The 72,089-nt window shown below is 39.0% G+C and overlaps 2 protein-coding genes across 5 annotated transcripts in view; one reads left to right on the top strand and one right to left on the bottom strand.

The window, feature by feature from the left end:
- Positions 1–8,885, top strand: part of FANCM (FA complementation group M) — an 83,659-nt gene extending 74,774 nt beyond the window's left edge. The window contains exons 20-23 of one of the 3 annotated variants that reach the window (XM_036458040.2): positions 790–1,353; positions 5,176–5,551; positions 7,266–7,554; positions 7,978–8,883. In XM_036458040.2, the coding sequence (XP_036313933.1) occupies positions 790–1,353; positions 5,176–5,551; positions 7,266–7,554; positions 7,978–8,116 (1,368 nt within the window). In that variant the 3' untranslated portion in view covers positions 8,117–8,883. Of the gene's footprint in view, positions 1–789; positions 1,354–5,175; positions 5,552–7,265; positions 7,555–7,977 lie in introns of all 3 variants that reach the window. The other 2 variants (XM_036458056.2, XM_045587557.1) reach the window with 2 other exon arrangements.
- Positions 8,886–13,718: 4,833 nt separating this feature from the next.
- On the bottom strand, positions 13,719–67,326 carry MIS18BP1 (MIS18 binding protein 1). Of its 2 annotated transcripts, none has more exons than XM_036458021.2 (17): positions 66,793–67,326; positions 60,695–61,311; positions 54,854–55,003; positions 51,255–51,730; positions 49,079–49,152; positions 47,554–47,684; positions 40,777–40,864; positions 39,526–39,680; positions 37,196–37,347; positions 36,595–36,691; positions 33,510–34,338; positions 25,542–25,717; positions 24,564–24,724; positions 22,415–22,560; positions 17,714–17,801; positions 14,838–14,889; positions 13,719–14,666 (listed from the first exon to the last, which is right to left on the bottom strand). In XM_036458021.2, exons 2-17 carry the CDS (start codon positions 61,218–61,220, stop codon positions 14,566–14,568), a joined length of 3,402 nt encoding a protein of 1,133 aa, XP_036313914.1. In that variant the 5' UTR covers positions 61,221–61,311; positions 66,793–67,326; the 3' UTR covers positions 13,719–14,565. The 2 variants fall into 2 exon arrangements, with proteins under 2 accessions (XP_036313914.1, XP_036313923.1); XM_036458030.2 differs by having other exon boundaries at positions 54,854–54,955; positions 66,793–67,324.
- Positions 67,327–72,089: the final 4,763 nt, after the last annotated feature.

Below are 72,089 nucleotides of genomic sequence, written 5' to 3'. Positions count from 1 at the left end.
AATTGAACTGTGACCTCCTTATTCATGGGTTGATGCTCAACTACTGAGCCATACTGGCTCAGTATGGCTCAATTTTTAATTCTTATATGTTGAAAATTTTTTCATAAAAATTTTAATTCTAAAAATTATAGATTATTTTCTATTTATGGTTAACATTTTTATATTAGTCTTATTTGTTTATAAATTGACATGTTCAGCTGGGTAATATAGTCATTAATTTTTCTTCATGTCCATTGTGTTTGTTATATAGCACTTATCACATTGCTTATATATTACTGTTTATTTTTTCTGGCTACCTGCACTAGACTGTTAATTTCTTGAGGGAAGAGGGTTATATTTTTTTATCTCCAAAATCCCCACTTTCTTCCATAAAGACTATACTCAGTATATGTTAGTTGAACAAATGACTGAATTAATAAAGTGAAATAAATATTGATAAAGATCTCAAAATGACTGAATTAATAAAGTGAAATAAATATTGATATAGATCTAGTGTACTTAAAAAGATATGTTAACTATAGGCTGATTTTATTAAAGAAATTTGTAATTTTTCCCCCCATTGATTTCAGAGAGGGAGAGAGAGAGAGATAGAAACATCAATGATGGGAAAGAATCATTGATTGGCTGCCTCCTGCATAGGAGTACTGGGGATAGGGAGATCGAGCCCACAACCTGGGCATGTGCCCTTGGTCCGAATCAAACCTGGGGTCCTTTAGTCGGCAGGCTGACGCTTTATCTACTGAGCCAGACCCGCGGGCATGTAATTTCTTATTTGTATTTTTATTGTAGATTCCTGAGCAAGATGAAACCTATTTAGAAGACAGTTTTTGTGTTAATGAAGAGGAGTCTTGCAAAAGTCAATCAAGTGAAGAAGTGTCTGTTGATTTTAATTTAATAACTGAAGAATGCTTTGCAAATGGGAATAAAAAATATAAAACCCGACGTTCAGTAAAGCTAAAACAAATGAAGATGGGACAGAATTGTGCACGTTCAAAAAAGAAATTATCCAGAATTTTTCTACTGGATGATTCAAGTGAGGAGGAAAACAACGTAAATGATAAAACAGAATCCAATATAGTGATTAACCCAAGCACTTTTAAAAAGAGCAAACAACAGGACCATTGTTTGAATTTAGTGCATTCTGGGACTTCCTTGCAGTCCAAGGACCATTCTAATCCAATTGTTAATCAAATGCCAAAGCAGATACAACAGACACTACTTAATTTAAAAGATATGGCTTCTGATGTCTCGGACTCCAAATCTCAGAGCCGAAATAAAATTGAATCTTTCTCACCATCATTCACTGCTGTTGATTCACAGAAGGACTGTAGAAATTTTCCAATTCAGTTGAAGGTATGGACCAAAATAGAGAAAAAAGTCTGTATATGTTTACCATAAGTTGTTTTTATTTTATTTTTCTTTCTTGTGTGTTTTGTGTTAAATAACTAGGTCAAAGAAAAATTAGCTGATGTTGAAATTCTTCAAATAAGAAAATAGCATGTTAAATTTTATGGATAATTCAGATATGGGTGCTTAGGTTATAATTTTTTAAATATGGTAATAGTTTTCTTAATAACACTGTAATGAAACTTTATAATTTCATTAAAAGGTTGCAGAAAAATGAACTTTCTGCAAGGTAAAGTTAATAGAAATTACATGCTCAGAGCTAGGCCCACCACCCTGAATAACTTTTCTTTCCCCTACTTAAGGTTTCAGGTATGTTACTCATCTCTTACTGGGGGAGAAGAGTTTAGGGGCACCACCTAATTTCCTTCCTTCCAGAATGGCTGAGCAGTCCAGTTTCCAGCTTCCCTTATGTTGCTATTGCTTAAATAATCCCCAACACCATTTTTAGTAGTTAAGTAGTTTTACTAAAATAGGGATTAAAGTCATAGTACTAGGAATTCCCTAAGTGTAAATGTTGATTTATTTCCTTAATTGTCATTTAGGAGTGGGACCTAGACCTAGATTTGATTTCTCTTTTATTCCAGGTATTTCAGTTCGTTCTGCTTACCAATATGTTACAATGACCACACAACGGTTCTCAAATTGGCCAGTTTTAAATTGTTCTCAGGCTTTTATTTCCCCAAGTTATTTCTCAAAGGTATAATTAGGATAAAGGTAACTAGATTACATTTTATAATAGATTGGAGATCAATTTCTCTGAGCCTGTTTCTTCAGCTATAGTGTAAAGATAGTAATCCCAAGGGTCATGGTAGGTAATACATGCACAGTACTTTGAAGCCCTGTAAGCACTATCCACATTTCTACTGTGGCATGCTCTAACTGAAAAACAGACGTAGGCTAGTAATACAGTGAGAACTGTGGAAAAGTTACACAGATTTTAACAGGAATGGGTTATAATTTTCTTCTATATCTAGTACTACAATTCTAGAAAATATGATTCTTTATACTTGAAGTTAGAAGGGGAAAGAATTTGAGGTAAATTTGAGAAGACAGAACATAGACTAAATATCTGTCAAAAACTATTAGATATTTAAAATTTAACCTTTACTTTGTCATGTACAATATATTGCAAACAGCATTCCTTGTCTGTCATTCCTTGTCTTGTCTTTTGTTTGCAGTAGTTTTGCCATAGGAAGAGGTACTTTTTATACAGTTGCCATTATTTTCTTTATAGTTTTTGACTTCATTGTCATGTTTAGAAAGCCATTTTCTACTCCAAGATAAGTACATATTTCTAGTATTTTTATTTGTGTTTTTAGTGGCCAATTCTTCCTTCATTACATTTATTTTTTTGTGTTTTGAAATTGAATGTAGAATGTATTTTAATGATTATTTCTGAGTGATTAGGACTTCCATATTTAGCTTAGGACAGTGGTCAGCAAACTGCGGCTCTTAGGCCCCTTGAGTGTGGCTCTTCCACAAAATACCACGTGCAGATGCACACATACAGTGCGATTGAAACTTCATGGCCCATGCGCAGAAGTCGGTTTTTGGCTCTCAAAAGAAATTTCAATCGTTATACTGTTGATATTTGGCTCTGTTGACTAGTGAGTTTGCTGACCACTGGCTTAGGAGGTAGGATGCTGGAAAGAGCATTGTTCTCTTCTGTGTAACAATAACCTTTAAAAAATCCAGATAATCTACAATATCAGAGGTTTATTTTTATTGGAGTTGGGGTTGCAGGACAACCAATTAGTCTGATATCTAAGGAGAGACAAGTGCTTTCAATGAGAGACTTGATGAGACTTGGGAGGGTCACTGGGCACTATACAATCTGCGAAGAAGAATTTAGCTAAAACTTAAATGCAAAAGGCAGTGAACTAGCGTGAGAGCTTAGAATCCCTGGAAGTTGCAGACAAGGGGAATTTGTAACCACTCATGCACTCTTCTTCAGACTCACCAGGTGTCCACAGGAAAGACTGAGAATTAGAGAAAACCTTTTTCCCGCTGTCGGAAGTGATCAGCAGTTCTAGGGAAAAGGCACCAGAACTCATGTTCCTTCTCCCCTGTGGAATAAAAAGCTTTAAGCTTTGAGCCATTAGGGATAGAGCAGCAAGCCCTATAGCCCTTCGGGCTTAGGCAAAGACCCTTTGTAGACGGAGGAAGGACACAACAACGAAATTCTAATGCTGAGAAAGTGTCAGGAGAACATCTTGCCCTAGAACATTAGGGTCTCCAGTCCCTAGGAGGCAGGGCACGGCCTCTGAGACGGGGATAAAAGTCCTGCTCAAGAAGGCTGGACCAGGACAATATACAATAGATACCTGCCACTCCCCGCTCTCCCCTCGCCCCACTTCCGGCCCCAACAAGATGCTCCTAGTGCTCCCTCCAACCAGGCTAGCAAGCTCTAAGTAACAGACAGCGATCTGCTGACCGGGAAGAGATTTCTGAGGCTCAGGCTCACAGAGAAGACCTAAAGCGGAAAGAACATTTAGAAAAATTATCTGGCAACTCACCCCCACCCTAATTACAAAGGAGCACTACCAAGTTTAAAGCCTCTAGTTGTACCTAGAGTAATCATAGCAATAAGAAAATTCAAACCCAACAAAATGTTTGACTAGATTTACACACTACGGTCTAGCAAAAGAAAGCCATACCTGTTTCTAGGCCCAAGTACCATTTGCTCCATTATTGCTGTTCTATACAAGATGTTTGGATTTCAACCAAAAGTTACAAAGTACACAAGAGGAAGAAAAAAACACATTAAGAACCCCCAGTATGACCTATCAGAATCAGACAGGTAATTTAAAATAGCCAGGATTGCCGAGACCGGTTTGGCTCAGTGGATAGAGCGTCGGCTTGGGGACTGAAGGGTCCCGGGTTTGATTCCGGTCAAGGGCATGTACCTTGGTTGCGGGCACATCCCCAGTAGGGGGTGTGCAAGAGGCAGCTGATCGATGACTCTCTCTCATTGATGTTTCTAACTTGCTTTCTTTCTGTACAAAATCAATAAAATATATTTAAAAAAATAAATAAATAAAATAGCCAGGATTTATATGTTAAAGGCTGTAAAGGAAAAGTTAAGCAAAAATGCATGAATAGATAGGGAATATCTCCTGAGAAATGAAAAATATAAAGAACAATGAAGTGGAAATGCTAGAAATGAAAAACATGGTAAAAGAGATGAGGTGGTCTTCAGTGGGCCCATGAGTAGACTCTATAGCCATAAAAACGACCAACAAATTTATTGCGAGGACAATAGAAATCACCGAGGCTGACACAGAGAGCACAAACAAACGGAGTGTGGAAAAGCTGTGGGACTGTATCAATAGGCTGACAGACAGGCAGTTGGAATTAAGAGAGATATTTGAACAGGCAGTGGCTGAGAATTTTCCAAAATAGATGAGCATTGGTATACAAGTTTATGAATCTGTTTTGACTACTTTTGGAATGTATTTCCACCAAGGAGTGGAACTACTGGGTCATATGGTAATTCTGTGTTTAACTTCTGGAGGCTATACCATTTTATATTCCCACCAAAATGTATGTTCCAATTTTTCACACTCTCATCAAAACACCCCTCCCCCACTTTTTTTTTAATTGTAGTCGTCCTACTAGGTTTCTGTGAAGTAGCAGCTTGGCTCTTCATCTATATAGTTAGTTTGGTCATGTTGAAGAAAAAAGTATATAAGAAAAGAAAATGAACTTCAGGCTTACGGTATTAACATATATTTAACTGTTTATGATCGATGCTTTCTACATTTTCAGGTTGGTAGTTCTCTGGAAGATTCTAGCACTTCAGTAACTTACAGCTCCAATTCAAGACCGTGTTTGGCGGGCACACAGGCCTCTCTTAGACTCCCACAGGAAGGCCAGAGACCTTGTGTTCTCGTGGACAGCCGTGAAATCGCTTCTGGTTCAGAAATAATTTCTTCCCTACGAGCAGTTCATGGCTTTCAAGTAGAGGTTTGTCCTCTTAATGGTTGTGATTACATTGTGAGTAACCGCATGGTGGTGGAAAGGAGGTATCAATCTGAGATGCTGAACAGTATTAATAAAAACAAGTTCATTGACCAGATCCAGTACCTACAGAGCATGTTTGAAAGAATATGTGTGATTGTGGAAAAGGACAGAGAAAAAACAGGTTTGTATTTTTTAAAGTTTGTTTATAAATCTGTTAAGGAACTTGACTTAATTAGTTCAATCTTCTGTTGTCAGGATGTGGAAAGCTCTTATAATACCTGACTTATTTCATATTTACATAATGTTTTTCAGTAGTCATTGCATTTCAAGGGTGATAAATTGAAGGCAAGTGAGCCAAGTCTTTTTCAGTTGCCCCAGAAAAATGAGGGCCTTAAATAAAGCCGTGGTGGGGAAAAGAATTCAGGAGGTTTAGGAAGCAGGATTAACAGGAGTGGGTGGGATGACTCTTAAATTGACTAATTTCTTGGTTATTGGACAGTTAGGTAGTAGTGCTGTTTATTGATATGATAAACACGAGAAGCAGATTTGAGGGAAAAGATTGAGTTCTCAGGCAGAGAAATGGATGCAGAGGATGGATTTGGAAATGCAGGATTGGGGCTTCATTTGGGGAATTACATGGGTCACTGGAATAGTGACATATGGGATATGGATCGAAAGGACTGAGTCTGTGTTGCATTGAAAAAACTGGAGTAATACTGTGAGTAGATACGTGAATCAGTGGTGAAAGGATATCAGCACAGATAGCGGACCAGTGGACTAGAGTTCGGCTTGCGGATTGAAAAATCACTGCCCTGTTGCGGGCGCTGAGAGTTCAAAGCTAAGCTGATGTGATTCTTTATGATTGTTATTCTCTGTGAAAAATCATAATATTTAAAAGCAAACAAGAAAAAAAAGAATACAAGATTATACAGACATTAAAAGGAAAAAATATAGTTTATGTAAACACTAGAGGCTCGATGCATGAAATTCATGCAGGAGTAGGCCTTCCTTCCCCCGGCTGCCGGCTCCTGGGACCCGGGCTTCCCTCCCGCCCTGGCTTCATCTGGAAGGTCGTCCGGAAGGATGTCTGGTCTAATGAGCATACTACACTTTTATTATTATAGATTGGTTTGGTAGTTGAACAATGTATCTTTTTATTCCCATGCTTTTACTGGTGAACCATGTGATCTTGGACTAATAACTATCTTTCAGTAACCTCTTTTTTTTCTCTTTTTCCTTTTTTAGTTTGACAATCTAGTGCTTTAGGTTTGGTGATCTCTTGAGTCCTTTTATTTATAAAATTCAGTGATTTCCTCTTCACCAACATATTTTTTAGTATGTTGAAAAGTAATATGTTAAAAATTATGGAAAAGTACCATTTTTTGGCATATAAAGAATGCCCAGGAGAAAATATAGTAGGTAAAATGTGGAAAGAAAATAAATGAGAAAGTTAGGGGAGTAAATTAATAGGCAAGAGTTCAAGATAACATTAAAATGGGTGTGTGGAGTATTGAGTTACTCTTGGAATAAATACATAATTTTGTATCAGTTAAACTCTGAGTTCATCAGTGCTAGTAGCATTATCAAAAATTTTATTAGAGTCAAGTAATGTGGTCATGGCTTTAGGAATGAATTATCTACGGATATAAACTCTTCCCTGCCTACTCACCTTTCTATGTTGATTCCAACTCAAAACTTATAAAGATAGGTTTCCATATTTTATCTCAGAACCTTTAAATCTTTAGCTGTAGGGTTTTTCAGTATCATAAATAATGTGGCATTGTTTTTTTTGTTTTTTTTAATGGTGTAGATCTTGGGATTTTAATATATAGTATTCTGATTCTAGTTCATGTAAGTTACTAATGTTTGCATTTTTCTAAACATGAAATATTTAGGAGACACATCCAGGATTTTTAAGAGAACAAAGAGCTATGACAACCTGCTGACTACTTTGATAGGTGCTGGAATTCGAATTCTTTTCAGTTCCTGCCAAGAAGAAACTGCAGATTTGCTAAAGGAACTGTCTTTAGTGGAGCAAAGAAAGAATGTTGGTATTCAGGTTCCAACAGTGAACAGTAATAAATGTGAAGCACTTCAATTTTATCTAAGTATTCCCAATGTAAGTTATATCACTGCATTAAATATGTGTCACCAGTTTTCTTCGGTTAAAAAGATGACCAACAGGTATGTCTGTTTTAATATTTTTAAATGGTTACATTTAAATGATTCTTAGAAGCGTTTCATGGAAATTTTAATATATTTTTTTAAAAGGTATAGGCTAGTCTGTTAGAGTATTTCATTCAGTAGAAGCTGAGACCATTATTGGGGGGTGGAGGTGGGGGTGAGGACAGATTTTGAAGAGTTTAGAGCTCTATAGGAAACTAGACAGAGAGCATTTACATGGGATGTTGCAATCTGGCACTTCTAGGAAGAGATGATTTTCTTAAAAGCTTTTATGTTTGGTGTTCTTTAAGCAAGACAATAAGTTAAAAGTTCTACTGTAATTTTTTTTGAGTTTAAAGTGAAAATTTGTTAGTGAAGCAGTGAGAGAGGGGTACTCCACAAACAGAGCAGCCATGTAATGTTTTTCTTGGTCTAATTTTTCAGCTCACCTCAAGAAATCTCCATGTATGCACAAGTAACTCATCAAAAGGCAGAGGAGATCTATCGGTATATTCACTATGTATTTGATGTGGAAATGATACCAACCGGCCTTAACCAAAGTAGATTGAAATGTGACGTATGACCAGACCGCTCAAAGGTGCAGTTATCAAAGAACTCTCACAACACTAAGTGCACTCCAATAATCATTGCTGTGGTTTGGGATTATCAGTTTAAAATATGTAAATTAGAGAACGTATCCATATCTATTATTTTATATTGTGTATATTTTTATTTATATATATTTTTAAAAATATGTATAATAATTTGATTAACTGGACTATGAAACTATGATTATTGAATAATAAAAGATTATTGAAGGTACAATTAAGAAAGTAAAAGCTAGAGTACAAGATATATTTTGAAAATTTACCAAAGATTTTTATACTATCATCACTTGTTAGCATAATAGGTTGATGTATTTGCCTGCTGCCATATGATCATAATAATGATCATAAACAATTTTTCCTATAATACCTAGAATATTTTAAATGTCCCGAGTCTACATACATATTGAATCAGATGTGAGTATATTATGAGACAAGTGCCCCAGTAACTAGGAAATTAGAAAGGGTAATGAGTATGTTTACCTCACCAAAGGTGATCCAATTAAGAAGTCAAATCCTATTGCATAAACTCTGACCTACTCTACTTGTTTGGTTGTTGAAATATCATATTCAAAGAAGTGATATATTGGCTTGGAATTGGAAAATTTTTCATAGATGAGCTACTGAATATGTACTTTAGTTGTGACCCATTCTTGTTTTTATGATGCTATTCATGTTTTAAGATGATTCCATATTTTTATCTGCAACAGCTGAGGCCCTTCTGTCTAGTCCAGTGGTCCCCAATGTGGGGGCACATGCCCCACTGGGGGCAATTTGATTTTTAAGGGGGACAATTTGAAAATTAGTTTTTTGGTTTTCCCCCCTCTAACATTCTTGTTTTTAAAATTTTATTAATAAGAGAGATATTACAGATGTCCCTCTTTTTTCCCTCCATAGCTCCCCTCCCTTGGTTCCCACCCTGCCCCAGGCCCTCGCCACCCTATTGTCTATGTCCATATGTAATGCATACATGCATGTAAGATCTTTGTCTAATCTCTTTCTGCACCCTCTACAGCTCATTTCCTCTGAGGATCATCAGTCTATTCCATTTTCATGCTCCTGATTCTATTCCATTTCTCAGTTTATTCTGTTAACTAGATTTTTTTATTCTTTTCATTTTTAGATTCACTTGATAATGTATTTGTTGTCACTTTGTTCATAATTTTTATCTTTACCTTTTTCTTCTTCTTCCTCTTCTTAAAGAATACCCTTCAACATTTCATATAATCCTGGTTTGGTGTGATGAACTCCTTCCCTTAGCTTTTTCTTATCAGTGAAGCTCTTTATCTGACTTTTCAATTCTAAATGATAGTTTTGCTGGGTAATCTTGGTTGTGGATTCTTGCTATTCTTCACTTTGAATATTTCTTGCCACTCCTGTCTGGCCAGCAGTTTCTGTTGAAAAATCAGCTGACAGTTGTATGGGCACTCCCTTATTGGTAACTATCTGCTTTTCTCTTGCTTTTAAGATTCTTTGTCTTTAGCCCTTGGTGTTTTAATTTTGATGTGTCTTGGTGTGGTCCTCTTTGGATTCCTCTTATTTGGGACTCTCTCTGCTTCCTGGACTTAGAAGTCTATTTCTTTCACCAGGTAGGGGAAGTTTTCTGTCATTATTTCTTCAAATAGGTTTTCAGTATCTTATTCTCTCTTCTTCTGGCACCCCCATAAGTTGGATGTTGGTATGCTTGAAGTTGTCCCAGAGGTTCCTTATACAATTTTCATATTTTTGGATTCTTTTTTCTTTTTGTTCTTCTGGTTGGGTGTTTTTTGCTTCCTCATATTTCAAATCATTGATTTGATCCATGGATACTCTAGGCTACTGTTGAATCCCTGTATATCTCATATTTTTTATTTCAGTCAGCGTACTGGTATGCTTAATTTATGACTGGTCCTTTTCCATTTTTTTGGCATTCTCACTAAGATCCTTGAAAGTCTCAATAAGTCCCTTAGAAGTTTCTAGAAGATTCTTGAGTACCTTATAACTGATTTTGAACTCTTATGTCCAGTAGTTTGCTTTCTCCCATTTCTTTCATTTGTGACATGTTTCTTAGTCTCCACATTTTGGCTGTTTCCCTGTGTTTGTTTCTATGTATCTGGTAGAGCTGCTAAGTTTCCTTGAATTGATCAAGTGGCCTTGTGTAGTAGGTGTCCTATAGGACCCAAGCCTCCTCAATCACCAGAGGTGGACACTCTTGGTGCACCCCTTTGTGGGCTGTGTGCAGTTTTCTTGTAGTTGAGCCTTGATTGCTGTGAATGTCACTGGGAGGAATTGACCTCCAGGCCAACACTGACGTGGAGACCAGCTGTGACTACAGTGGGAGAGCTGCTGTGTAGGAGACACCATTATGGTGCAGGACTTGCTTCAGTGAGGTTTTGGTGCTCACTGAGTCTGCCCCTTGAGTGTGTCACTTATGATTGTGAAGAGTTGTAATGGTCTGACACTGAACAGTTGGTACAGTGGCTCTTGGGTATCCAGGGAGGTACAAACTCAGACACTGCCTGGGGCCACCCAGCAGAAGCTAGAGATCTGAAGATTCATCTTCTTTGTAACAGGTTTGGAAGTGCCCAGAGGAGGCCCAGCTGTGAAGCAAGGCAGGCTGGTGCTGGTTCCAGGTCTTAAGCCTTTTATTTATAGGTTTGGGGTTCCGTGACCCAGCTGCATCTTGTTTGACATGTTTTTAGCCTGAGAAAGGACAGACCATTTATATGGAAAAGCCACTTCACACAGCTTGGGAGGGGTTGTAAATTGGGTGGGGTGGGGCCTCAGGGACTCACCAGGAAGGAGCAAACAGAAATGGCTATCAATCAGCTTACACCGGGGAGGTCCCAGCACGGGAATAATGACCCCTGGGAGGACCTCTGTGTGGAAGAAAGCTGCCTCCAAGTTCCTGCCCCGATGCTAGACAGTCCAGTTTTCCTCTTAGGAGTCTGTGTTCCCCAGAGCTGGTGCTGGAGGTCAGAGGAGGCAGGAGCTTGTAAATTCAGTTTGTGGTGCCGGCCTTTTACGAGGAGCAGCTGGGTCTCCAGCGGCCTGTGTGTCGCTGAGCCCCTATCTGCACTGCTTTTTACTCCGTAGTTCTTACTGCCCATAGGGACTTCTTTCCCCAGCTCTGGGACCCCGGGCTGGGGGTCTGGTGTGGGGCTGCGACTCCTTGTTCCTCCAGGAAGCCTCAGCAGAAGCAATCTCCCTCCCGATTAAACATCAGCACTCATGGGTATTGGACCAGCCCGTTCCACAGCTCCTACTAGGCTCAGTGTGTTTTACTTCTCTAGTTGTAGGTTAAATAACAGCCAGTTTCCGGTGGTTCTGGATGGTGGTTTTCTCTATTTTAGTTGTAATTTTGATGTGGTTGTGGGAGGCAGTGAGTACAGGCATCTTGGTTCTCCTCCAAGAATGAGTTATTAACTCAATGTTTTGCAGTCCTTATAGTTCTAGGGGCCTCTTATTGTGGCATATTTATGCATTTTAGTTGTCTATTATGTTTTGAAACTTTATTTTTCCATATCACTTTTTTTTTTTAAATCAATTTCTTAGTGATTTCTTCCTCAGTACTTCAACTGTCCTTTCATTCTTTTATTTTTCTCTTTCATGGATGCCATGTTCTTTGGAAGCTCGTTTAGATCAAGTTAATGACCTTTTAGGCTTCATGTGAATAGTTCACTTCTTGAATAATTATATGTCACGAGGGAAGGCGGGGGTGGCAGGAATCAGTATTTTAGAGATGCTTAGGAGGGGCATGGCCAAAAAAAGTTTGGGAACCAATAGTTTAGTCAGTCTAGAGCTAAATCAGCCTTTGATTGTGGACATTTACCCCTATTTACAGCCTTCTATTCTATGTTTGTCTCTTGTTATATTGTTGGGTTTTTGGTCCCTCATAGAAGAGTGTTTTTCTTACCTTAGACTTGGCAGAAACTTCAGAGCTTATCTAATTCAAATTGCTTTATCAGATGATAAAAGTGAGGCCCACAAATAAGTGACTTATGGAAATCTAGAACCAGATCACAGAAACTGTATACTCTAAGTTCTCTTCTGCTAAAAACCTACTAAAATTGTGAATTTAGCTCCTTTGGGATACTGTAAGTTCTCCGTTCTTCTAAAAGTAACTGATCTCATATTTCTGTTGTTCATAATTGTTAAAGCCAAGTTCTAAGTTACTGGCTGATAGCAGTTATCAATCTGTTATCTCTTGGGTTCAATTTACCCTTCAGTATCTTTGACTGGATTTTTTGAGCATTTCTCCCTATAATGAGTACAATTCAGTTTTGTAAGTAGGAGGAGGAAAGCGGGTCTCTTTCTGGTTTCAGTTTGTTTTGCCCTTCTGCTCCTAATGCAGTGTCAGCAGTGCAGGTGGCTGGGACACCTTGTGGTTCGGGAAGCATGCAGTCCTTCAACCAAACACTGACCTAGGGTGACCACACCTGGCAGCACCTCCCACACAGACACTAATGTACCCAGATTCTATGTCCACCCGGCAGGCAAAATATTTCATAAATTAACATGGTGTGAGGGACAGAACTAGATTTTATTTACTAGAGCACAAAATTCATGTACTTGTGGGGGGGAGGGTTCACTCACCTCTAGCCCACACCCTCTAGCAGTCCAGGAGCCCTTGTCTGACTGATGCTTAGGCCCTCTCCTTAGTGCTCCCACAGAGACAGAAGAGGCTCCCACCTCCACTACTGCACCAGCGGTGAGCCTAGCTGGCTGAGCAGCATTCCCCGTGGGAGCGCACTGACCACTAGGGGGCAGCTCCTGTGTTGTCTGCTCCTGGTGGTCAGTGCACATCATGGCGAGCGGTTGAAGAGCCTTAGCATATCACACTTTGATTGGTTGAACAGATGACCAGACACTTAGCATATTAGGCATTTATTATATAGATGCTTGCTGTATAGAGAGCTCTATTCAGAGTTAAGCTGCAATAGCTCTCATTGATAGCACTTAACTATCTATTGATTATCTGTCTACCTTATTAGTTTTCTTTGAGTCCTTAAAGTCTTTCTTTTCCTTTTTTAAGTTTTCTTTGGAGGTTACCTTAAACCCAACTAGCTTATTTTATGGCCTGATGGGAAGAAATGGGACTAACTTGGAATTTGGCAGATGGGCTACAACAGAATAGACTGGGAAGGACACAGCTGTTCTGATAGGACAGTGAATATGGTGGTGGTGGTGGTGGGGGGTTATACTTTGGTTTATGTCAGTCTATGATATTTCAAAATTATCTTTTTGTTTCAGATTAAGCAATTTAAGGAGCTTCTAACTCATAAAACACCTTCTGTTAATATCAAGCAGCATGGCATTATATTAAATATTGGCAACTTAAATTCTACAACACTTATTTTTTAGAGCCACTCTGAAATAACTTTCATTTGTTTCATCCTACATTTATCTGTCAAGTCTTTGAGGTAGAAACAAGCAAGGAAGTTTAAAGGAGAATGATATAACTGCACTGTTCTTTTTAAACCTTGTGTTTCAATATATCCTATATTATATAACTGCTGATTGACATTGACAAAATTTGTAAGACACAAGAAAATGTATCTTTTATTAAGAGTTCTGGGTTAAAAAAAACCAAAACACAAATTTTATAAAAGCAAACTAATTTTATTTGAACAATTATGGAGAGAAGGGTAGGTGAGCATGTACTGTAAATCAGAGGGGAATATTCTATGTCAAATTTTAAAACATAATGGTAGAATAAGCTAGAGTTTTTTTTGAAAACAATGTTTACTACAACATAATAACTCTTTATAATGGTAGACCACCCATTATTACTTGAATGTTTGTCTATTCCAGTCTTTTTAATATTTACAAGTGCTGTGCCTGAATATGTAAATAAGGTTTAAGGGTGCAACAAAATCTGTTCTTTGACTCTTCCTAATGAAATAATGAAAAAGCAATAAATAAAAATTTACATAGGCTCATAAATATGCCAATCATAAGTTTTAAGAAAAACAATTGGACAAAAAGAAAACATAAACAGTTCCAACAACAAGTAATTTAAACATCATATCAATTTTGGCTTACATACCAAGTGTTGAAAAAAACTAACTTCAAGTGTTGATGAATTCAGTAACTACCAGTACAATCTATCCTTTATTGCCCCAACCTCCTCCTTTAAGGGTAGCAACATTTTCTTGAAAGATTTTAAAAATTCAGTTTGGATCATGATTTTCTTAAACAGACTTAGATGCTTATGAGAGACTATTTATATAGTAAGCAAAACAATTTCCCTTATATTTTTAATAAGCTGAGCAATGAGGAATATGCTATAGAAGGATCTTTAACTTTGAAAACAAAAAACAGAACCTTTGACAAAGAGCCCACAGTTTCAAAAGAAGCTACTTACAAAGAAAATATATGTGTTGCAAATGAAGGTATGCATAACTGTCTGCTTCTTGATAAAAATACTGTAAATATTTTCTCACTTTTACTCCGCAGAATCAGAACTTGAAAAATAATAATCTTTCTCTTCTTCATCCAAGGACTCCATAGCATTAGTGAAAAGTTTTCCAATAGTAGAGCTTTCTCCTAAGAAGAGTTTAATAAAAATGATGAATACATTTCTAAAAGTAATTTCATTAAAAATAATTGTAAGATATCAAATGGTAGGTCTGCCCATTTGATAACAGTTAATTTTAGTACCATGTTAATAGACTGCTCTACAATAAAACAGCTACTACAGAAAGATATGTGTATTACCTTTGTTAAGTGGAGTTTTTCTTCTTGATGGAGTTGAAAAGTCACTTTCAACCTACAAAAAGAGTTTACATTAATAGCAAAATGGTTCCTTCTGTGAAGCCTGCCTTATCCCCAGAGTACTTATAACATCTAATCAATAATAATAATAAAACTGTAATATGCAAATCAACCTAACAAACTGTGGAATGACTGTCTGGACAACCATGCCAGCCAAGGCTAGGGTAATGCAATTGGTGTGTGTGTGTGTGTGTGTGGGGGGCTATCACCCCATGATCACCCTGCAGAGGGAGGTGATCAATCAGGAGGCTCCACGATCACCCAAAGAGGAAGGCCCAGGCTACGGACCAGCGGGCTGTGATGGGTAGGCAGGGCATCCCTTGGTGGAAGTAACCCATCACAGAGCCCTGGCTGGGTGGGTGGGGCCTACCTCTTTGGGGAGATAGATCATGGGGTTCCGGACAGTTGAGAGGACACAGGCCGGACTGAGGTGACCTCTTCCCCCAAGTGCACGAATTTCATGCACCAGGCCTCTAGTCATAATTATCCATGAAATGTCTAATTCTCTTTTAAGATGAATTTATTTGGGGCAAGAACCATGATTTATTCAATGTTATTTCCCACATTACAAACTTATGCAACAGCAATTAAAGAATAGTCTATGGGCCTCTGAAAATTGTCAAAATCTCGTAAGTACTTATGCCATGACATTATACTAGCAACATTTTAAAATTCTTTAAAATCTTTCATACAATAGTAATTTATATGATAAGCTTTAACTGCATAATGCATGCTTACTTACATGAGTGCTTTTTAAAAAAAAAAAATATATATATTTTATTGATTTTTTTACAGAGAGGAAGGGAGAGAGATAGAGAGTTAGAAACGTCGGTGAGAGAGAAGCAGTGACCAGCTGCCTCTTGCACACCCCCTACTGGGGATGTGCCTGCAACCCAGGTACATGCCCTTGACCGGAATAGAACCTGGGACCTTTCAGTCCGCATACTAACGCTCTACCACTGAGCCAAACTGCTTTCGGCATACATAGTGCCTTTTAAACTATTGGCCTAGCTGGTTATCTTTAAAAACCGAAAAGAAACATAATAGAAAAGGAAATATGACAGTATGCCCACTATGAGAAGGGAAATATTTTTAAAACTTTTGAGATACAAACTCATGTTCATAGATTGTGATGTAAATAATTTATTTTCCCTGTGAAATGAGACAAAATGTTATTACATATTTTAGCTCTCAAAATCATTTGGTGAAAGAAACCAGTATCATTATGACCTCCAGGTCATACCAAATATGAATAAAATGAAATTAGAAAGCTCAAGTAGCTTGCTTCACCACAAAGCTGGTATCAGGAGTCAAACCTTGACATTTGAATTTTTACCACTACATAAATCCTTTGCTCTTTCTATCCTCACACGTTGGCTACAAAATATTAATCTATGAAAAAATGGGGCTAAATCACAAATATAAGCTGAAATTATAGTCCATTAAAAACAAAGGTATTTAAAATTATGTCAAATACAGAGAAATAAGTTTTTAATAGTTTTTAAACTATGAAACAGTTCATATGGATATATGTGTGTGAACTGTTTCTCATTTTGCAGAGAGCAATGGACTAGGGTCTTACTACTACTTAGTATGGTCCATGGATCAGCAGCAGGGAGGTTGCTAGAAATGCAGAATCTCAAATCTACTAGGTCAGATTTAACAAGATCCCTAGGTGACTGCCATGCACATTAAAGTGTGAGAAACACTTGTCAAGGCAACCCAACTTCTTACTGGCAAAACGGACACTAGAAGACGCGTCTTCTCACTATGTTAAGATGATTCCTGGTCCTTTACAACAAACCAAAATTTCATTTTCATAAGGAATGTGGGACTGGAAAAGGGAATCTGTGAAACACCAAGAGGGAGGCTGCCTACATCTTTAATTATGGAGTAGAGGTTTCTATTGAAGAATATAATCTCCAGGCTGATTTTCAACCAAGCTCCCCAGAGGTGTCATTTCCGTGGACAAGTGAAGCCCACAAAGATTGGATGTGATTAAACCCAACCTTTAGTTGAAGCTCGGAGAGGAATTTTACTCTAGGCAAGTGTACAATGTAAATATTTCAAAATGGGTGAAGGAGGAAGAGGTGTTCATAACTTGGTCAAAGGAATATACATTCGGGGGATAAGGCAGTCATTTCCCATTCTACTACCTCCATAAACTATATTTCTCTAAGATTTAGCTATTCAGTTTGAGGAAATCTGAGGTGAATTTGCTTTTCTAAAATATAAGTTATCCAAAGTAAAATCAAACAAAACTTTAAAGTCAAGAGGATAAAGGATTCTCCCTTTTTTTTTAATTCAAAGGGATATATATCACTATTAAAGCAAGGCTGAGTTAAAATTTTTCTATAATTGATTTTAAATATTGATCTACGTATATGTAAACTAGCTGAATCTGAAAAACATTTAGAATCTGCATAGAATTTGAGGAAGTTTCTTACTTTATAATAATCATAACTCAGTCTGAACAATTTCCCAATCGCTAAACAGCTTTTGTATCTGGCCTGAAATGTCCTTCCCTGACCTGTGCTTTTCCCACCCTGCCTGACTCTTTGAATGAATATTTTTACCATTTTCATTTTCCTCAAATACTAGTCTATCACCTGCCACCTGTAATTTAAAGCACTTGGGTACTTACTTCACAACCTCATGTTACCATTTACTTATATTAATTAGGCTGTGTAATGCATGCTGTAAGTAACTTGAGGTAAAGGCCTGTGACATAACTTATAACTCGCGCAGTTTGCCATGTATTATGGTTGTCCCATAAATATGCGTTGAATAAGTCTAGTGTGAAGAATAAAAAGACTTACTGTTTTTTTCTTGATATTGCCCCAGACAACACCACCTTTCTTTTTATGTTTTTTTTGCATATGAAAAACATATTTATCACAATCATTCCTGTTTGAATACAAAATAATTGTAAGTCAACATTACCATAATTTTATCCATAGATTGAACAATTGACAAATTTAATTTGTTTCAATTTCTAAAAAGTGCGTTTTCACTAACATTTTTAAAGACAATGGTGTACCTAGGAAGACAGACAAAAAGTTTAGAAGATTTAAAGAAAATGGAAATACCAGATAAGAATATTCTAGGAAATTATGGTTTTGTTTGTTCATTGTCCAAATTGTGCTCTTTCCAGTCTCTATTTTGCTGTTGCTTCTTTTTCAAAACTAACTGTGACTTCTTATTCATGAATTCCCTTTTGTTACACCTTTTGTTTTCTTTTTTCTTTTTTTTAATATATTTTATTGATTTTTCACAGAGAGGAAGAGAGAGGGATAGAGAGTTAGAAACATCAATGAGAGAGAATCATCGATCAGCTGCCTCTTGCACACCCCCTACTGGGGATGCGCCCGCAACCAAGGTACATGCCCTTGACTGGAATCGAACCCGGGACCTTTCAGTCCTCAGACAGATGCTCTATCCACTGAGCCAAACCGATCCCCGCCCTTTTGCTGCTTTCTTCTGGCCACTTCCTTCCCTAATCCAGACTGAATCTTGAAGTTGATAACTTTAAGGTTGATGAAAACCCTTAATTTATAGCATCCAACTGTGTTGAGTCTTCAATTCGGTGTACATCTATGAAGTTTTCCCCCCCATTTCTTTTTACCTTATCTATTTTTTTGTTAATTCTCATGGGAAAATATTTTTCCTATTCAAGAGGGAGAATGAAAGGAGGAAAGGGAGAGGGAGAAATAATGTGAGACACACACAATGATTGGTTGTCTCCTGTCTGCCTCAACCGGACTGGGGATCCAACCTGTAACCCAGGTATATGCCCTTGACCAGGGAATTGAATCTGTGACACACCAGGGTTTTATTATCTATTTATTTTGTTTTGTTATGATTTTTATTTATTTAAATGCTACCTTATTGTTGACAATATTACAAATGTCCCTGCATCCCCCCTCTACATACCCCGTCTCCCAGCGCCTGCCCCACCCAGGTCTTTACCACACTATTGTCTGTATTCATTAGTTACACATATATGAATATGAATTCTTTGGTTAATCTGTTCCTGTCTCTCTCCCTCCTCTGAGATATACCTTCTTTCTTAATCCTCTTCTTCCTAGCAAATAAACCTGACTCATAATTTACAGATGAAAATTAAACAGAATGGTTGTTCTCATTTCCCCCTACAATTCCTAGTCTTTTTTTTTGTCTGTTTTTTTTTTTTAATGCAATAAATACCAACTGAGCACCAATTCTAATTCTTTCTCTTGGCCTCCAAGATATCCTATATGATTGATTATCTGTTCCTTTGTGACTATTTGGAAGCAGCCTTAAAGGTGTGACAGGTAGAAATTTGTAAATGTGTGACTGTATTAAGATATGATGTGTACCACAAACACTCTTGCATATTATTAGATCAGCATGTGGGATAGCCTATTTTTAGACCTCCTTATCACTTTCCATCTTTTCTGTGTAACATTTTACTGTTGGCCACCCCTATTTTTCTTAGTATCATTTATATTTCAAACTAGAGGCCCGGTGCACATCTGTGCACTGGGTGGTGGGGTCTCTCAGCCTGGCCTGTGCCCTATCACTCCCCTAAGTGGGCCTAAGCCAGCAGTCGCTGTCATGGAGACAGGAGATGCTCCCATCACTGCCACTGTGTTCACCAGCCATAAGCCCTGTGGGAGTGCACTGACCACCAGGGGGCAGCTCCTGTGTTGAGCATCTGTCCCTTGGTGGTCAGTGCACATCATAGTGACTGGTCATTCTGGTGTTTGGTCAATTTGCATAGTAGGGTTTTATTATATAGGATAGTTTCTGTATTCATATAGCTCAAAATTCAAAGTCTCCCAAGATATCTTAGTTTCTTTTCCAAGGGATCATCAGTGTTTTCAGTCTATGTATCTTTTCAGATATTTAAAGCAATTTTGTACAGGTATGCACATATACACACTCACGTTTATCATACCTCTATACAAAAGTGGCAATACATAATTCAATGTACTGTATTTTCCGGCCTATAAGACGACCCCCTAATTTTATAGTTAAAACATAGGTTTAGGCCTATATTCGCTGTATAAGTCTATACTTCAAATAAAAGACTTACTTTGCCATCAAGATCTGCAGGTAATTTTTGTGCAATTTTGGTCTTTTGCCCCCAATTTTCGGTTGACTTTTTTTCGTTTCAAAAGTTGTCTTATACGCCGGAAAATACGGTATGTAACTTTTTCACCTATATTGTGGACATTTTACCATAGCAGTATATAAAGAACTTTCTCATTAATTTCTATAGCTATATAATGTACCATTAGTTACTTGATTAGTTCCTATTTATGGACATTTGAGTTGTTTTCAGTATTTTGCCATTATAAATAATACTAGAGGCCTGGTGCACAAAATTCATGCACGGTGGGGGGGGGGGGCAGTATTTCAGCCCAGCCTGCACCCTCTCCAATCCAGGACTGCTGGCTCCCAACCACTTGCCTGCCTGCCTGCCTGATTGCCCCTAACCACTACTGCCTGCCAGCCTGATCAACGCCGACCTGTTCCCCTACCCACCCAATTGCCCCTGACTGCTCTCCGCTGCCAGCCTAGTCACCCCAACTGCCCTCCCCTGCTGGCCCAGTTGCCCCTAACTGTCCTCCCCTGCAGGCCTGGGTCCTCCCCAACTGCCCTCTCCTGCAGGCCTGATTGATCACAACTGCCCTCCCTTACTGGCCATCTTGTGTTCACATGGGGGCAGCCATCTTGTGTGTTGAAGTGACAGTCAATTTGCATATTATTCTTTTATTAGACAGGATTAAAAGGAATAAGCTGAACATTCACAATTCTAAAAGTAGGATTGCTAGGTTAGAGAGCACGTGCAAAGCATATAACTTTGATATATATTGACAAACTGCTACCTAGAGATTGAACTAATTTACCTTTTTGCTAATAATTCATGAGAATGACTTTCTTAATTTGTAGGAGTGCTGTATCAGGGAAATTAGCCTTTTTCTTGTTATGAGTTCCACATATTTCTTTCTCAAATTGTCATTTGTGGTTTTTAAAATTAAATTTATTGGGATGATATTGGTTAATAAGATTACATAGGTTTCAAATGGCCATTATAATACACCATCTGTATATTGCATTGAGTGTGGCACCACCCAAAATTTAGTCTCCTCCTGCAATCATGTATTTGACCCCTCTATCCACTCTAAACTACCATATTGTATTTATGACTTTTGTGGTTTTTTGTTTTTGTTTTTTTTAAAAAAAAATATATTTTATTAATTTTTTACAGAGAGGGATAGAAAGTTAGAAACATCAATGAGAGAGAATCATCGATCAGCTGCCTCTTGCACACCCCCCTACTGGGGATGTGCCCGCAACCAAGGTACATGCCCTTGACCGGAATCGAACCTGGGACCTTTCAGTCTGCAGGCAGAAGCTCTATCCACTGAGCCAAGCCGGTTTTGGCATGAGCTTTTGTTTTGCTCATTCATTTGTTGCTTTCCATTTTACATCCTACAAATGAGTGAAATCATGACTCTTGGCTTTTTTCGTCCAACTTATTTCAATGAGCACGAAACTCCAGATCCTTAGCCAGTGTGGCTCAGTTTGTTGGGTGTTGTCCCATACAACATTAGGTTGCTGGTTCCATTCCCAGTCAGGGCACATGCCTAGGTTGCAGACTGGATCCCTGGTGTGTGGGAGGGGAGGAAGGGTGCACAGGAGGCAGCTAGTACATGTTCTGGTCTCACATCAATGTTTTTCTCTTCTTCCTTCCTCTCTAAAAATCAACACACACACACACACACACACACACACACACACGATCCATTCATGTTGGCACAAATGGCAATATTTCATCTTTTATGACTGAGTAGTTTATTGTATATATGTAACACATCTCCTTTATCCAATCATCCATCAAAGGACACTTGGGTTGTTTCCATGTCTTGGCCATTGTGAATAATACAATGAATATAGGGATACCTGTGTATTTACAAATAAGTATTTTCATTTTCTGGGTAGACACCATGAAGAGGGATTGCTGGGTGGAACCTCCATCCTGTTTCTCATAATGGTTGTACTAATTTACATTCCCACCAGCAGTGTATGAGGGTTCCTTTTTCTCTTCATCCTTTCCAACAACTGTTATTTTTGTTAGTTCTTTGTTTATGTTTGATTGGTACCAAATGAATTTTTTTTTAATATAGTGAACTACATTCTTTTTGTTAGTGGGTCTTCCATCATAGTAAAAAAGACCTTCACTAATCTAAGACTATAAAATAATTCTCCAAGGTTATTTTAGATATATTTTATAGTATAATTTTTCACATGTAAAACTTTGATCCAGTGGGAATTTATCCTGATGTAAAGTTTGAGCTGTGTTCCAACGTAATAACACTCCTGCTTGCAGAAACTCTCAATCCTTGACTTCTAGGAACTGTTCTTGATTTTTAAAAATATGACTTTTCTCATTACTGACATTTATTCTCTTCAACTCATGAAATGTTAAATTTGATGAACAGAATTACAGTATATTATGCATAAGTATTTACCTGTTTATAGAGGCTAGCATTCCAGGACTGACATGCTGACACTGAGGAGTTTTTGCCAATGGAAAGATAACTGAGGATGGAGTTGTTGGATTTCTGTCCATATTTGGCAGAATATCTTCTTCTTGACTGACCTGGAAATCTGGCAACTAGAATACAAATGTTCATTATCAGCAGGCACCCCAATAATAAAACTCATCACAAAACGTTTTGGGAGGGCTTTGTTTTTTTCTGACATAATTTCCTGAGATAATGAAAAATATTGGTAGGCAGAGAAGAAAGCCTTGTCCTCTAAAAAACTTGGTTGTGTAAAATGAAGACAATGACACCTGTTGCTACAATTTGTATAAACCAGGGGTCAGCAAATATTTTCTGTACAGAGTCAGATAAGTATTTTGACTTTGTGGTCCATACATTCTCTGTCCCAACTACACAATTCAGCTGCTTGTAGTTTGAGGCAGTCACGGCCAATATGTAAACACTGTTCCTGACTGTGCTCCAATAAAATTTTGCTAACAAAAAAGGTGGTATGTTAGGTTTGTCCCACGCACCAGTTTGCTGACTTCTGTGTAGACAGAACAAAACTGTGATTCATTTACTATTATGCTTGGTACTGAATAGGAATTCAAGCAGTATAAACCTTTTGTGTATATATGTCCAATAAATAATTCAATCCTTAAGATTTTAATTACCTTTATATTAAAACCACAAGAAGGTGGATATATGCCACAGAAAATGAACTACTTTACCACTTCCTATTCCTATTTTATTACCTTTAGTTTTAAATTGTTGACACTATTACATTTTGGCCAAAACATATACAGAACCTGAAATGATGGTGGAATAATATGATGGTACAGCCCTGAAGGACCACATTGTTGTACAGAGAACACAGTAAGAACCTCAGATGGTTCCCTTAAAATACCTCCCCTTATAACCTGTGTAGATAAAAGGGGGCCCAGATAATAATGTTAATAAATTATTAAAGCATTGTGTAGCCTTTAAAGATTGAAGATGATTTAACAATATTAAAAAATGAGTAGATGAGCCTCATTAGTAGGTGTGGCTTAGTGGTTGACTGACAACCTATAAATTAGGTCACGGTTCGATTCCAAGTTGATTGTGGGTTCCATACCGTGTGGTGTGTGCAGAAGGCAGCCAATCAATGATTCTTTCATCATTAATGTTTTTCTCTCTCTCTCTCTCTCTCTCTCTCTCTCTCTCTCTCTCTCTCTCTCTCTCTCAAAATCAATAAAAACATTTTTTAAAATGAGATGAAAAAAGTACCCTCCCATCTAGGTCACTAAAACTCACTTTTTACACTTAATAGTTTAGCTGTCTAGATCTATCTACCTTCATATTACTTTAATCTTAGTATCCCTAAGTTTCAAATTTGTACTTAATGTTTGGACTATATTTCACTATATTTATGAAGAATATTCTTAGTCGATATATGGATTGATCCTAGGGTGTTTTTCTGAATAAAAATAAACCTGCAATGATTATCTTTGTCAAGATTTTTGGCATCTTTACAGTTTTGTAGAATAAACTCCCATGAGTAGAATTAATCTTCATGGCTCTCATATGTTGCCAAATGCTTTCCAAAAGGTATGATTCAACTCTACATCCATTGATGCATGACTGTATCAACATTTCCACTGCTTTTTGTTACTGGACATTTTAACTTATTTTAAAATGATTCTGTAATTTAGAAGGTATACTTACATAGTAACATTTAAATGAATTCTTTATATCATATTATTGGCCTGTGTTATTTGTTGCAAATATTTTATCCTAATCGAAGTTTTTAGTTACGTGATTTTTGATATAGACAATTTATTGTACAGTGAGTAATAATCTTTTATCACTCTCAAAAAAAAGTTTGCCTCATTGTATATGAAATTTTAAATATACACACTTGGCATATTTCTGGGTTTTCTATTTGGTTCTACAAACATTACCCAGGAACCTCATTGAAGGGTAGACTCTATACACTGATGAGAATGGCCTGTAGTGGGGTCATGTCTGTGGAGACTATCAATCCTTTGCCTAAATATTAGGGATGAACACTAACGATATATAAAAATAAGATAAAAATCAATATAAAGGAAACAATTAAAAAACAACATCATCATGCATTCAAGACTCTTACCAGCACTCTTTGTTTCTTCAAAGGTGTTGTGCTAAAAAAATCATCATGGTCATCTTTTGGCAACTGATCCAGAAAATCCCTCATCTGCTGCTTCCTCTTAAGAGTTCCCACTTTGGCAGTTATCTTAATAGCTTGCTTCTCATCTGAATCACCTCTCTTGCCTTAAGAGTCAGCAAAACATTTTGGTAAGAATTTGATCATAAGAATACAGGTTCTATCCCTTAACCAGGTCAGGGCACATGTTAGAGGCAGCCAGTTGATGCTTATCTCCCTCTCTCCCCTTCCTCACTCCCTTCCACTCTCTAAAATTCAAAACAAAACAAAACAAAATTTATAAGACACTTGAATATCCTATATAATAAAGAGCTGATATGCAAACGGTTGTCACACCATCACACCATAATGGCTCAGACAGAACACTAGGGAGAGAGGAATGGGGACCAGCCAGGGAGAAAGTCCTGGGAGAGGGACAAGCTGCCCGCCCCATGATCCCAGGTACCCGCGGCGGTACCTGTGGATCGGGAGATGAAAAGGCCGCCCGCCCCGTGATCCCAGGTACCCGCGGCGGTGGTACCTATGGATCGGGAGAGGAAAAGGCCGCCTGTCCTGTGATCCTGGTGCCAGAGCATGCGGCCCAGGAGAGACAAGCTGCCTGTCCTGTGGTCTCTGGCACCTGCAGCTGTGGCCTGGGAGAAACTGCCTGCCCACAGTCTTCTGTGGCTGCGACCAGCCTGGGCTAAGCTGGCCCAGGAACTGGATGCCTGTCGGTGGCGGGAGGGAAGCCCTTGGAAGCCCTGTTCTTGCAGGAATCTTCCTGCAATGGGTCTCTAGTATATATATATATATATATATATATATATATATATATATATATATATATATATATATATATATATATATATATATAAAATACATCTAGTGAGTGATTTATAAGTTGATATAGAAAACTTGGAAAAAACTATTTACTACAAAGTTTACCATTTTTTTGACTTTTGGAATTGACTGGCTTTTTCTTAGTGACATGTTTCTGGAATCCATTTCCTTGGGGATCTTCCATGTATTTTCTCTGGCATTCTTCAGCAGATCGAGAACCTACAGCCATAGCAACATCTGACCAGAAACCAGGTTTGTGCTTGGGAAGAGATGCAAAAGCACTATGGAAGACCAAATCCAGTTAAAGAATAATAAATTAAAAAACTAAAAACAAAAAACAAAACCTGAATGCATACCACTAAATCAATCAGATTTATTGAGCTAAAGGAATTTTACTAAAATCATTCTATACTTAACTATCTGGAAAGAAGATACACCCTATACTCAATAACTTACTCTACTGCTTAAAAATATGATGACATAATTTGACATCTAGCAGATGCATTCTATTTTGTTTAATCTGAAAATCATCTCCAATCTCAAGATATTTCTTCCCAAGTCCAACAAATCAGTGATTTGATTTGGGAGGGCTGGAGGGGGGCTCTAGCATGACTATATTTTCTACATTGTTGCTCAAATATTTCTGGTGCTAAATATATTGAAAGATGAGCTCTGAGTTCATATACATTCTAGGTTATATGTTGTGCTTGGCTTGCTTTCATTATAGTACTAGTTTATAGAACAGAATATTTTAGATATAATACTTATATCTACCATACAGTTATAATAGCTGTAAAGAACCTTAGGGTATCCGAATAATATAAAAACCCTGGATTGTAACGACCAGTAACAACTGGAGGCTGACCACCGGGAAGTCAGTGCTGGCACTGTCCCCAAGCAAGTGGTAAGGGGCAATCAGGCAGGCAAGCAGAGAGGTTAGGGGTGATCAGGTAGGCAGACCAGCGGTTAGGGGAGATCAGGTAGGCAGATGGCCCCTCGCCAGGCTGGCCCCGTACCCAACTAAGTATTAGGGGCAATCAGGCAGAGTGGTTAGGGGTGATCAGGTAGGTAGACCAGCAGTTAGGGGTGATTGGTAGGCAGGCAAGTGGTTAGGGGAGAATAGGTAGGCAAACGACCCCTGGCAGGGCTGGCCCTGCCCCCCAGCAAAGAAACGGAGGCCCAGGCCAGCCAAGCCATTGCACCCCAGCCTGTTGATTGCAGAGGGAGGCCACTAGTGGAAAAGGAGGGGGAGCAGCACTGCACAGATGGCAAGCAGTGGCAATGATGGGAGTGGGGCCAGCTTCCTGCAGCCCTGGGAAGGAAAGTCCTGATCTCAGGTCAGGCCTAGGGACTCTATCCAAGAGGTCCTGAATTGTGAGAGGGTGCAAGCCAAGCTGAGAGACGCCTCACACACCCCCACCCGAGTGCATAAAGTTTCATGCACTGGGCCTCTAGTATATAATAAGAAACTGTACTGAAATAATTAGGCAGTGATGAGTTTTAAAGTATTACTGTTTTTAATAAATTTCTTTAATATTGTGGTGTTTGTTAATCCTCGCTGGAAGATATTTTTCCTAATGATTTTTAAAGTGAGTGGAAGGGATGGAGGGAAGTGAGGGAGACAAGAGAGAGAAATATTGATGTGAGACATATTGATTGGTTGCCTCCTGTATGCATTCTGACAGGGGCTGAGGATCCAACCTACAATCCACATAACATCCCCTTGACCGGGAATTGAACCTGAGTGCTTTGATGGGTGGGCCAACATTGTAACCACTGGAAAACATCAGCTAATGCTAAATTTCTTTATTTTTTAAATGACTGTTAAATGATTTGTAGAAATCAGCTCTTGTGAACAGGTACCAAATGACCACAGAAGACTCTTCACTCCATGCATAAAAGGAGAATATTTATAGTTATTAAACACTGTTAATGAATTATCTACTATTTTGCATAATTAACCACTAAAAAAGTTTAGAAGTTCTAGCTTCCCTATTTGTGTACATAGGTAGTTTTCAAGTATGAAGTTGCCTAAAAGGGCTCCTTTATCATAATAAAAAAACACACTGAATGCATTTAACAAGAAACTAATGTGCTTTCCCACACAATTTTAAAAGGCAAATTTAATCATATCACTCCAGTCCTACTTACAACTCACTTCATTATTCTTAACATAAAAACCAAAATATCCTATATAATAAAAGGCTAATATGCAAATTGACTGGAGGAATGACCAGTTCCTATGACATGCACTGACCACAAGGGGGCAGTCACTAAGAGCAGGAGTCCCCTCACCCCCCTACCAGGGCCCAGTGTGCTCCCACAGGGAGCACTGCTCAGCCAGAAGCCAGGCAGTGGCAGGAGTGTCTCCCGCCTCCTCATCAGTCGGACACCCCCAGAGGGCTCCCAGACTGTGAGAGGGACCCCACCCCCCAAGCACACGAATTGTGTGCACGGGGCCACTAGTTTAATATAACTTCCACTGTTCCTTGCCTATCTAGTCTCATCCTGTACTATTCTTCCCTCACTTTTTATACTCTAGTCATTTTGGCTTTTTAGTATTTCTCATTATGCTCTTCATTTCTATTTTTACACACTGTTCTATTTAAAATGTATTTATCATAAATGTTGGGCTTAAATAATTCTTGTTTATCCTTTAGTGCTTAGTTCAGGTATCTGCCTGAGCCAAGTCAGATTTCTCTGGTACACGTTCTTATAAATTTCTTACAGTGATTACGGTTGTTATTTGCTAACTATCTGTCGATCCTACTAGTTTATAAGCATGATGTAGCATACAAACCAGTTGGCTGCAAGTAATAATCACTTGAGGAGTGGCCTGGCCATTGTGGCTCAATTGACTGGAGTGTCATCCTGTACATCAAAACCTGGTGGTTCGATGCCAGGCTGGAGTTTTTTTGTGTGTGTGTGTGTGGTTTTTTTTTAAAATATATCTTATTGATTTTGTACAGAGAGGAAGGGAGAGAGATAGAGAGTTAGAAACATTGATGAGAGAGAGTCATTGATCAGCTGCCTCTTGCACACCCCCTACTGAGGATATGCCCCCAACCAAGGTACATGCCCTTGACCGGATCGAACCTGGGACCTTTCAGTCCCCAAGCCGACGCTCTATCCATTGAGCCAAACCGGTTTCGGCCAGGCTGGAGTTTTGATCTGGGTACAGGAGGCAGCTGATTGATCAACATTTCTCTCTCTAAAACACACACACACACACACACACACACACACACACACTCTCTCAAAAAAAAAAAAAAAAAAAGACAAAGATATTTGAGCTTATAGCAAAAAATGTAAGCAAGCAAATAAGCAGACAAGTATTATAAACAGATTGATAGACTCTATCCCTGAAGATTTCAATTTAATACGTCTGTAGTGGCAATACTTCGCATTTTTTAGAAAGAGGCATCATTACTGAGTGAGTGGTAGAAATGGATGATGACAAGGGAAGGTTACAATGAAGAGATGCTATAAAATCTGACGGATAAAAAACAGATGAAGCCGAAACCTGTTTGGCTCAGTGGATAGAAGGACCCAGGTTCAATTCTGGTCAAGGGCATGTACACTGGTTGTGGGCACATCCCCAGTAGGAGGTGTGCAGGAGGCAGCTGGTCAATGTTTCTCTCTCATCGATGTTTCTAGCTCTCTATCTCTCTGTCTTCCTCTCTGTAAAAAAATCAATAAAATACATTTAAAAAATAATGAAATAAAAGGTAAAATTAGCTGAAACCGATTTGGCTCAATGGATAGAGTGTTGGCCTGCGGACTGAAAGGTCCCGGTTTCGATTCCGGTCAAGGGCATGTACGTTGGTTGCGGGCGCATCCCCTGTAGGGGTGTGCAAGAGGCAGCTGATGGGTGATTCTCACTCATCTATGTTTCTAACTTTCTATCCCCCTCTCTTCTTCTCTGTAAAAAATCAATAAAATATATATATTTTTAAAAAAGGTAAAATTAAGGCAACTACACTAGCAAAGAAATGAAGATGAGGAAACAAGATATAGAGTTAAGGAATGAAAAATAGTTCATATTTATAATATGGCAAATTTCAAAAGGAATGCCTGCAGGTCAGAGCTCTGAAAAAAATCCCCATGCTACCTATCCTTTTGTTGTCATCCTCCTATAACACTGCCAATCCCTGATCTACTTTATTTCTTTTAAAATATTTTATTGATTTCAGAGAGGAAGAGAGGGAGATAAAAACATCAATGATGAGAGAGGATCATTGACTGGTTGCCTCCTACCCTGGGGATCAAGCCCACAACCTGGGCACAAGCCCTGACTGGGAATCAAAACATTACCTCCTGGTTCATAGGTTGACACTTAACCACTGAGCAACACTGGCCCAGCTAATCTATTTTCTTTTTAGTTGTCTCTTCCAAGATTTCATATGAAGTGAATGGAAGCATATAGCATATAGCCATTTGAGCTGGCTCTTTTCATTCAGCATAATGCCTCTGAAATTCATTAAAGTTTTTACAAGTATCAATAGTTCTTCCAACTTATTACTTAATAGTCCATTTATCAAGAATGTGCCACAACTGCCCAGCTGGCATGGCTCAGTGGGTTCAGCGTCAACCTATGAACCAGGAGGTCATGGTTAGATTTCCGATCAGGGCATATGCTCAGGTTGCAGGCTCACCAGTGTGGGGTGTGCAGGAGGCAGCTGATCAATGATATTATCTAATTATTGATGTTTCTACCTCTCTCCCGCTCTTCCTTCTTCTCTGAAAAGAAGAGAAAAAAAAGAATGTGCCACAATTAATTTATGCAGCAAGTACCACAGAAATCAGGAAGAGATTAGCTCAGTAAAACCACCCCGTAAAGTTATGAATTTCTGGGTTTACACTACAAATTCTGAATATTTTAATTTTTGTTCAGTTCCCTTGTTCCCTTGAAACCTTTACTTTGTTCTGTGGACTTTTACAGTGTGTTAAATTTTCAACCACTTGGAAAAATTCTTATTGTCTTTCACTGATTTGTTATTTAATTCAATTATGGTCACAAAACACCATTTGAGTGACTTATTTTAAGTTTAAGATTTGTTTTATTTAAACATGATGTTCTGTCTTGAATGCTCTAGACAGAAACCTTTGGAATAAACACATTCCTGCATTACTGGATGGATTGTTCCATAAATGCCCATTAAATAGTTGGTTGATGGTCATTCAGTTCTTTTATATCTGTGATAATTTCCTATTTACTAGTTCTAAAGAGCACCGAAGTCTAAATCCACTAAAATTGTGGATTTGCTTATCTTTTCAGTTCTGTCCTTTCCTCTTAGGTGACAGATTTTGATTCATATATTTTGAGGTTTGTTGTTAGGTGCATGCACAATTAGGATTTGTTAAGTCTTCCTGGTGAACTGACACTTTTATCATTTTGAAAAGTACTTTTTTCTCTTTCATAATTTTCTTCTACAAATCTTTCATAGGTATTAGTATAGCCACTCTTGATTAATCAGGGGTGAACCCCAAAGTTCATAAACAGCTTTATCAGGTTCTTAGTTAGCTTCTTCCTCTCTGTAATTTTGGGTTCCTCTTTTTGTTTCTCTGGCAGAAATTGAGGCTATAGTTACCTGGCTTTGCTGCAAAGTTGAACTGCATCTTTCTCCAGAAACAACAAAGGACAGAATGAGAAAAACACAACAGCCCACCCTCCTGAGAGTGCTACTTCTCTTAAGGGAGAGGAAGGCTCCCCACTTTCAGAGTGTAGGTGTATATGGGCCCCACTTGCTGCACTGATTTTCATCCCTGCAGGACAGCATGGAACTGGATATGAGAAGGGAGAAAAAGAGAACTGGAGCATTTTCTCTAATGGTCTGAGCATTAGTAATCCCTTTTCCTGCTCAAGTCAGAACTGCATAGCTTCTCTAACTCTGTCATGCTCTAGTGCTTATTTCCTGTTTAGTTAGCCTTGAGTTTAACTTGGATGATACCAGAGGGAAAACTAAAAATTCACAGCCAGTTTGGTAGTACTTAAATTTTAATCTTCCTCAATTGACCTGTTACCAATTACCTTTCTGAATCAACAAAAAGCTGCTGTATACATTGTCTTGTTTTTATAACTGTGCAGTAGAAGCTAGAGTGAAGTGTGCTTATTCCACCTCACTGGGAACTGCAGATCAAGCATTAGAAAGTCTCGTTAGATGATATATACAGCAAAAGTTGGAAACCTTTATTATATGTAAATGATTGGAGAATACACCTGGAAATAATAACTGATGTTTATTATTATATGCTGACAACGAAAGGCAGAAGAATCTATATAATTTGAAAATTAGTAAGAATGCAATGAAAGTTTCTCAGCTGTTAGAACCACAATTATACAATAAGACTAATGTGGAGATGTATAAAAACAGATTACATTTATAAAAGAATGAAGTCTAAATATAAGGCTACTCCATAGTTCAGGTAAAGGGCATTAAAAATCTGAAGAAGAGTACATTCAAGAAAAAGGGTGCAGGTGGAAAATGACCTTATGAAAAGATCTATAGCTCTTTGGGAACTAATTAAAATTTTTAAAAATCAGTAGCAATAAAAAGTTTAAACTTAGTTGTCTGAAAGAATTACATTTTCAGAAATAGGAATGTCAGGCAGTATTCAGGCAGGGGAAATAAGTCTGATTTTTGATATATTTAGAGATGTAGGTTAGACTTATGTAGGGATTTTAAGTAGGCAAAGGAAAATACAAATCTAAATATGAGAATTCAGGACCAAACAAACAGATTTGGAAGTACCTGTGCATAGAAAGAAGTTAGAACTCTGGAAGAAAAAGATCACTGAGAAGCAAGAAAGCACCCAACCCAAAAACTATGGAGAATAAGAATGAAGATTATTCTCTGTGTCTGAAGTGAGGGAACATTTAGGCAATTGAAAATGGAAGACTACATCGGCTCAGAGATGCCTTCAGAAGAATATTTCAAAAAAGATTTGAAAATAAATTCCAAATGTTATAAGGTTTGAGGGTGCAAAAAGGAGTGGAACACTGAATATGCCATGTTTCTAAGTTATCTTTCTCTTTTTCATCTTCCTTTCTTTCTATTAGATAACTTCCATCAGCAAACCACCATACTCTGGCAATGAGTCACATTACAAATTAAGCAAGCAACCAAGCACACGTATTCCCTTCTCTTCACACTCTTATTACCTATGCTTTTCTATTCCCACCATTGCCAAACTTCTTGTGCTGTCCCTCTAAGTTGTCTTTATTATACCATTCACTCTTTATTGCTCAACTATGATCTGGCTTCTAATACTACTAGGTTACTGATATTGCTTATTAAATCCATGTAGTCAAATCCAGTTATCAGCAGCATTAATTATGCAACCTAGGAAAAATCACCTAATTTCTGGGGCTATTTTCTTTTCTGTGAATGGGGGGGGGGGGGGCGGGGGGACGGGACCAGCCAATAGGTCTCCATGTTGAGTGCCAACCTATGAATCAGGAGGTCACAGTTGGATTCCCAATCAGGGCATGGGCCTGGGTTGCAATCTTGTTCCACAGTGTGGGGCATGCAAGAGGCAGCCAATCAATGATTCTCTCTCACTCTCCCTTCCTCTCAGAAATCAATTAAAACAAACATGTAGATGGCAGTTATTTATATTTTCTCTCCATTCTCTGTATAAATTCTAATTTTTCTTTATGTGCTTTTGGATGACATATTCCATTTTAAAGATCAGAAATTATTAAATCACCCCTTCATTGGAGTTATTTAAAAAAGAAAAAAAAAATATATATATATATATATATATATATATATATATATATATTTATATATATATATTTTTTAATTGATCTTTTACAGAGAGGAAGGGAGAGGGATAGAGAGAAACATCAATGAGAGAGAAGCATCAATGAGAGAGAAGCATCCTCCTGCACACTCCCTACTGGGAATGTGCCTGCAACAAGGTATATGCCCTTGACCGGAATCAAATCTGGGACCCTTCAGTCCCCAGACTGACGCTCTTTTTATCCAGTGAGCCAAACCAGCTAGGGCTGGAGTTCTTGTACTATTTTGTGCTACTCAAGATATTTCAGAGTCAAATTTAACTACTTACCAATGAAGCTTCTCCAATTCCTTCTCATTCCATTCTTCATCCTGAATTAAACCAGGTAAACATTCTAAGGAATGTCTCTTTGTCTGATCAGATCCCTTTTTGTTAATAATACCAGATTTCTGACAATTTATTTCAGCAGAACATCTAGCTTTCTGTTTTAGAGTATGAAATTCAGTTTCACTTTCTTCAGTTTCAGATTCAGAGGTCACTGAGATTTTTCCAGTGATGTTCCTTCTGCTTTTTCTCTGGTGGACTACTGTTTCCTTGGTATTTCTTGCTGTGGTTTTTTTAATATCCCCAGCTTTTGTTCTAATTTTCTTTCCCGTTTCACTCTTGTCAGCAGACAAATCTTGATTTGTTATTTGATTTTTTTCAATTTTTTTTGATGTTGATAACTTTGTATTGTTCTTAAAGTCAGAGGTGACCATTTGTTTTTTGTTTGAACTAGGTATTTTTATTTTCTGGTTGACAGTGAGTATATCACGTTCAATGCAATCTTCCTTGTTTATGCCTGTATGATCCACATCACACTCAAATGTATCTTTGAAAGTCTTTCTGGGCTTACTAATTGGACATGTAGTTTCATTTAAGTCTGATTCACTTTCTTTTTGATGCGTTGGCACCAGAAAATCTGATACTGCTTTAATGGCAGCAGGGGACACATTATACTTCATGCATTTTTGCTCTATCACATTTTTAGATGTAAGTGGTGTTAATACAACACAGACTTCCTTTTGATTAGTAGCCACATATTTTCTTTCTTCGTCTAACAAAGGTGATTTCCCTGAGATGATAATATCAATGGATAACTTCGATTCTTCGGATTGCTCTTTAATTTCATAAGATAAAACCAAAGATCAAAATCTCAAATTAGCTACAAAATTTAAAAAACTGTTTTCACAAATAAAATATTTTTCCCCACCATAAACTCCACTATCATATTAATCTTGCTGAAACACCAGTCTGTTTAGATCACTGTCCTTTCAATTGTAAACATATTATTTCTTAGTACCAATTTGTCCAGGACTTTTCATGGTATATTTAGTGTGCACATAAGCTCCTCTATCTGGCCTTTAATACAGTTCACTCGTGCATTCAAGTCTAAACCATATTCTATGTCTATGAGACCACTGTTTCTCAAATTTTCTCTACTTGGAAAATTTCTTTCATTCATTTACAAACCAAATCACTACCTGCTTCAATCTTATACTCCAGCCTACCTAGTCTACAAACTTTGTCTTGATTTCCTCAACTGAATGAAAGCTCTTTCAAATTTCCAGAATATTTTAAAATAATGCCATGTTTGGCAATGTGCCCTGCATATAATTACACTTGTCTTATCTTTCAACTAGTCTGAAAGTATACCTAGTAATTTTGTCTTCATTTGTGAATTATCTTCATTTTACTGTAGTTCAGTCACATATGTAGTAGAAGCTAGATAAATATTTGTTGGGTTGCTAAAACCTTAATAGTTATGTAACATATGAAATAGAAGGTATGTTACTGAAGAAGGGAATTAAAAGAACATGAAACTCCATTTGCACGGCCTCATTCTCATTCATCCCTAATTGTAGCCATCAAGGCAATCTTTTGCTGAATCCCCAAAAACTCTATGAATCATCATACGAAAACAACCAAAACAGAATTGAGTTTTATTATACCATGTCACTACTTAAAGAAAACAAATTATATGAAATTCTCAACTCTAAAACTTAAGAAACCAGAAGCTAAACTAATTTAGTTTCTAACTTTAAATTAATTATCCAGCTATAATTATAAATAGATATAAACTGTAAATTATAACACCAATCATTACAGTGTCACACTGCCAACAACCTACACACATTATGTGACATTTAAAAGATGAATGACAAAAAGAAAAGAAACTTCTAAATTATAATTCATGAAATAGTACTATTTAAAATCAAGAAAGTTTCCACAACACTTCTCAATGGAATTATATATTTTTACATTATGAGCTAAGTGTTTTCTTCTAATTCCTTATTACAAATGTGATTCAAATGTTCAATTGGCAATTTAAAAATTTTAAACTTTCTAATTTTCAGCAAATTTTTTTTTATTGATTTCATTAAATAACCTGAATAAAGATCCAAGCTATTCTGGATATTTTTAAGTCATACAAATTTGGTCTATATTAGTCTATTTTTTTTTTTACACACTTATAAATGTTCTCCACTTTCATTTTCACTTATAAGCAATAAAATAGAAAAAAAACGCTATTAAGCTTATAGATTCAATTAAACATTAAGTTTTAAATTCCCTAATGCATAGAGAAAAGGTCCTATATATTCAGGTATGCAGAATTTCAATGAAATCATTTTGAAAAATCCACACTTACATAAAACTAAATTATGGCTTATTAACAATTTAATAAAAATATTGTCTTTAAACATTACTAGAAACATTGTAATAACATATTTCATGATTTAAAAAATTATTTAAAGCTACCTTGATTAAAGAAAGCAAACCTATAAGTGAATGTATATTATGTATAAAATGAATTATTTCATTTTGTAAATCATTCTTCTGTAAAAAAATAACTAATATTTAATAAGCATTAAAACAGTCTATCATTTTAGATTTGGAAATTTATGAAATCACTTTTTAAAAAATATATATATTTTACTGATTTTTTACAGAGAGGAAGAGAGAGATATATAGAGTTAGAAACATCGATGAGAGAGAATCATCATCAGCTGCCTCTTGCACAACCCCTAGATACATGCCCTTGACTGGAATTGAACCTGGGACCGTTCAGTCCGCAGGCTGACGCTCTATCCACTGAGCCAAACCGGTTTTGGCTGAAATCACTTATAATATGTCAAAAAATGTCAAATATTAACTTTCTACTTATCCTATATAATAAAAGGCTAATATGCAAATTGTCCCGTTGATCGGGAGTTTGACCAAGGGCGGCCCAGCTGGCCAACCTCCCATGTCCCTTCTCCCTGCCAGCCCAGCCCGATGGGCCCCAATTCGAGTGGGGCGATCAGACCCCATCTGTGCACAAATTTGTGCACCGGACCTCTAGTTACAAAATAAAACAATAATAAGGATATATTACCTTGCTTCTGACTTTTAATTTTCTCTTTATTTATTCTTTCACAATTTTTGGGTTTTTTTGAAGATAACTTCTTATATTCCCTTTTTCCAATAAATTCCTTCAAAATCAAAAGATAACTTTTACTATAACAAGTACTACCTATAAACATGACTGCAAGCATTTTCACAGTATGACTCAAGCACACAAATTTCTAGGTAGCTTATAGAAATCTTATTAGCAGAGGTATTCAAAGCTTAAGCTTTGGAAGCACCACGTGGGTAACCACATTCTCACATCTTCTTTACTAATTTAGTACTATCATTTAAAATGTGCATGTGCATGCGCACATGTGTGCACCCCCCCCCCCACACACACCCAATCTCTCTCTCCCTCCCTCCTTTCCTCTCTCTATTTAAACCTTACTCTATAGCTAAAAACTTTGTTATTCTTGCCTGCACTTTTCCAGTGAGACACTAGGAAAATAAATATCAAGACATTTACCTACAATCCCTAAACTAATAAAAAGCAATATTTAACAAAGAGAACTCATGATTTCTCATTTGGTCTTGAACCTTTTCAGTAGTATCATATCACGACTGTACAGTGTTCAGTAAAAGCTTACCTGATTAGGTAAGTCATATTCTTGCCCATTTTGAACAGTATTCTTTATTTGGTCATCTGGGAAGCTTAATGGTGGTTTATTTTGAAGATTACTCTGGCAAATGTTTAATTCTATAGCTCCTGGCAATGTACTGTGCTTACTTTTCTTCAGTTCTATGAGTACAAAGATGGAGATTTAGATAAAATGATTATATAAAAGTTAAGCTGCTATTCCCCATTAAGAACTCACTTTGAAAAAGTCTAATCCAATGTCACAAATATTTGTTAAATTTGATTGTGACATAAAGCAATTTTAGTTGGACAGAATCATTCTGCATAGGGCTATATTTTGTTCAAGTCACTTTTATTCTCTTAAAAAACAAAAGAAAGAAAAAATGGACAGCCATATTATTCCTTATTATGTTTTGAATCTCCTTTGCCACATCTAAAGCAAAATAGAAACATTAAACCATTTTGTAAATACAAATTCCCTTTCATCCAAACTGTACTAACTAAACGGAAAGTGAATTAACTCTATTTCCCTTATATTTCTTCATGTATATTGAATTCTTATGTTTCAATTAATTTATGTATACCAATGTATAACTAAATCCATGCTAATTAAAATTTTAAGCAAAACCAAATTATATAGTATACAATATAGGCTTAATTATTGAGCTAAAATTCTAGGTAAATTAAAAAGAATTCGTAAAACTATAAACATTTTTATTATTCTAGAAGCTATATTTGAAGATACATAATGGATGGTGTCCTTCCTCTGAGATTATTACAGTATGGTGAAGAAGGCTATTATAATAGATCACCTATAATATATTCTGGTTAAGTATAACAGACATTAAGTATTTTAATACAATAGTATGACATATGGATTATAGCACTAAATATGCAAGACCACATTTTAAGTAAATCACACACACAATCACATCATTTTAAATTATCACTGATTAGCGCCTTTGCATATCTTTAGTTGTTTAATGTTAGACATGGTTTTGTTTTATTTCAGTGGTTTTCTCATTAAAAAAAAAAAAAAAAAAAAGACAGCACAAACCACCACCACTCAAAATAACTTATGTAATATGAGGACACACAATGTCTTAACATTTTCACAAAACAAAGATTTAATAAATCACACTAGAAAAATGATATACCTAAAAAAAAATCCATTAATATTTGCCCCTAACCTGAGCTTCCCAAAGGGGAGGCATCATCTCATTTTATTCATTTCTAAATTGCTAGCAGCTAACAAAGATCAAGGTTCATGGAAAGTGCTTTAAAAATATTTATTGAATTATTTTATTATGGACACAGGTAGCATGTAAAATAGTTTACCAAATTTTAGCATTTTACATTTGTATCTTCAAACACTTTACCAGTAACATTCACAATTTCAACATTTATGAAAAACACTGCTTAAGATCTAAGACTAAAGAAGATTAATAAATGATAAAAGTGAACTATACGTTTAGGAATTTTAAATTTAGGAATAAAAAAGTATATAGCAGTTGCTATAGCCCCAGGACTCCAGATACTGAAGATGGTGTAGCAAATGACAATGAGCAACATTTCAAATTTACAAGCAAATAGGATAACTTTTCAAAAAAAGAGGAAAGGTTGAGAAGAAACTAGAAGAGTGACTTTTAGCTAGCCCTGAGCAAGCAGTCATCCACATATTTAATCCATTCCTTTGTACTAGAAAGGATAAGCAAAATTACAAAGGCGAGCCTATGAACATAGGGAAGTGGGGTGCAGTGGGGGACTTATAGGGTGCCATGACTTTGGTAGAAGCAATCCTGTAAAGCTCTTTGTTACAAGGTCAAGGTAGAATCAACATAAATGTATACAACAGATTCTAATTAACTTTTATTCATCTATATTTTCTAGAAAAGGCTATGAAGTAAATTATAGTTTTGGCAAAGAGGTGACACAGAACAGTTTTGCCAGCTACCTTTATAGCAGTGGTCATTCAAAAAAACATGCCATTACCTCCATAAAAGCAAACTGGTATTGTCTATTAATGAAAATAAAATTAGGTACAAATTAGGCATATTTAACATATAGGTTTGAGTTAGGTTAGCAGCCTAAATACCTTGCATCTAGGAAACTAAAAGAACCATTATCTTTCATTGACATATTTATCAGATTAATTAGGTAACATTTAATGAAGTAAGTTGAATGCTAACTGCTTTGTAGTTTTTCTTCAAGTAGTGAAAACTCAAAAGTTTTAGGGCCAGATTAGAACACAATTGTTTATGAACTGTAAACAATTAAACAATGTGGGGTTCATGTAAGAATATATTACCATACCAATAGAGAAGAAAAGAGCAAACATACCCAAATGGTTACAATCAAGATCATAAATGGTGCTGGTTTTTTGGGGGCCATCTGTTTGGTTTACTCCTGCATCATTCATTGATTTTCCTATGTCAGGCACAAATCTTCTACTTTTCTGTTTTTGTCTGGCCTTTTTCTTTTTCTTTTCACAAGCCCTAAAAACATACATTATATTCTCTCTATTGTTGGTTCCCAGAAAAGTGAAAACAAAAAACTAAAACCCACAAAAAAATGAAACTCTCCTATGACCTAAACTCAACCCTAAATATAATAGCACTAACCCTAACTATAACATACCAACCCTAATCATAACGCTAATCCTAACATTGTTCCTATTAATAATTTTAAACTTAATCCTAACCCTTACACTAAAGCTACCCATAAACCTTACTCTAATTATAAAACAAACCCTAACAATAAGCCTATAATAATTCTAATACTTAACCCTAAACCAAGCTATCACCCTAACCCTAATCCCAAATATTACACCTAACCTTAAAACTAACCTTAGCCCTACCTAATTTTTAAACTAACCCTAACCCAAAGACTAATCCTAAATGTAACTAACTTTTAGCCCTAACTAATCATAAAGGTAACTCTAACAATAATTTTGAACTCAGCCCAAACCCTAACCTAATCTTTAAAACTAACACTATACTAAAAAATAGAGAAAATTCTCTTAGCTAAAGTTCTTCAGCATAGTAAAGATTCTCTTTAATCTTACATAATTTAAGCTTTCATGGCTTCCACTCCCTTTCCCACAAAAAACTCAGTACAATATAAAGTTTACTGAAACATAGCCATGTTCATTAAGACATTATGTTGCTTTTCCTCTACAAAGAGTTGAAGCAGTTGCGATAGAGCATGCCCATAAAAGTACTTACTAGCTGACCCTTTACAGAAAAAAACTGTCAACTCCTGTTTTGTGACTAGTTAACTGACATCACTCCATCCCCTCTGAGTTCCTTAAGGGCAAGATTTAACCAAATTCTCCCTGGTTTTCCCAGAGCCAACAGAGGGAATGAATGAAAGAAAAAAGTACCATGAACAGCTATGTGATTCATAAATGTAGAATAAGGATGACTCCTTGAAATGCCCAAGGTTTTATTTTCCATAAAAAAGAAATTAGGTAACCCACTGCATATTGGTTATATAAGTATACATTTTTAAAAGCTCACCTAAAATGGATGCATTTTATCAAATGAAAATTATGCCTCAATAAAATTGTTTTTTATATAACGAATACTTTACCTTAATTGTTCTAGAAAAGTATCAATGTGCTCTTTCCAATTTTCTGGAAAGCCAAACATAAACTTCCTTATGAGATAATATGGATAACCTATGTAATAATAAACAAAAAAAATTATCTAAAAACCTAGAATTTTGAAGACATGTCATTAACTCATTAAAAAAAAAATATATAGATAGATATACACACACACACATACACACACACTTATTGTTTACTATGTGCCAGGCAGGCACTGTTAAAGATACAAGGATTCAGCAATTAACAAAACAACCCAAATCCATACTTTCATGGAACTTGCCTTCTAATGTGAAACAGAAGGCAAACCAACAAGTAAAATATCTTGTTAGATGGACATTGATACTATGAAGAAAAATTATGCAGTTGAGAGGGAAAAGAAATATCAGTGTGTTCATGCAGACAGCATCTTTAAAAAGGATAGTCAAGCCCAGTTGGTATGGCTCAGAGGCTGAGCGTCAAACTATGAACCAGGAGGTCATGGCCTATGAACCAGGAGGTCATGGCCTATGAACCAGGAGGTCATGGCCTATGAACCAGGAGGTCATGGCCTATGAACCAGGAGGTCATGGCCTATGAACCAGGAGGTGACGGTTGATACTCAGTCAGGGCACATGCCTGGGTTCTGGATATATTATGAAGATAATGCCAATAGGACGTACTGACATATTAATGTGTGCGGGAAAGAATCTAGAATTTAAGGATGTCTCCAAGGATTTTAGCTAGCCACTGAAAGAGTGGAAAGAGGGGGAAGTCTGTAGATTAAGCAGGTTTAAGGGAGATGATAAGGTTTTATAATAGATACACAGTCCTGCACTGCATAAGGAGGTTTCAGGTAATGGTGGGCTGCGTGCGTATATGAAGGCAGCCCCATTAGATCATAATGAAGTTGAAAAATTTGTATTGACCCTAATTGGTTTGGCTCAGAAGACAGAGCATCAGCCCTGAAGGGTCCTGGGTTTGATTCTGGTCAAGGGCATGTACCTTGGTTTCGGGCACATCCCCAGTGGGGGGTGTGCAAGAGGCAGCTGATCAATGTTTCTCTCATGGATGTTTCTGTCTCTGGATCTGTTTTTGTTCATCAGTTTATGTTGTTCATTATATTCCACAAATGAGTGAGATCATGGTGGTATTTATCTTTCTTTGACTGGCTTATTTCGCTTAGAATAATGCTCTCCAGTTCCATCCATGCTATTGCAAAAGGTAAGAATTCCTTCTTTGTTACCGCAGCATCTGTAGATGTACCAGTTTTTTTAATCTACTCATCTGCTGATGGGCACTTAGGCTGTTTCCAAGTCTTAGCTATGGTGAATTGTGCTGCTATGAACAAATGGGTGCATACATCCTTTTTGATTGGTGTTTCTAGTTTCTTGGGATATATTCCTAGAATTGGAATCACGGGGTCAGATGGGAGTTCTATTTTTAGTTTTTTTGAGTAAACTCCATACTGTGCTAAAAAAAAAGATTTTTAAACAGCTGTATAATGTGCTTGTGTTTTAAGTTATTGAAAGAGCTGAAAGTTAAAAAAATTAAAAAGTTTAGAGTTGAAGTTACAGTAAGCTATGGCTAATTTATTGAAGAAAAATATTTTCTTATAAATTTAATGTAGCCTAAGTATACAGTGTTTATAAAGTTTATAGTAGTGTACAGTAATGCCCTAGCTTCACGATCACTCAACACTCACTCATTGACTCACCTAGAACAATTCATCCTGTAAGCTCTATTCATGGTAAATGACCTACACAGGTTACCATTTTTTATCTTTTATACCATATCTAACTTTTCTACAAATATAAATATACAAATATTTATCATTGTATTACAATTGCCTATAGTATTCAGTAGAGTAATGTGCTGTATAGATTTGTAGCCTAGGATCAATAAGCTATGCTATACAGCCTTGGTGTGTAATAGGCTACACTATGTCTGTGTAAGTGCAATGTATAATGTTCACATTACGAAACCACCTAAAAATATTTTTTCATAATGAATCCCTGTCATTGATACATGACTATGTTAAGTTTGAGATGCCTGTAGACATCCTAATGGAGATGTTAAATGGGCAGATGAAAAGTGAGTTGAGTGGCTAGAAGAGTATAAATTTGGCATTTGTCACCACATAGATTAATATTTAAAGCCTCGCCAAAGCCGGTTTGGCTCAGTGGTAGAGCGTTGGTCTGCGGACTGAAAGGTCCCAGGTTCGATTCCGGTCAAGGGCATATACCTTAGTTGCGGGCACATCCCCGGTAGGGGGTGTGCAAGAGGCGGCTGGTCGAAGTTTCTCTCTCATTGACGTTTCTGGCTCTCTATCTCTCTCCCTTTCTCTCTGTTAAAAATCAATAAAATATATTAAAAAAATATTTAAAGCCTCAAAAAAAAATCAGCATAGTACTGAATATAGAAAAAGCCCTAGTCTATCCATTAAGAGGCAATGAAAAAGGAAAAAAGAGTAAAGAAACGAAGAAGGAACAGGGAGGAAGATAGCATGAAAATCAGAATACGGTATTTTAGAAGCCAAGTGAAGTATTTCATTAACAAATGACAAGTGCTGGAGAGGATGTGAGAAAAGGGAACCTTCATTAGTACACTGCTGATGGGAATGCAGACTGGTGTAGCCATTATGGAAAACGATATGGAGTTTCCTGAAAAAAAATAAAAATGGAACTGCCATTTGACCCAGTGATCCCACTTTTAGGAATATGTCCTAAAAGAAACCTGAAATACCAATCAGAAAGAATGTATGCACCCTATGTCTATAGCAGCACAATTTACAATAGCTAAGATCTGGAAACAGTATAAGTGCCGATCAGTAGATAAGTGGATAAAAAAGTTGTGGTACATTTATGCCATGGAATACTATGTAACAGTAAAAAAGAATTGCTTATCATTTGAAACAGCATGGAGGGACCAGGAGAGTATCATACTATTTTCCGGCGTATAAGACGACTTTTGAAATGAAAAAAAAAAATCAACTGAAAATCGGGGGTAAAAGACCAAAATTGCACAAAATTACCTGCAGATCTTGACGGCAAAGTAAGTCTTTTCTTTGAAGTGGGGGGTAGTCTCATACAGCGAATATAGGCCTAAACCTATGTTTTAACTGTAAAGTTAGGGGGTCGTCTTATACGCCGGAAAATATGATAAGTGAAATAAATCAGTCAGAGAAAGACAACGACCATGTTTCCCCGAAAATAAAACATCCTCCGAAAATAAGACCTACTTTCAGGTTTCCTTCTGAGTGAAATATAAGCCCCCCCTAGGCTCTGTATCAGAATGAAAATTAATTTACCGTAAAATGGTCACTAGGGCCGCACTGACTGGCATCTAGCAACCAGTGACTTTACTCAGAGTCCTCACTGCTGTGTGGAGGCAGAGCGGAGGTCAGAGTGAGCGGTGAATGCAGGGCGGGAGAGAGGAGGAGACTTTCACAGATGCATGTAGAAGAACAGGAGGAGTAGAGTGGAAGGGACACGGCCAAGGTGGTGATTGCTGGTCTGTCTCTGGTGACACTGCCTGATGCTTGCGGCCGCCCTCATGATGACTGAAGCTTCTCAGTCAGTGGCAGACCCTGCTCCAGCCCAGGTTCAGGCCCCAGCAAGCCCAGTGACAGTCCCCAGGCAGGCCCCAGGGGGGAAATGTCTGATAAAGGATTAGGGGGGACGTCTGGTGAAGGTGTTCAGTGGCACAGGGGTGGGGGAGGAGGATCACTTTAAATGACACAGAAGGATCAGAGGGGGCAATCAAAATTACACAGAAGGATCAAAAGGGGTTACTAAAATGGTAATCCCCCTTTTGATTCTCCTGTGCCATTTTGATTCCCCCCTCTGATCCCTCCTGTGTCATTTTAAGTGATCCCCCTCCCCCCACCTTGATACCCCAATTCCTTTTTTTTACCCCTAGAAATGAGCGCAAAAAGAAAAAGCTACTCCGTGGAGTACAAGAAAGGAATCGTGGAAGACTCTTGGGGCCAAAATCTTACTGCTTTCTGCAAAGAGAAAATGTTGAGTATCCAATTGGTCCAAAAATGGCGAGCAGAGTATGGTAACCTCATTGAACAAGTGGACAAGGGAAATGCTAAAAAGTGCAAGTGTGGATCAGATCGGCAACCATTATTTTCCGAGCTGTAAGACCTGATCTGTGAATGGGTTGTTGACAGGAGAGCAAAGGCTTTGGTTGTGAATAGGGCTCAGATTCAAGAATTTGCCCTTGCAATGGCACCACAGTTTGACATAGCCCCCGAAGACTTCAAAGCATCACAACACTGGCTGGATAATTTCCTTCAGCGAAGTGAACTGTCTTTAAGAAGATCTACAACATTGTTTAGGTTGGAAGATACTCAAGTTATTAAGCGAGCACTTGCATTCAAGTCCTTTATTGATGATGCTGACTTCTCTAAATGCAAGCTTTCCAACATGATTGCTATGGATGAAATTGCAGTGTTTATGGGCCAATCATCTCAAACAACAATTGAACAGCGGGGTGCCTCCTTAGTGTCCATTCCCTCCACTGCTTATGAAAGTGCACATGATTTCTGTATTTTGGCAATTCGTCTGGATGGCACTAACCTTTAGTCATTTCTAAGGGCAAGAAGGAAAAGATTGAATGTGTTTTGGGCATTTTTATTCTTGAAACTGAAAAAGCCTGGGCCACACAAGCAATTATAAGGTGGTGGTCGATTTAATGCTGCCGCTTGTTATGCAAGGAAGCCAAAGAGGTCTTCTAGTCTGGGATGCAGCCAGCACTCACTGCGCTAAAGACATGAAGACATTTCCTCACAAAAGAAAAATAGATCAGATAATGATTCCGGCAGGAATGACGGCCTATCTTCACACTCTTGATATTGCAATAAACAAGCCATTCAAAGACAATTTGCGCATGGAAATTAATGACCACATTGAAAATAGAATGGAGAAAAATCAGCGTGGAAACTTTGTGAAACCTGAACTGCAAGAAGTTGTGACTTGGGTGAAGAATTCATGGGAGAAAATCTCTGACAGTTGCATTGCAAATGCACTGCGAGTAGGCTACCTGGACAAGAAGTACTCATTTAAAGACAGTGCTATTGCTAACCATGAGAGATTTGGTCCACTGATTCTGAAAGAAATGGAGTGACAAGAAATTCACCAGGAAATTCAGGAATTGGATTGTTATGATGATGTTCCAGAAGATGACGACATGATTGTCATTGAATAAATGAGTAAATTCTTGATACTGTAGGATTCACAGTTTGTATGGACAACTACCATACTACCGTACCGCATACAGGTAATAAATTTCCTTTATTTTCATTTAACAATAAATGTGTACTGTATTCCTCTTCATGGAAAAATAAGACATCCCCTGAAAATAAGACCTAGCGCATCTTCGGGAGCAAAAATTAATATAAGATACTGTCTTATTTTCGGGAAACAGGGTATCACATGATCCCACTCATATGTGGAATCTAAGTATCAAAATAAACTAATGAAGAGCGAATCCAGAGACATGGAAGCATGGGACAGAGTGAGGAATCTCAGGAAGGCAGGGGAGGAAGGGGAGGAGATAATCAATCAAAGATCTGGTATGCATATACTGTAGACATGGCCCATGGACACAGACAATGGGATGGAGGCCTGGGTCGGGGGACAGGGGCAGATGGTGGGGGTTAATGGGGGGGAAAAGGAGACATATGTAACATTTTCAATAATAAAGAAATTTTTTTTTTTTTTAAGTGTTTCAAGGCAGTTCGGTAGGTAAGATTGACTATGTCAAATTTGTACTGGATTTAGCAATGTGAGAGTCACTGGAAACTTTGATAAGAGCTGCTTCAGTGAAGAATTAGGGATTAAAGTACAATTAAAGAGAATTCAAGGAAAAAATGGGGGAACACTCAAGAGGAATTAGATATAACAAAATCTCAGAGTTGCTTTGCTATAATTGAGAGTAGATAAAAGAAGTGTGGTAAAAAGGACTGTTTTCAAAAAAAGAAAAGAGGGATTGTTTTTGACAGGAGAAGGGAGAATTACTACAGTGACATTTTTGAATAAAAGGGAAAATGGGAGTTAGAATACAAATGCAGAGGCTGACACAGACAGAAATACGGACTACTCATCCATATAAAAGCAGCTCTAGTTACAAACAAATGAAAACATATAAAAAAAAGTTATTTTCTGATTATTTTTATTGCTCAGGTCATACGCTCCTTCCCCTACCCCTACCCTCACCTAAGAGGAGGGAGCAGATGCTTGTAAAAATATGAAGTAGCCTTAGCCAGTTTGGCTCAGGGAAGAGCATCGGACTTTGGACTGAAGGTTCCTAGGTTTGATTCCAGTCAAGGGCACATGCCCTGATTGTGGGCTCAATCCCCAGCAGGTAGCCGATTAATGATTTTCATCATCAATGTCCCCCCCCGTCCCACCCCCTCTCTCTCCCTCTCAGGCAGAAAATTAAGATTATACCAAGACTGGGGTTGTACAGGGCAGGTTCAACAAAGAGAGGACCTAGGGAGTCCTCTCTTTGTTCTTATAAAGCAATTCTTATATTCTTATAAAGGAATTCTCCCCAAATAAGGAACTTAATTAAAACAATGAATAAATAAATATCACTGGACTTATTTAAACTGTCAAATAATTTTACATAATGTGGTCAATTTTGTTTTTAATTTTTAGTTTTGACTGATTCAATTTTAAAACCCCTAAAAGTAAAAAATTATATTAGTATTAAAAATATGGTTAATTAATTCACTTATTAAAATGACTTGTCAATTAATAATGACTCATTACCTGCTTCTTTCATGGAAATCCGGTCTATCATCCCTTTTAATATATAAATGTTGCCTGATAATGTCTTAAGTTTGTTGTGTTCAATCCGTTCTACAATTGCATTACTGTGCCAATAGATATTAGTGACATCCCTAGGAGAAAAAACATAGCTTAGTTAAGGCCAAAATATTCACAGGAGTCACAATGGATATAGGTAAGTATATCAAATTATAATAGAAAGTAATAAATTTGGCCGGGACCGGTTTGGCTCAGTGGATAGAGCGTCAGCCTGCGGACTGAAAGGTCCCGGGTTCGATTCCAGTCAAGGGCATGTACCTTGGTTGCGGGCACATCCCCAGTAGGGGGTGTGCAAGAAGCAGCTGGTTGATGTTTCTCTTTCATCGACCTTTCTAACTCTCTGTCCCTCTCAATTCCTCTCTGTGTAAAATCAATAAAATATATTAAAAAAAAAAAAAAGAAGAAAGTAATAAATTTGCATTCCAGCTACATTAACAATATTATAATCTAATCAGAGGCCTGGTGCACAAAATTTGTGCACTGGAGGTGGGTCCCTCAACTCAGCCTGTGCCCTCTCACAGCCTGGGACCCCTCGCTCCTTACTGCCCGACTGCTCACTGCTCCGTAGTGCTATTGCGGCAGCAGGAGAGGCTCCCGCTATGGCCGCTGTGCTTGCCAGCCGTGAGCTCAGCTTCTGGGAGTGCACTGACCACCACAGGGCAGCTCTTGCATTGAGCGTCTGTCCCCTGGTGTCAATGCACATCATAGCAACCTGTCATTCTGCCATAAGGGTCGCTTAGGCTTTTATTATATAGAGGCCCGTTGCATGAAATTCATACATGGAGGAGAGGGTGTCACTCAACCCAGCCTGCACCCTCTCCAATCTGGGACTCCTTGGGGGGTGTCTAACTGCCAGTTTAGGCCAGATCCCTCTCACAATCTGGGATCGCTGGCTCCTAACCACTTGCCTGTCGGCCTGCCCCTAACTGTTTCTGCCTGTCAGCCTGATCACCCCCTAACTGCTCCCCTGCCAGACTGATCACCCCCAACTTACCTCCCCTGCTGGCCTGATCACCCACACAACTGACCTCCCCTGCTGGCCTGATCACCCCCAACTGACATCCCCTGCAGGCCTGATTGCTCACAAGTGCCCTTGCCTGCCTCGACCCACCTCCTCTGCGCAAGGCAGTGGAGATGGTGGGACTGGCTTACTCCGCAATGCGTGTAGCCGGACCCCTAGGCATCACGGTGTGGAGCAGCTGCTGGGCCCCACCTCCACCGTGCAAGCGGCAATCTTGTGATGACAGTGGTTGAGCACTGACCTATGAACTAGGAGGTCGTTGTGGTTCAATTCCCAGTTGGGCTATGGGTTCCATTCCCAGTGGGGTATGTGCAGGAGGCAGCTGATTGATGATTATCTATCATTGATGTTTCTGTCTCTCTCCCTTTCCCTTCCTCTCTGAGATCAATGGTTATATATATTATATATATCTATATATATATATGAACATTCAAATGTTATACTTACATCAATTTTCCTTCTACGCATATAGCAGTATTATTGTTGATTATTTTAATCATCCATTCCTGTAGCTGGACTACCTAATTAAATATAAAATAAAGTATATATTTTCTGCATTATTTGAAGTATAAAGCATTACAAAATCAATTTACTATTAAATTAAAAGAAAAACTCATAAGTTATCCAAATGATTCCTTAGTGCTGATCTATATAAAAATCATACTCTATTTTAAATAGCAAACAAAATAGAAAAGATGAATGGTGAGAAACACTGAGATAAAATCTTATTGCATAGTTTCTTTTCAATCCAGAACCAATTATACTTTAAATATTCTTATTATCTAGTATCTCAACCCCTCCAGGGGTGGCGGGAGAGGGGAGGAGGAATGACCTAAAAACCTACAGTAGTCATTAAAACATTAAGTCCCACCAAAATCCCAATAACTCGGACTAAAGGAGTTAGTTGTGTCATATACATATATCTCACATCACTCTTATTCCTAAAAACTCACAGCACATATTTTTTCTTTACAAAGTTGATTTGAAGTTGCATTCAGTTTCTTATAAACTATAAAAGTAATTGGTAGGAATCTATATTTAACAGCATTCTATTTCAAAGTAAATATCTGAATAGCAGAGAATTCCTTATTTTAGGTCAAGTAAAATTCTATCATAAGGAAAATTTCTGTGAACGCCAGTGGTAGGAAATCGTTTCTATTATATAACAATTTAACACTGAACTAATTCTGATGAGATATGTAGCCCAAGGTCATAAAAATGACGAATTTAACAAATCATTTACTTTATATATAAAATTATAAGTTTATACATAAAGACATTCTCCAGTGGTACTTTATGTTGAGTCAGAGAAAGATGTTAAAAATGGAACAGTGCCGTTAGTTACTATACATCACATTTATGTTCATTTAAAAAATTATAGGTAAGATTTGGGGAAGAGGCAATAAAATTTTTTCTAATTCCACATTGGGAACTACTTGAAACACGTACATCAAATAAGTCAGATGCTAGGGAAAAATAAAAGTTAGCACTAGATATTGTCCCAAGCATTTTAAATGCATTGATTCAGATTATCCTCCTAGCACTGGGAGCTATTATTAACTTCATTTTATAGATAAAGAAACTCTGTAAGGTCTAGTTTAGGAATATAAATAGCTTGCCATGTCACACATAGCTAGCTAGTTAGTGGCACAGATAGGTTACAAAATTGAAATTCTGGCTTTAGAACCCCATACTATATTGCTTATATAGAATATCAAAATATTTATTCAGCAAATATTTGTTGAGCTCTATATGATAAAGCTGATTATCTCCAGGAATTGAATTATGTACAGTTCTGTAAATCACATGAAGGTTTAGTGTTTTCTCTTGAAATAAGAAATTACTAGAGAATTTTGAGCAGAAAATGGCAGAATTTAATATTTTAAGGTTAGGTAGAAATTGAAAACTTCATAAAGACCCTGGCTTCTGTTTGGAAAATGCCCACCATCATCCTTTTAAAAATTAGTGGACAAACCTTTAATAACTATAAACGTAACCTTTTAGTTTTCTCTTTGAACTTATTGTTCCATTCCAGTTTCTCCAGCAAATGTCCTAATGTAACATAGTATGATGTCTGAAGTCTTTTATTGATCACTGTTACTTTACAAAAGAAAAAATTCTCAAATCTTTAGGTGCTATACATAATTCCTTTCTCTTGTTATTAATAGTACCCCAAGAATCGGGGGTGGGTGGGTGTAAAAACAGGAATAAAATTAGTGTTCATCCCCACAGGGAGTAAGTAAATTGTTGAAGGCTATGCAACTAATAAACAAGCACGGTAAGACTTAACACCTGGGCCTTGCTTTCAACCCACTGCCTCTGCATTAAATAGTAGTAAAGAGCCAATACCGGTTTGGCTTAGTGAATAGAGCGTCGGCCTGTGGACTCAAAGGTCCCAGGTTCGATTCCGGTCAGGGGCATATGCCTTGGTTGAGGGCACATCCCCGGTGGGGGTATGCAGGAGGCAGCTGATTGGTGTTTCTGACTCTCTGTCCCTCTCTCTTCCTCTCTGTAAAAAATCAATTAAAAAAAAATAGTAGTAAAGAGAGAACATAAGAGTATAAGTTCTTAAAGAATGGGGATAAAAACAAAAATACATATCTGTCTTAAAAGTTTTTCCTACCTTATTATTTTTAACTCCATTTGTAGTAGTTTGGCACATACTTGGAAGAAGCTTTGAAGTGTATCTTTTTGATTCCTGAGGTATTGTTACATTAAACCCTGGAGTTGCAAGCACAATTTTACATGTGTCATTTATAGAACCTGGAAGAACAGTTTCTCTGGACACTGTTTTCTCATTTCTTCCCTTAATTTCTTGTTGTGAAGTCCCTTTTATTCTGACCTCATTATCAGAAATTAATTGACTATCATTTTTAAGAGAAACACGGTTAGTATTGAGAGTTTCAGCAGTAGTATTTTGGAATTTTTCATAGGTAGCATTAATGTTTTCTAAAACAAATGTGTTCTCTTTGAACTTAGTGGTTGAAACTGTATTCTCCTTTGAAAAAATTTGTTTTGCCAACTGAGCTCTAGTTAATGCCTTGTTGGAGACTCCTGCAGCTGAAACATTTTCATGTTCTTGGTTCAGAATTGGAAGCTCTGCAAAACAACAACAACAACAAAAAAAGTCAAACAAAATTTTCAGAAGATTCATATGAAATAAAAAGAAAAACTGGAAAATTTAAACCTTAATATTAAAAAGATGTCTTCAGGAGAAACTAAGATTGCAGCACAGGTAAACATCTGAACTTGCTGCCTCACAAAACCACTTCAAAACTACAATACAACTAAAAGAAAAAACGGACATCATCCAGAACCACAGAAAGGCTGGCTGAGTGGAAACTACAACTAGAAGGAAAGAGAAAAGCACACTGAGACTCAGAGGAGCTGCGGAAGTTAAGTGCAGAGGTAGGGAGGCACGTGCTTGGAAAGGGCTCGCAACTGAGTGTGTGGCTGTCTTTTTCAATCGGGAGGAAAACAAGCTCCCAACTGCTCTGAACTCCAGTTCTGGGCGAGACTCTGGGGACCCAGACTCATATGGGGGAAAACTGGACTGTCTGGCAGTGGGCGGAACTTGAGGGCAGCTTCCTCTCAATGGTGCTTGCAGAGATTACAGAGGGAAACTGAGACTCAGAGGCCTCTTAAGGCAGAGCTGAGGATCAACCATAGCTGTTTGCTCCATATTGTTGATTCTGAGACCATGCCCCATCTAAGCTGTGTACAGAGGCTTTGCATATGAATGGCCTGGCCCTTTGCAATCTAAACTTACCTAACCAACTGCAACTTGGTCAGAGAGCCCCAAGCCACCAAAAGAAGGCCTAAGGCCCTATAGCAGCTTGCATTGCTTCACAGCTGGGCCTCATCTGGGCACCTCCAAACCCCAAACAAAGAAGAGGAATCTGCAGATCTCTCTGTCTCTGTAGCTCCTGATGGGTGAACTCAGGCAGAGGCTAAATTAGCAGTTCCCTAGAGATCCAAGAGCCAGTGTACCCAGGGATCAGAGTGGGATCATCCAGATTACAACTCCACAGATCCATAAGGGAGATACTCAGGGGGCAGACTCAGTGAACACCAAAGCCCCACTGAAGCAAGTCTTGCCCCATAAGGATCTCTCCAGCACAAAAGTTCTCCAATTGTAGACACAGCTGATCCTCACAGCCAGTTGGCCTGGAGGTCAATTCCTCCCCGTGATACCAACAACAATCAAGGCTTACCTACAAGACTATGCACACAGCCCACAAAGGGGAGCACCAAGAGTGTCCATCTCAGGTAACTGGGGAGGCTGAGCCACTGGGCCATATAGCACACCTAGCACACAAATCTAATCTATCAACTCAGGGAAGCAGCAAAAATGCAGAGACAAAGAAACAGGTCACGCCAGGACCGGTTTGGCTCAATGGATAGAGCGTTGGCTTGGGGACTGAAGGGTCCCGGGTTCGATTCCGGTCAAGGGCATGTACCTTGGTTGCGGGCATATCCCCGGTAGGGGGTGTGCAAGAGGCAGCTGATCAATGTCTCTCTCATCGATGTTTCTGACTCTCTATCTCTCTCCCTTCCTCTCTGTATAAAATCAATAAAATATATTAAAAAAAAAAAAAGAAAAAAAGAAACAAACAGGTCACAAATGAAAGTAATGGAGGAAAGCAAACTACTGGATATATAGAGTTCAAAACCATGGTTATAAGGTTAATCAAGAGTCTTCTAGAAACCACTGATAAATTTAGTGAGACCCTCGAGGATAGGAAAAAGGACCAACTAGAAATTAAGCATACACTGACTGAAATAAAAAATAATATACAGAGATCCAACAGCAGAAGAGAGGATCGCAAGAGTAAGTCAAAGATTTGAAATACAAAGAAGCAAAAAGCACCCAACTTGAAAAAGCAAAAAGAAAAAAAATCCAAAAATATAAAGACAGTGTAAGGAGCCTCTGGGACAACTTCAAGCGTACCAACATCAGAATTATGGAGGTGCCAGAAGAGAGATACCAAGATATTGAAAATCTATTTGAAGAAATAGTGACAGAAAACTTCCCCCACCTGGTGAAAGAAATAGACTTACAAGTCCAGGAAGCGCAGAAAGTCCCAATCAAAAGGAACCCATAGAGGACCACAATAAGACACATCATAATTAAAATGCCAAGAGCAAAAGACAAAGAGAGAATATTGAAAGCAGCAAGAGAAAACAGTTACCTACAAGGGAGCACCCATGATTGTCTGCTGATTTCTCAACAGAAACTATGCAGGCCAGACAGGAGTGGCAAGAAATATTCAAAGTGAAGAATAGCAAGAACCTACAACCAAGATTACTCTACCCAGCAAAGGTATCATTCAGAATTGAAGGTCAGATAAAGATCTTCATAGACAAGAAAAAGCTAAACCAGTATTATATGAAATACTAAAAGGTATTCTTTAAGAAGAAGAAAAATGTAGAAAGGGAGTGGACTGACCATTCTCAGGGGGAAAGGGGTGTGAAGAGGAGGGAAAAAACTGTACACCTATGGATGAGGTCAGTGGGGGAATAAGGGTAGAAGGTTGGGGGGAAACCAGGTGGGGAAGAACTATGGGGGTAAAAAAGAAGAACAACTATAATAATGTGAACAATAAAGATTAAAGATTAAAAAAAAAAAAAGGTTGTCTTCAGGTTAAGAATACTCCACCCTCCAGCCCAGTGTTTCTGATTACTTCTGCCTTTTATGATTTAACCAGAGGCTTGGTGAATGAAATTCATGCACTCAGGGGAGTGGGAAAGGCTGTCCCCATCCTGACCTATGCCCGCTCACAATGCGAAAACCCATGATCGATCTCCCCAAAGAGGTTGGCACTGCCCATCCAACTAGGGCTTCTCAATGGATTGCCCCAAAGAATAGGCGTGAGCCAGGGGACCCCAGGTCAGGGGTCTAGCCTCCACGGCTCCATTGCACGGAGGTGGAGTGCTGGGATCCTCAGCCTTGTCATGTGGAGCTGCCAGGACCGCAAAACTCACCTCTGTGGCTCTATACACATGCACGCATGCCCACTGTGCACACAGCCTCCTGGTTGTTATGGTGTGACGGCAAGAGGGCATCACAGTGTGACGGCATGATGGACACATAGGCTTTTATTAGTATAGCTCTTTCATCCACAGTTAAAGCTTATTGCCTACACCGGGAAAATAATTATCTAGAACATTTAACAATGCACTCAAATAACAAACCAAAAAATAAAACCAATAGCACTTTACCGTAAGTTAAATTGTGCAGAGGCGCTTTCTTTGCTTGTTGACATTGAATCTTTGGCTTGACTGGGAGTAAAATATTTGATAGTTCTAGAGGAACTTCTTGGGCTGAGGTTGAGATTTTTTTTGAAGAAAGAAGTTGAGATGTGTTAGTCACTGAGAAGAAAAAATGCCTTTTAAAAATATTTAAATAAAGACTTAGGTTTTATAATGACCAAATATAGGCACATAGACTTTTTATAACATATTAGTTACATAAGTTTCTTCCTTCATTATTTTCTCATGCCTTTCAAACCCATTTTCTATACATACATTATGCTGACAATTTTTTTAAAACCTCCTTTCAGGGAGCAGAGCCGTGCAGCAGAAGCGTGCTGGGCCCATAAAACCTCCTTTCAATCCTTAAAAAAACATATGCTTTTTAGCCCTAACAGGTTGGTTCAGTGGTTATAGTGTCAGCCTGTAGACTGAAAGGTCCCAGGTTCGATTCCAGTCAAGGGCATGTACTTTGGTTGTGGGCACATCCTCAGTGGGAGCTGTCCAGGAGGCAGTTGATCAATGTTTCTTCTGACTCTCTATCCCTCTCCCTTCCTCTCAGTAAAAAAACAAACAAACCAATAAAATATATATTTTTTAAAATACATGCTTTTTAAGTTGATTTTTAGGGAGAAAGGGAGATAGAAACATACTGTAGATGATGACAGAGAAACATTGATTGGCTGCCTCCTGCACTCCACCTACGGGATAGAGCCCATAACTCTGACCGGGCCACATGGGTCTACACTCAACCAATGAATCACACTGGCAGGCTGAGAAAGCATTTTTTAAAATTTCATGTTACATCTTGCCAGTTTTAGACAAAAATATACTACTGAACTTAGAAGCCTAGAAATCTGGAATAAAATCAGGTATATATATGAAGTACCATCCAGTTTTGAAAAGTCTGCTTCTGGCTGCTGTAAATTTCTAAATTATGAAAGAATAGTTGATGAGTTGTAACTTATGTTTTAAAAATCAAAATGTTGAGACTCAATAGCAAGCTCAATAATAACCAGGCGTCTTCAAACTGCGGCCCGCAGAGGAGTCTGATTCGGCCCGCCAGGTTTTTTGGGCAGTGAGCGCAGCCGAGGTGTTACAGTAGGAATTAGTAGTTCATATAGTCCGGCCCTCCAGCTCTCTGAGGGACTGTGATCTGGCCCCCACTTTAAAAAGTTTGAGGACCCCAAGAGCGTTGGCTTGCGGACTGAAGGGTCCTGGGTTTGATTCCGGTCAAGGGCACACACCTTGGTTGTGGGCACATCCTCAGTGGGGGGTGTGCAAGAGGCAGCTAATTGATGATTCTCTCTCACTGATGTTTCTAACTCTTTACCCCTCACTCTTCCTCTCTGTAAAAAATCAATAAAATATATATTAAAAAAAAATAAAAGCCTGGACCGGTTTGGCTCAATGGATAGAGTGTCGGCCTGCGGACTGAAAGGCCCCAGGTTCGATTCTGGTCAAGGGCATGTACCTTGGTTGCCGGCACATCCCCAGTAGGGGGTGTGCAAGAGGCAGCTGATCGATGATTCTCTCATCGATGTTTCTAACTCTCTATCCCTCTCTCTTCCTCTCTGTGAAAAATCAGTAAAATATATATTTAAAAAAATAAAAAATAAATGTGCGACTTTGGCCTTAGAATCATAATATTAAGATTTTATTTCTCTTACAATTTTTAAGTTATTTCAGAAAGGAAAGCAGAGGGAGAGAGAGAGATAGAAACATCAATGAGCCCTAGCTGGTTTGGCTCAGTGGATAGAACATCAGCCTGTGGACCAAAGGGTCCAGGGTTCGATTCTGGTCAAGGGCACCCAGTTTGGTTGCAGGCTCTTCCCTGGCTGGGGCCCTAGGTGGGGTATGTGCAGGAGGAAACCAATCGATGTGTTTCCCTGACATTGATGTTTCTGTCTTTCCCTCTCTCTAACAAAATAAAATAAAAAGGAAGCATCAGTGTTGAGAGACTCACTGACTGACTGCCTCTCGTACACGCCACGCTGGGGATCGAGCCTGCAACCGGCCTGTGCCCTGACCGGGAACGGAGCCGTGACCTCCTGGTTCACAGGTCAGTGCTCAACCTCTGCGCCACGCCAGGCGAGCTATAGATTGTATTACAATCACATGGTATAAAAGGACAAATTTCTATTTTACTTGTTCTACAGAAATGGCAGGGCAATGCAGTAAAGAAAAGCAGATAATGTGATCAGATATAACATGCTGTTTATAACCTGGGTCATTTATTTGAGAGTCCAACATCCATGCAGAGGGTCTCTGAAACTACATAAAAAATTTGTGTTTGTATATATGTGTCTTTCCTGGGAAAAGAGTGATCAGATTCTCAAAGCAGTGAGTTACTTATCTCTTCCTCTAATTCCAAATTACATATAAAATGTGCTTTAATGTGCGTATTTCACTTGCTTCTTCCTTTTCTCTCAGGCTGTATGAGAAACAGACTATTTTGTGTACTCACCCATCTCCAGCCTAAACTCACATAGAGAACTCTTTCTGTGTCAAAATATATCACTGTCTTTGAAACACAAAAATGCACCCATAATCTATTATGTAGTAGTTAAGACTGGGCTTTCAAACAGATATTTGTATTTAATTCTCAGCCCATCACTTATTATCTGGAGACATAGGATAGATAAAACCTCTTTGTAAGTTCCATTTCCAAGTCTATTAAATGAGCATCTACCATATCGTTAGCTGAAAGGGCTACCCCAACTACTTTGTCTTTCTCTCACTTCATCCTATTTAGCAAAATTATAATCTGTTAAAATCCAACTCCTTGACTATTCCCCACCAGTACCTATACAGCTAATAGGGCAAGAGGAATACTCACAATCATATTGATTGGTCTTATTTAAATCCATGTCCATATATTTCAGCTAGATTCTTAATGTTGCCCAGAAAATTAAATTTAAGCCTAGACCATTCACTCTTCCAGTCTCTTACACTATTCAAATTTCCATACTTCCTCAAATTAATACAATACTGCCTACCTTCCTGTTTGATTGATGATCTGTTTATGTTCCTAAATCTCCACATTTTTTATTATTATTATTATTATTATTATTATTATTATTATTATTATTGTGTGTGTTAATCCTCACCCGAGGATATTTTTTTCATTGGTCTTTTAGAGAGTGGAAGGGAAGAGGAGAGATAGAGAAACATGTACATGATAGACACATCAATTGATTGTCTCCAGTACACATCCTGACAGGGACCAGGGATTGAGTCTGCAACTGAGGAATGCACCCTTGACCAGAACTGAACCTGGGACCCTTCAGTCCACAGGCTGATGCTCTAGCCTAGAGGTGTCGAACTCAATCAGAGAAGGGGCCAAAATCTAAAATGCAGCCTAAATCGCGGGCCGAATGGTTTACTGAACAGTCATAAACTGTCATTGTGATGGAAACGCAGCGGAGTGCAGTGATGACAGCGCTGTGCGGGCCACAATGCAAGGCCTGGAGGGACGGATTTGGCCCACGGGCCTTGTGTTTGACACATGTGCTCTAGCCATTGAGCCAAACCAGCTAGAGCTGCCAAATCTCCACGTTTAGATTTTATTCTTTCTCAGCCTCTGAAGGGTATCAGACTTCTTATCTCAGTCTTTCCTTCCTTACTGGATTATTTCCAACAGCAAACAAAAATGTTATTTAACAATCATTAAAAACAATAAAATCTTTTTTTTAAAATATATTTTATTGATTTTGTACAGAGAAGAAGGGAGAGAGATAGTTAGAAACATCAATGAGAGAGAGTCATCGATTAGCTGCCTCTTGCACACCCCCTACTGGGGATATGCCCGCAACCAAGGTACATGTCCTTGACCGGAATCGAACCCGGGACCTTTTAGTCCCCAAGCCGATGCTCTATCCATTAAGCCAAACCGGTTTCGGCTAAAAACAATAAAATCTTTTAATGTCATTTCTTAGCTCCTCACAAAAAGAGTTGTCTACATTCACCACTATCAACTTCTGTCTCTACTCTCTCTTAAACCCTTTTGTATCATGTTTTGGCTTCCATTATTCCACCAAAACTGCTCTAATCAACGTCTCCAATGACCTCCACATTCTTAAACCCAATGGTCAAATCTCAGCCTTCATTTTACCCGACTGATTTTGCAGCATTAGTTTTGTTGTCTTGGCTGCCAAAGTACCAATCTTAATTTTTCTTCTTCCTTTTCTTCTAAGTGGCCTTTACTGCTTTCTATCATTTATTCTAACTTCTAAATTTTGGGGCTCATTATTGAATATTTTCTTTCTACACTTAATCCTTGATGATCTCATCTCATAGTTTTAAAAACCATTTAGGTACTAGTAGTTCCCAAATATATTTTTCTCACCTGGACTATGCCCTTTAATTACAACTAATTTTTTTCACATGTACACACACATTTTTAAAAGACATGGAAATTCACATGAAAAAAATGAGATCCTGCTGAAACTGGTTTGGCTCAAGGGATAGAGTATTGGCTTGGGGACTGAAGGGTCCCGGGTTCGATTCCGGTCAAGGGCATGTACCTTGGTTGCGGGCATATCTCCGGTAGGGGGTGTGCAGGAGGCAGCTGATCGATGACTCTCTCTCATCGATGTTTCTAACTCTCTCTCTCCCTTCCTCTCTGTACAAAATCAATAAAATATATTAAAAAAAAAAATGAGATCCTGATCCAACTTCTCCTTCAATCTGTTTCATTTCAGATAAAGCACCATATCTTCCCAGTTGCTTGGGTAATAAAAACAAAGCCAAACAACAACAGAAAAAAAACACACACTCTATGGAATCATCCTTTATAACCTCTCTGACATTCCACACCCCACATGGGCTAACGTGATTGGCTTTTCCTTTAAAATATATCCGGAATCCAACCACTTTTTATCTTCACTGCTAACACTTGGATCAAGCCAACACAATCTCTCACCTGGATTACTGTAAATAACTATTTCAAATTAACAGCCAGAATGATATTTTAAAAACATAAGTCAGGCCAAAATCAGTTTGGCTAAGTGGATAGAGTGTTGGCCTGCGGACTAAAAGGTCCCAGGTTCGATTCTGGTCAGAGGTATGTGCCTTGGTTGCAGGCATATTCCCAGAAAGGGGTGTGCCGGAGGCAGCTGATGAATATTTCTCTTTCATCCATGTTTTTAACTATCTCTCTCCCTTCCTCTCTGTAAAAAAAAAATAAATAAATAAAATGAATAAAATATATTTTTTAAATAAATAAATAAATACAAAAGTCAGATCTTACCATCCCTCTACTTAAAACCTCCCAATGGTTCCCTATTTTGCTCACAATAAAAGCCGAAAAATCTTACCTTCACCTATTAAGGTTCTACATGATCTGACCCTCTTATTTATCCGCACTTCCCCAGCTCTGTACTTTCATTCCATGATACATTAATCTCATGCTAGTCCTTGAACTTGTGAGGCACACTCCTGAAATAACAATTTCAGGGCATTTGTACCAGCTATTACCTGTCTGGATCATCCTTTCCCATTCTCCAAGATACCTATCTGTATCTATTGTATCACATTCTTCAGTTTTTCAGCAGAAATGTCACATTCTCTCGGAAGCATATCCTGACTATCCCACTGAAAATTACAACCTACTCCAACTCTCCTTATTATCCTTACTCTGCTACATATTTCTTTCCACTTCTATTGTACCATAAAAATTATCTACTGTATCTAATCCCCACCACCTGAGTGTGAGTTAGCTACAAAAGGGCAGGGATTTTTGTCCATTTTGTTTAGGGTGTAAATAAATAACACATTATAGCTTTTTAACCAACACATAATATAACTAACCTCTTAATAAGCTGTTTTCTGATTTAAATGATTTGTTGTTTTCCTTTTCCTCATAGAGGTAGGTATGCTGCAATACTCTTTTCTCAGCTCCATTATGCATAAAAATTTTGTTACTTTCACTTTTTGGTGATGCTTGTTCTTGTTTAGTACACATTAACTTCTCTTTCATTCTTTGATATATTTTTCCTGGTGATTCATAGTTTGCTTTATTTTTTAATCCATCCTTATTGGGCTTTATAGCACTGATATCAATATTAAGAAGACTGTTAGAGGTGCTAGGCTCTGCTAGCATGGTAGAATGAAATACATTTTTATCTTGAAAAAATTTCATTTCAGAGAGTTGATTCTTTTTCTGGTCATTCAGTTTTAGAAAGGAGTTCTGATATTTCAGCAAATCTTTTACAGGAGTAAGTGTCCCTGAAGGAATGCTGTCAAAAAAGACTGCATGAATGGGCATATTTCTCCTTTGAGAAGATGTCTCTGAGGACAAGTGAATTTCTGGATGTTTTGAAGGTGTTGTAATCATCTTGATAAACAGAATCAACAAATTTCTTCTATCAAAAAATTTACTTAATCACAGTTTTCAGGACAGATCTTCAGCAGGAGCCCAGAAGAACCTATAATTCAATGTGAAATCAAACTTTATCAGGCTTTGGTGCAGAAAAACTTGTTTGCTTTCCATAATAACATTCTAGTTAAAAGGTTTAATTGGTTCATAATAACACTGGATAACTTGTAGCTCACAACTCAGTGTTGTCCCATAAACCAAAAAATTTCAGGTCCAGGGACTGACTTACTTCCTCCCTCTCCCTCTCCCTCTCCCCCCTCTCTCTCAAAACATATCCTCAGGTGGGGGAAGAGCATTCACCAAAACATCTACTTAATAGCACTAAGAATTGAGGGGGAAGGTACAGAGCTGATTTTCGTGGCTGACCTGCTGCTCTTCCATACTGTAGGCTTTATTGGAATAAATGGTCATTTATGATTCAATCCTATCTCTGCTGTATTGGCTCAATTAATGACAGGACCGATTAATTGGTTGTTGGTTGTCTGGTTTCAGCTTTAGTGTGGTTGGTGGAACAGAAAAGGACAATAGGGGAAAGTCATCCAGGATTTTCCCTGACTATAGAAGCTTTGCAGAACAGATACAGAATAAAAAACACCACTAGGTAGAGGCAATCAGGAAACACTTGAACCTCCGTTCTTGCCTACTTAAAAGAAGAGCAAAATGAAGTTGATCAGACTCCAATGAAACAAAGAAACCTTAGAAAATGGGGATTCAATAACTGGCATTCCTCAAATTAAGGAAGGAACAGTGTGTCCTAAAAGCCAAGCATACTTGATCCAACAGAGGTCACAAATAAGAAATGGTTAGACCAAGATGGAGGCATAGGTAAACACCCAAACTTGCTGCCTCAGACAAACACTTCAAAACTACAACAGACAAAATGGACATCATCCAGAACCACAGGAAGGCTGGCTGAGTGGAAACTCTACAACTATAATAGAAGGAAAGAGAAAAGCACACTGAGACTCAGAGGAGCTGCGGAAGTGCAGAGGTAGGGAGGCACACGCTTGCAACTGAGTATGTAGTTGGCTTTTTCAATTGGGAGGGAGACACAAGCTCCCGACTGCTCTGAACTCCAGTTCTGGGCTAGACTCTGGTGATCCAGATTAATATGGGGAGAAACTGGACTGTCTACCAGTGGGCGGAACTCGAGGGAGACTTTCTCTCAGAGATGCTTGCAGAGATTACCCTGGGACATTGAGACCCAAGGGCCTCTTAGGGCAGGAATCTATAGGCAGAATAATCTCTGACATATGCCAAAGCAATTTCTTCACTGATACTGCTCCAAGGGCAATGGAAACTAAAGAGAAAATAAACAAATGGGACTACATCAAAATAAAAAACTTTTACACAGCAAAGGAAACCATCAATAAAACAAGAAAGCCCTCTGCATGACAGAACATATTTGCCAACATTATCAACAATAAGGATTTAATTTCCAACATTTACAGGGAATGCATGCAGCTTAACAAAAAGAAGATAAACCACCCAATCAAAAAATGGGCAACTGATCTAAGTAGACACTTTTCGAAAGAAGACAGTAGGTCAAGAGATGTATGAAAGCATGGTCAAAGTCACTAATCATCAGAGATGCAAATCAAAACAACAATGCGGTACCATCTCACACCTGTCAGAATGGCTATTAACAAGTCAACAAATGACAAGTGCTGGCGAGGATGCGGAGAAAAAGGAACCCTCGTGCACTGCTGGTGAGAATTTTGACTGGTGCAGCCACTGTGGAGAACAGTTTGAAGTTTCCTCAAAAACTAAAAATCGAACTCTCATTTGACCCTGTGATCCCACTTCTACGAATATATCCTAAGAAACTAGAAACATCAATCAGTAAGGATATATGCACCACTTTGTTCATAGCAGCACAGTTCACCATAGCTAAGATTTGCAAACAGCCTAAGTGCCCATCAGCAGATGAGCAGATTAAAAAACTGTGGTACATCTACAAATGGAATACTACGCTGCGGTAAAAAAGGAGTTCTTTCCATTTGCAACAACATGGATGGAGATGAAGATCATTATGCTTAGTGAAATAAACCAGGCAGAGAAAGATAAATATCACATGATCTCACTCATTTGTGGAATATAATGAACAACATAAGCTGATGGGGGAAAAAAATAGATCCAGAGATAGAGAAACATCAATCAGAACTTCAAACCTCAGGGAAGAAATTGTGAGGTAACCAGAAACCCAAGAATGCCTGATAACGTTTTTCTAGCAATGCTAGCAATCATCAGTAGTACGGAAATATTACCTGGGGCAAATGGGGAAGTATTTTGGACTTATGCTCCTATGCCTGCAAAAAATGTAACTAAGACCTTGTCTATGCAAAAAAGAAATTGACAGCCAGTTTGAAATGGAATTACCATGGCCTAGAGCAAAGAATATCCTTACATAATATTATTCTACAATATCATTATAATTTTTCCCAGATTTGTGTTACCTCCATTACCTATAATACCTAGTACCTCGCACACTTGGAATCAATAAAAAATAATCATTTTGGTGGAGACAAAGTTAACACATCTATATATATAAAAGGCTAAGTGTCTGACTGTCCAACTGACGGCTATTGTGCACACTGACCATCAGGGGGCAGATGTTCAACGCAGGAATTGCTGAGCTGCCATGACTTGGTAGAAGCAGTTCTTGAGTGACACACCTGGAACTAGAGAAGAGAGAGCCCATTCTGGGGGGGTGTCACCTGAGAACTGCCCTCTCGCAATCAGGACCCCTCAGAGGATGTCGTAGAGCTGGTTTTGGTCCTCCTAGGCCAGGCAAGGGACAGCACCTGCCAGAGGAACCCCGCTCACTCTGCAGACAACCTTCGAACCACAGAGCTGTCCCAGGTGTGGCCAGCTGGGTATGGATCATGGGAGGTTGGCTCCAGGGCGTGTCTGGCCCATCTTGCCCAGTCTTGCCCTGCTGGCCACCTTCTAATTAAATTCCTTTCAATGTGCACGAATCCAATGTGCACTGGGTCACTAGTCTCTTGATATTTTACAATTACAACAGCATAATACACAATTATCCCAAGCAAACTTACAAACTAATTTTTTTAATGTCTGACAGCAATTTAAAAAGGACATGAAAGCATTTAATCCTTCCATTCCCCTGGAAAGGCACCTGAGCATTCTATATTGGTCCCTCTTCTCATAATCCAATTGCCTACAGCTATTGCCTGAGCTTTCTGATCGTGTCGAGGTTGAAGCCTTGGGATGACTGGTACCATGGATCTGTCTCTTGTCCATGAGGCAAACTGTGCCCTCCCTGGAACCCGGGGTCCCCAAGATGTGATCAGTGCTGGGGCCCTGCCAGCAAGTGAGGGAATCCCAAGGCAGGTGCTATGCGCAGAGGGGAGAGTGGTGTATAGGCTACCAAGGAGGCAGAACTGAACCTCACATCACCCTGCTTGGCCCCGGACAAACACAATTGCAGAGGGCTATCAGGAGAGAACTTGGGGGTCAACAGAGGTGGGGCACAGACCCAGACCCTCACCGCCCCCAGGAGCCTGAACCCTCACCCCTGCTGAGGGAGATCTCCTGCCCCCATGGCTGCTTCACTTTCCATACCCAGCTCAAATCAGGACCCAGGTAACAGAGACTTGGCCAACAGCAGCTGCCCTCTCACTGCAACAAGACTTGTGTGAGTTGTCTTGTACCTATGGCATGGAGAAGTGTGTTTTTGAGATCTAAATCCAGCCTATCACCAGGAATGCTCAGGGCCTACTCAAGAAGGCAAATAATCCTTTCCACTAATATTTACAGGGTAAAATAAAATTGTTGTATTAAATTTGACAGTAAGATAGTAGTCAAATTTTCAAGCTAATTTAAAATGGCTAATTGAAATAAGCGAATATCCTAGAAAAATTAATTGTACTGGACAAAAAGCTGTTCCTAAAGTGTTAACTAAAATTTTTATTGGTAGTTCATCTCATGGTAAAATTGCATAACATGTAACGAACCTAAAGCAGTCATATTAGAGTGCAAAAAATTAAAATTTAAAAGCTATCAACATTACATTATAAAATTTTCAAAAGCCTCCTAACATTTAAGTAAAAAAAGGAGGGGATAGTAGAAGAATATCATGTAAGGAAAAATATCCTATAAGTAAAGTACATCTAGAAAAATTTTACTTTAGAAAGTTAATTGTAATGCTAATAGCAAGATACCCATGAAAAACACACAGTGTCAAAACAAGCCAAAGGAAAATCATTTGGGCAGAAAATGAAAAAGCATCCCAAGTCAAATTTATAGAAAATATTCCTTTGAATATGTTTTTATATTTTCAGAAAACAACTCTGAGACCATGTGGATTCCTTCAACAGAGAGGAGTTGACAGGACTACTCCAGCCATGAAGACAGAAGAGAAGCAGTCCAGAGATGGAAGACGCTGATGTTGCCTTGCCATACTAGCAGTCTGTAGCTGTCACTATAGATTCCCCAGGACCAAATCAGAGAGGGTGGGACCTGTCTTACCATCATTTGTTCACCATCCAGAACTAAATATCATTGCTGACAAATACACATAAGAAACTGTCTGACATTGAAATTGATACTTAGAAGAACTGTTGGCCCAGAAAGAAACTCACTACAAACTGATTCATTTGCCTCTCAGCATAACCATTATTGCTTGTCTCATTCTTGGTTCTTTTAAGTGTATTTCTAGTAGCACATGATCTCACTCATCTAGGTGAAATGAAGAACAACATAGACTGATGAACAAGAATAGACCCAGAGACAAGGAGGCATGGATAAGACTATCGGATCTCAAAGGGGGGTGAGGGGGGTGGGGAGATAAAGGAGAGAGATCAACCAAAGGACTGTGTGCATCCATATGAGCCTAACCAGTGGTCAAGGACAACGGGAGGGTTGGGGCATGAGTGGAGGGGTTTGGGATGGGAATGGGGGAATGAGGACAAATATGTGTTACCTTAATCAATAAAGAAATTTAAACACACACACAAAAAGGCAGCAAAACAGACCATACAATTGCATATCTGTAATAACACCCGCTGCGCCCCCCCCCCCCCCCCCCCCCCCACACAAGCATAAGAACAGGGAAAAAGTGTGGAAGTGTACCAAACTGTAAATCGTGTTTATCTTTGAAAAGGATAAAGGGGCCTTCCATTTTCAAAATAATTTTAACGTCTGAAAATGCTTGCAGCCAATATATTACTTAATCAGAAGAAAACAAGCTGGATGGAGCAATTGTCCTGATAGTCTGGTGGATCTTGCACACAATCTTCCTACTTGATAATCATTCTAAAATAAAGGTTTTGTCCTAGAAGTGATTTTAGAACAAAGGTCTACAGTGCTCATTATCGAAAGGAATCTGAAAGTGGCCTACTTTCTTGATAACTACATTACACACGCAACAAATACACCCACCGAATGAATTAGTTGTGAAATCACTGCCAAAGCCAGAAAAGTGCAAAAGCCCGGGAGCCTAGATGGCTTTAGGGCTGGGACTCGCAGCGCCAGGGGGAGGGGAAGGGAAAGGGAAGGCAGGCCGTACCTGGAGTGAGGGGCCAGTCGGGGCCAGCCGGCCCAGTTCCCGCTGGACTTCCTGTAGATGGGCGCCCGGAGCCCCCGAGCCAGGCCTCCGGCCCCGTGGGCCCCAGTCAGCAGCCCGGGTTCCCTACCACCCACAAAAGTAGGTGAATTCAAATTTGAAGAGCCCGCCCCCCAGCCAGGCCGGCATTGGAGCGCTCAGGAATGGCGTCACCGTGCGTTTCACGCGGACTCACTGAGACTGGGGCGACTCCCTCGCCACGGGGGGCAACGCTGTTTCCATGAAATGCAGGGAACCCCAAGTTGCCACGGATACGGATCGCGCCCCCACGCTCTGCAGTCGCGGAATCCGTTTGGTGTTCACACGGCGCCCGCCCTCTGGCGCTCCGCCCCTCCTCCCATCATGCTCTGCGGCAGGGAACTACGTCATACCGATCGACGGCGGACGCCGCCGGCGCGCTGCGGCGCCGCTGAAGATTCTGAAGTTTGGTCCTTCCAGGCTGCCATCTGCCTGCCGGTACGCTTGCTGGTGGCCGGTAGCTTTCCGTTTCTTCCGTGTTTGAGGAAAAAGCCTGCTGAATATGTCTGAGAGAATTTTTTACATTTATTTTTATTGTTGAAAGTGTTACAGATGACCCCGTTCCCCCTTCTATCGGCCTCCTCCATCCCGCCCTCCGCGCAGCGCTTTTCGTTTTCTCAGGCCGTCAGCTCTGTGAGACCGAGGAAAAACGTTTTGTATTTGAGGGAATAGACTCAATGCAGAGTTATACTTGCAATGTAGTTTGAGCTGTTCCCGCAGGAACTGTGACTTTTTTTAACCTTATCTCGAATCCCAAAGGCTGAATCTCGAGAAGTCTGGGTTGCGATGCGGTGGAGCGGAGCCGGGGCCGCGCCCAGCGGTGCTGAGCTCCGCCCGCCGTCCCGCCCGCCGCGGAGCGGACCGGCTCCCGGCCCCCGGCCCCCGGCCCCCGGCTCCCGGCCCCCGGCCCCCGGCCCCCGGCTCCCGGCTCCCGCCGCTGGCGGCAGCGTCGTGCGGCTCCTAACTTCAGTCTTGGCGAGGAGGCCAGAGTAATAAGGGTTTTCAGCTCTAACCCCCTCCCAGCTCCCATTGAGTGTCTTCTCTCCAGGAATTTACCCCACCCCAGCCCCCGCATTTGGGACAAGAGTTAATCTATGTCTCCATGAAAATTCCACAGCCATATATCGCATTTCTCCAAATAAGCCTGGCCTGAAATGGTGGTAATCGCTTTTATTTTTCTTTTTTAAGTGACTTTCACATTCCTCTTTTCTAAACTGTATCCGAGTATACAGAATCTAAAATATAAGCAAATGAAGGCAAGTAAGGAAATGAAACCAGTTGGGTTTGGGGGGAGGGAAGCAAATCTACAGAGAGAAAATGAAGTTTCTGCCTGTGCAGCATCAGGAGGAAACGCTAGGACATGGATTTGCACCAAATCTGTGGGAAAAGCCACAGTTAAGCTATATGCTATGAGACATGTATGGAATGGAATAAAGGGACTTTGAAGACATGGAGTTCATACTCCAACGCATCTGAAATAGAGGTTTGAGAGGTTTCTAGGCTTCAGATGGAACGAGCCATGGCTCACACATTTAAGCCAAAATAGGAAGCTTGACATGTTAAGGGCAGACACTCAGAACTCGAGATTTTCTTTTTAATTAGCCACTTCTCATGGGAGAAGTAAGTAACTATGTAGCATGTTTCAGGGTGAAAAGCAACAGGAATTTACAGGACTGATTTTCTAAGCAAAACTGGATAAAACTGCTAATGGGTACTTAGGCTGTTTCCTAATCTTAAACTATTGTAAATTGCGCTACTACGAACACAGGGGTACGTATATTCTTTTTGATTAGGATATAGTCCTAGAAGTAGGATTACTGGGTCTAATGGGAGTTCCATTTTTAATTTTTTGAGGAAACTCCATACTGTTTTCCATAATGGCAGCACCAGTCTGCTTTCCCACAAGAAATTTATGAGGCTTCCCTTTTCAACACATCATTGTCATTTGTTGATTTGTTGATGATACCCATTCTGACAGTGAGGTGGTACCTCCTTGTTTTGATTTGCATCTCTCTGATGATCAGTGATTTTGAGCATTTTTTCATATGCTTCTTGGCCTTCTGTATGTCCACTTTTTTTTTTTAAAATAAATTTTTATTGTTCATATTATTACAAATGTTCCTTCCCCCCCCCTTCTCACCCCACCCTCTGCCCTTTCCCCAACCCCCATTGTCCTCATTCATAGGTGCACAGTTTATGTTCAGTCTCTTCCCACATCCCCCTCTCCCCTTTTCCCCAAGAATAAACAGTTCACTCCCCTTCCATACCTCTGATTCTATTATATTCAACAGTTAATATTGTTCCTCAGATTTTTTTTTTTTTTTTAGTTTCCTTGGTTTTTAGATTCACTTGTTGATAGTTACATATTTGTTGTTCATAATTTTTATCTTTATTTACTTTCTCTTCTGAAAGAACCCCCTTCAGCAATTCATATAATTCTGGTTTGGTGGTGATGAACTCCTTTAGCTTTTTTTTATTAGTGAAGCTCTTTATCTGACCTTTGAATCTGAGTGATAGCTTTGCTGGATAGATTATCTTTGGCTGTAGGTCCTTGCTATTCATCACCTTGAATATTTCTTGCCATTCCCGTCTGGCCTGCATGGTTTCTGTTGAGAAATCAGCTGACAATCATATAGGTGCTCCTTTATAGGTAACTACCTTCTTTGCTCTTGCTTCTTTTAATATTCTCTCTTTGTCTTTTGCTCTTGGAATCTTAATTATGCTTTGTCTTGGTGTGGTCCTCTTTGGATTCCTTTTGTTTGGAGTTCTGTGCGCTTCCTGGACTTGTAAGTCTAATTCTTTCACCAGGTGGGGAAAGTTTTCTGTCACTATTTCTTTCAGTATGTTTTCGATATCTTGCTCTCTCTCATCTTCTGGGACCCCCCCCCCCCCCCCCCCCCATAATTCTGATGTTGGTTCTCTTGAAGTTGTCCCAGTGGTTTCTTACATTATCTTCAACTTTCTGGATTCTCTGGCCTTCTTGCATCTGCGGAGGAGTGTCTTCTGGCTCTTTATGTTCCAAATCTTTGACTTGATTCTTGCGATCTTCCATTCTGTTTTTAGGACTCTGTACAATATTTTTTATTTCAGACAATGTATTCTTTATTTCTTGTTGATCCCTTATTATTTCTAGTTGATCCCTTTTCATATCCTCATAGGTCTTGTTTATTTTATCGGCCTTTTCTAGGAGATTCTTGAACAACTTTATAAGTGTGGTTTTGAACTCTATATCCAGTCACTTTTTGTCCTCCATTTCTTTCGTTTGTGATCTATTTGGTTTAGGCATTTTCGCAGGCAGCTTTCCTGATGGGGCGGGGTTTCAGGGTGGAGCCTACAGCCTTGGCTTCCGTCAGCCCCGCCCTATGCGACTCCTGAGACTCAGGGTCCTTCAGTACTTGTTGCGAGCGCCTCTGAGAGAAAGGTGCCCTCGATTTTCGCCTGCTGCCAAACTGTCTATGCTCTCCCCCAATGAGTCCAGTATTGGGGTTCAGTTCAGTTGGTAGTGGGATTGGAGGTGGCATTCAGAGCAGTCTGGAGCCCCTGTCTCCTTCCCGTCAGGGCAATCCCGCGGCACAGCCGGCCGGCCCTTCTCTGCGCACAGTGTGCGCACCTCTGGGACCTCCTTTTGCCGCTTCCCCGGAGTCCCGCCTTACAGCCCGGCTCCCTATGGATGAGCCTGGGTCCCCGGGGTCTGGCCTAGAATTGGGGTTCAGAGCAGTTGGAGCTGGGCCCAGCACAGTCGGAGCTTTTCTCTCCTTCCCGCTTGGGACCGCCAGCCAGGCACTCGGCCTCCCTCCTCTCCGGCTCTGTCCTCTCTGCGCGCGCCGCGTGTCTCCGTACCTTGGGCTTTTACAGCTCCTCCGCGCTTCCTTCTGGTTTTCTCCTTGCTTCTTGTAGAATTTCCAGTCAGTCGACTTTCCTGTAGTTCTGGGTAATGTCCATTTTATATTTTAGTTGTATTTTGTTGAAATTGTTGTGTGTGGCTGCGGCTAGTTGCCTACCTGAGCAGCCATCTTGGATTCTCCTCCCCCTTGTCTTATGTGCATGAGTCAAATCATTGACTCAGCCTACTTCCTTTCAGCATAAACAACAAATACAGTTACTAAGACCCTTAGTACCACAGTTCCCATCAGTATTGTCCTCACTGAAGTCCAGTTCCCCTCCTGCAGGCATCAGTTCTCCTCCTGGCCTGTGTGGAGCCCAGGCTGGGGATCTCACAGGTGAGGCCACTAGTTGCCAGAATCCAGGCCATGCAGGAGCTGGGAGTCATGTAGTCAGGTCTGGGTGTCATCTAGTTCAACAGCAGTGGGTGTGCTCAGGATAACAGTGTAGCATCCCTTTGAGTCCTTGGGCAGTGAATTTCTTTACCCACATTGAGTTCCTGGGCTACAGGATCTGCGGTGGGCACTGGCAGTGCATCTGGAACAAGCAAACTGCAGAGCCTGTAAGGACTTGGTTACCATACATGATCCCCTCCAAAAAAGGGGAAACTTGTCCCAGTAAGGGGTGCACCTGGCCCTTAAGAGGGCGAAGGACAGGGGGTTGGTCCAATTTTCACCAATTCTAGGACACATTTAGTTAAACCCTCTTGACTAAAATAGAGGCAGTTTCTGTCTTAGTGGGGTATACTTCAACCTAATCTGAAGTGTCTACAAAAACTAGACCTTAATGCTGGTGGCTTAATCTTTGAAATCCACCTACGAATGCTCTCCTGGGGAAGTTCCCTGGGACCCGAATTCCTAGGGGGACCCCCTTACCTTGCTTAGCATTTACCTGTGCACAGACAGTACTTCAAGCAACTCTGCCTCACAGAAGTTCAGAAGTCTTGGTGACACTTAAGTGGGTAACCTGGTGTCACTGGGCAATGCTGACCTAGAGCCTCTGGGACCAACAGTCTTGCATATGGAGGGTCCACCAATCATCTGGTCGTTCGGTGGCTTGCTTCTGTTCAGCCGATTCTTTCCAGCTGCAGTTGGTAACCCTCTTTTCTCTGTGGATGGCACAGTGTCTCCATCAAAGGGCCTGGATTAAGGCCAAAAGTTCAGGAACTGTGCCCAAATGGTGTGGTCCAGGGTGACTACCACTGCCTCTGCATATCAGGTCCCATCCTGAACGTAACTGCTCCCATCCGTGAACAGTACCTTGTACCTCTGTGCAATCATGAATGGGCTCCTCTATCATCATCTGGAAGCAGGCTGGCAGGGTTGATGGTCACAGTCTTG

Source organism: Pipistrellus kuhlii, unplaced genomic scaffold, assembly GCF_014108245.1.
Source record: "Pipistrellus kuhlii isolate mPipKuh1 unplaced genomic scaffold, mPipKuh1.p scaffold_m20_p_1, whole genome shotgun sequence".
NCBI classification, from domain to species: Eukaryota; Metazoa; Chordata; class Mammalia; order Chiroptera; family Vespertilionidae; genus Pipistrellus; species Pipistrellus kuhlii.
This window is presented reverse-complemented; position numbering and strand designations above follow the sequence as displayed.

What these genes read in the sequence shown, in the direction of transcription:
- MIS18BP1 (XM_036458021.2), bottom strand. Translation starts at nt 61,220, where the DNA reads ATGATTACAACACCTTCAAAACATCCAGAAATTCACTTGTCCTCAGAG. An exon ending in AGAAAACAGCTTATTAAGAG is followed by an intron (nt 55,004 to 60,694) that starts GTTAGTTATATT and finishes TTTTCTTCTCAG; the next exon opens with TGACTAACACATCTCAACTT. An exon ending in AATATGACTTACCTAATCAG is followed by an intron (nt 36,692 to 37,195) that starts GTAAGCTTTTAC and finishes TTGATTTTGAAG; the next exon opens with GAATTTATTGGAAAAAGGGA.